Genomic DNA, 57,986 nt, shown 5'->3' with positions numbered 1-57,986 from the left:
AAATCTCCTGAAAAAGTAGAAGAAAACTGAGCAAGACATAGATTTGATCTGTCAACGAACCCCATAATTCCATGGACTTCAAGCATCAACTGCATCTAAAAATGCCATTGTAGATAGTTAGTCTCATCCAGTTTCACAGTAACAGACATGGAAACGGATGAAATCAATCCAGTGATCGGTGATTGCAAGATTTGAAGTTGATTCACAGTTACCATTTCGAAAAATTGTAGAGAAGTCTGTGTGAGGAAAAGACTCAAACACCTGGTGTGCACAATCTTGCAAAGCGAAGAAAGAAGAACTGGGTAATCTTGATGCACCCACAAGACAGAAGAAGAAATAATTTCGTGTAGTGGAAGCAAAGAAAATATTGAAGAAGCTGATCAAGCTTTAATGACTCTTGATACCATGTTAAGCAATACGCAGGAAAGAGAACAGAGAGATTGCAGAAGAAGAAGGAGAAAACAAAGAAGGTTTAGAGAGAGAGAGAGAGAGAGAAAGAAAGAAAGAGAATGAATTTTCACTTGTATTTTCTTGAATGATTTATGGTTACAAGGATACAATTGCTATATAGGTAAATACTCAGCTAACTGCCTTATCTGAATCTAACACTTAGCAACAATCCTAACTGAATATTACAACAGCAACAATCCTAACTGCCTTATCTATTTGGCTATATACTCTAACAGGTGGTTGGTGGTTGCTAGGTTTTATCCTAGATGAGTGAGAGAGACATAGAGGAAGAAAGGAAGTGAAGGGGAAAATTTTTAATTTTTTATTATTTTATTATTTTTTTAATATTTAAGTGGGTTCATATTGACACATGACATCCAGTTATTGTCCATGTAGGTACCACGTCTTGTACCAAGTGTTAAAAACCACGAAACTTCAAGGTAGTAAACTGAGATTAACCCTACAATTTTTTACTAAGCAACATAATCAATCAAAAAGGTACGAAACCCTTGTATTGTACGACAAATGGACAAGTGCTTAGTGTTATACAAATGCGTGTGCAATTTTTCAAGGCATTTATCTTTCATGGATGCGTCACGTGGTCTCAGATCTATTTTAGTGTACTGTTCGATTTTGAAAGTTAAAAATACATTGTTGCCTCATTCAGTTTTAGATTTGCATGGTGAGCAAATTAGCTTTTCATAAGAACAACTCCATCCCTCACAAATTGCAAAGGAGATTGGATGATTCAATCCACCAAAACCAACAAAATGAGCTCCACCCTTGCCCAAACAAGTCAAACTATAATAAAAAGGAGGCCCAACTGCTCACTTGGGCCAAAATTGTCCAACCCAGTACATGAAGGAGCGCGACGTTAAGGTGATGTCATAGTGAAGTCATTAGCGTTATTATTATTTTTTTGCGCCAGGTGCGTGAGTGCGAGTGGAACGACCAACCTTGTAGCGTTGGGGCCCACACTGCAAGAGCACTTACCCCTCAACCGTTCGATTTGCATTGGATTTCTATTCGACGGTCCAAATTTTTTTAACAAAAAAATTTAAAAAGATGGAAATACACTAAGCAGAAGGGATGAGTTTAGTCTCACCATAGGCTAGCAATAATATTGTTCAAACTCGAGTGAGAATCGAACGTAATACCTTTCACATACAAATGAAGAAGAATACCACTAAACCATAGTACTAAGTGGCCGTATATCAATTATTAAAAAAAAAAATGGAAATACTATCCAAATTATAATCTCTCAAGCGAAGATACGGTTGCCAGAAATGCCGTTAATGGATTCCTGCCGGCTCCGAAACTCACACCAATTTACATTCGGATCCATATCCATACCCGTACGGGCGATACCCATACTCGACCTCCTCAACCAAACCCAGAAACGCCGTCAATCCCATTCTCTCTCTTCACTCTCTGTCTCCCTCCCAACAAGTTCTCGGAAGCTCCTCTTCGCGCGGAGAAGTAGCAGTAGCAACGGACCCCAAACCGACGTCGCTTTCGACGAGGCAGCTTACGAGGCCGAGCGGCTCAGCCTCGACGCCAAGGCTCGGGAGCAAATGGCCGAGACTTCGAAGATTGAGACCGAGCAAATTGGAGTTGCCGAAGACCCGAAAGCTTGGAAATGGGTTATCCGGAAGAGAATTTGGGACATGATGGAGGCCCGGAACATAGCCCAGAACCCCCGCCCCGTTCACCACCGCATCCCAAACTTCGTCGGCGCTTCTGCGGCTTCCGATAAAGTAAGAGAGCAATTTAAAGATTAATTTTTTTGGGGTGTGTGTAGAGAAATTTACAGAGAATTTGTATTTTGATTATGTGGGTTTGGACAGTTGGGTGGGTTGGAAGTGTTCCGGGTCGGGGATTGCGTGAAGGTAAACCCGGATTCACCACAGAAGCAAGTCAGGTTTCTCACTCTTTCTGGTCAGTTTTTGCTGTTAACATAGCTACTTATGGATTGTTTTGTTTGTCATCCAATCTGATGTGCAAAATATGAATGGTCATCTTATATCATCTCTTTTCAGCTTATAAAATGGTTAATAGCTGTGCTTTAGGGTGACTAAATCTACTATAAAAAAGCCCCCTACGGGAAGGGGGCTAGTTCGAATCCCCTTCCCGTAGTTTTGAGTAGATTAAAATACCACTCGAATTAAAAATAATATCTACCATAAAAGAAGGAAACTGGTTTCCTCTCACCTTTTCTGGTATTTATGTCCCTTGATTCTCGTTTGACTTGTTTCATCGAGAGGCTAGAAATAGAAAGTGGTGTGCAGGAGGAGAAAAGAGTGTGCGGCAGTCACTTCCCTAAAAGAATGTTCTCTTGCATGAGAGTCAGGGACACAGTGAAACATGATTCTACCTAATAATTGCAATACTGTATTGATTGATAGTCTGTGCAAATAAATTGAGTCGCACTTGATGGAAATCGGAAGATTGTATCAATGTGCACCAGGAACCAGTAATGGCTACTGCTCACTTCTAAAATCCCTTTGTAAGACCCTTCATCTTGTGCAGGTGGGAAGAAGTTGTTAACTCCTCAACCGCGTTTAAGGACTGGGTTTTTCTCTGTGCTTGAATCTGATTTGTTGAATCCTAGTACCATCAAAGAGGCTTGTACGTCTGTTGGAGCTGCCAAGTATGGGAGGCCAATTGGATTAGATGAGAAAATCAAGGTTGATCTTATTGTCATTGGCTCGGTTGCTGTTGATCCAAGGACAGGTGCTCGACTTGGCAAGGGTGAGGTAATCATTGGGCATTTTTGTTGTCCTTGTCATACGAAAAGTATTTTGGTTCAGTGTAACAAACCAAATTTGAGTTTTAGGCAAAAGTTTGGCTAGTATTGAATGCAAGTAACTCCTTTTCTGGAGTATTGATAGGAGAAGGTTTTGTATATGAAGTTTCAGCCTGGTCAATCTGAATTTGTCTTGGGTAATGCCATGAAATTGAGTCTTTGACATACTGTAGGAGCTGGGAATAATTTTTTGAATTCTTTTGCTTTGATGTATCAGGGGTTTGCTGAACTTGAGTATGGGATGCTGCGATTCATGGGAGCCATTGATGACTCAACACCAGTTGTGACAACTGGTAAGTGAGTTGTCTTTGCTGCTAACCCTCCTGTTTCTTCTGTATGGTATCGTGCATATTCAAGAAGATTAAATTTGTCTCTGTTTGCATGCCTATTCCATCGTTCTTTTGATCAAGAGGCATGAAAGGTTTGCATATGAATATGACTGTTGTTTGAACATTTGTGATTCTTGTCTGTCTTTAAGACATTGCTCGGGTATATTGTTTCCATTCACTGAACAACTGTAAACCAGTTTGCACAACTTTGGTTAACTTTTGTGTTTGCATTAGATGTAACATGTGAAATTTCTTGCAGTGCACGACAGTCAATTGGTAGATGATATTCCGATTGAAAAGCTATTAATCCACGATGTACCTGTTGACATCATCTGCACTCCAACGCAGGTCATTTTTACCAACACATCAATTCCAAAGCCTCAAGGTTGGTGAACGTGTGCAATATGCTTCACTTCTTTTTTTATATTCCTGGGAAACTAATTTCCTAGACATATGATGGAATCGGCTTGTTATACTACCATATGCCCATTTTTCAGTACCGTGTCGGATTTTTTATACCAATATTGCTTCGGTTATAGGGATTTACTGGGACAAATTGTCTCCTGAGAAGCTGGGGCAAATTAAAATACTTAGAGAGCTCAAGAGAAGGATCGAACGGGAGACTGGACAAAAGCTTCCGTGTGGCCCATCTGAGAAGCTGCCTCCCACAGCTCGACGAGGGAGATAAACTTGTGGCTCTATAAAACAAATAAAACCGTGTAACAAGAAAGACGGGAAGGAACACAAAAAATTGGAATTTATAGTGTAATATAAGACTTGGCTAGTAGTCACCTTGTTTTAAGATTTGGCTTGTACTCACCTTGTTTTTACTTTTATTTTACTCAAGTTTTTTTAGGGCCATGTTGTTCGATCTTGCTTGAGTTTTAATGTATAGTTGGATGTGTAGATGATTTATGTGTATTGTATTGAAATAGGTTCAATTCTCTCGTTTTACATGTTTTTATTTTTTTGAACAAACGATATTATTTATTCTAAGAGGGTGGGGAGTGGGCTAAGCCTCACAATGAGCTAGCAATAATATGGTATAGGTTCCCTTTTGTCCAGAATTGAACTTAAGATCTCTCATTTGCCGTAATACTAAGTGGTCGTTATTACATATACTTTTGAATTCTAAAATATATGGCTGTACAAACTCTTACTTATTTCAACTACTTGGTATAAATCATAATTTGTCTTTCTTTAACATTAAAAAACATTTTCGCTAATAGCGCTAAGTCCTACTCTTATAGGATTCCTTCTGATTGACAAAACACAAAAGAAAACCATGTTGTAGGGGGAAGGCAGCATTTCATACTAAAAACTTCCAATTACTGTTTTTGCTGAACAACTTAATAAAACGTATGCAACAAATTAAGTGGTGGAGTTTTACACACGTTCAACTGAGCCATCTTCAACGACATGATCGACCCAAAAAAACAACATAAACATAGCTCTGTTTAGCTACACAAAAACTAAAAAGATATCACAGGAAAAGACAAAAAAACGCTAGAGGAAGGGATTGAACCTTCGACCTTGTGGTTAACAGCCACACGCTCTAACCAGCTGAGCTACTCCAGCTTTCTGGGAAATGCATACAAAATTAATATTTTTATAATTTATAAATATATTTCTTTATATGCTTCTACATCAAGAGAGATTTTAGTAATTTATAATTACAGATCCTTGCGGAGTTCACGTTTTTATTACAAGTTACAACAGCAATGTCATTGTCTGTCCTTCCCTTAAGATAGATAATTCAAGGAAACTAATTTTCCACACCATTTTTATTTTTTATCCTTCTACATAACCTTGCTCATTAATATTCATTGATTTTCTTTGATTTATTTAATGAAACGGCTAGAAATCAATTTTTTATATGCGAAATTATGGTTTGTAATTACGGAGAAACGATTGCACATTAATGTGACACCAATTCACAGTGCAAAGCCACTGGGACATAATATTTTATATTCAAACAAACGGTTAATGCATGTCCATTGATTCTCCTTTGATTTATTCAATCAAACCGACCAGGAATAGACAGAGATGTGCAGTGGGAGAGACGGGGGCGTTGAAAATCCTTTCCCCAAAATCATCATACCAGCATTTCTATATTCCATTTCTACGGCGTAAGGCAAAGTAAAAGCATATTGAATATACATCGTACCAGTGAAAAATACTACGTAACATACAACATCGCGTAACCTACTCCTACATGACGCATAGGATCGCGAATACGAAATACAAACCGAAACCCTAGCCATGAATCCATGAACAAAAAATAAAGCTTCTCTCATGTTTTCTCATGTCTAGCTGTGTTTTGAGAGCAAGCAGAGCAGTTATCTTACCACGTACAACACCGGCGGTCCGTATAAGAAACATATCATGTTGCGTACAACTGAACCTGCTCTATAAGCCCTCCGTATGACTTGATTCTAAAGGGACACCATTCTGTTCAGTGGAATCCTGTCGCTTTGACGAGGAATCCTTTCGATTGGAGAAATCACTTGCGGCATCGTCATACCAACTGAGATTATGATCTCTGCATTTCAAGGGAGAAACAATTGTCAAACCGTTATGCAATAATAGTACTACTCGAACATCTCTGAAAAACTAGGAAAGAAAATTATGCTAATTGTCACAAAATCATCCATGGTTGAATTTAAATCCTCCTTCCAAGTCAAATGACTTCTCTTTTCGGACAGAAGTCGTGAAAGAAGTCAGAAAATGCAAAAGAAGTACACTTGTCAAAAGAGTATAACAATCAAGTTGCGAGAGAACATATACCCCAGCATAAAGGGATCAGTGAGAAAAATATCAAATCCTGTTCCAATACAAATCCATCTTTCATATAGAACAAAAATACTCGAAACCCAATTTTCTCCACTGAATTCAAATCGGATACAGAACCAATAATACAATTAAGATTTGATTTTGTCTGGCTTAGAATAACTTGAACTGATTTATTTTTCATTTTATGTCTAACTCTTAAAATTCTTGGAAAAACAAACAAATTGTTTGAGAAAGCCATCAAGGAACCTCATCTGGCTTTTGATGAACACCGGAATATGATGAAAGAGACTCATGTATCAGAATACAAAAACAATTAACAACCCAGCAAAAAATTTGAAACTATTTGGACCCAACTTCTTACGATATGTTGTCAAGCCAAACTATTTTCTCAAGATACTTGCTGTCACAATGGAAATCTCTCACTTATTAGATAGGCAATAAATCTATGTGTTTTTCATTAAATTGTTGCTCTTTTTCATATAGTTTTAAACAGTTAGGAGGACAACCCATTGTATACATGTTAATCACTCGCTGGATGGTAATATTATCCCCACCAAGATCAAGATTTTAATGTGAACGGGAATTTCAACCAGTTTGTTATTGGACTGTTTCTGAAATTAAAGCACGTCTGCTAAACCTAAAAGAAACTGAAAATTACCAATCCATCTTTGTTCCATATCAAACATCGGCTTTCCTGGTTATAATGTATGCGTATCCTTTCTTCTATGAATAAGTACCTTTTAGAAAAAACACAAGGCAAAATGCACAGTATGCAGAGCTATCATGTCCATGTATGAAATAGACTATATGGTTCATGACTGCACGTCCACGAAAGAGGAAACAAACCTATGCCTTCCCGAACTGACAAATTTGGTCGTATGATCTCTTCAGAATTGACAAGAAAAATATCGCCAATGTATAGATGGTTTGTTGGGACATAAACACTACACAACTCCTCATCTCCATCATCCCTCTGTAATCAACCACAAAACAATCAGATCCTAACTCATGATTTTTATGAGAAAATCCAAAATAAACTACAACCAGATGTAACTAGTAGAATATTACTTCCATAGCAAACCATCACAAAACAACCGTTTTGTTTCTTTCATTTACAGCTTATTTTGCATATAAAAGTTGTAGATGACATTTCAATAGTCTTTTTTTTCCTTGCCTTTTCGAAGGCTGTTGTGATATAGCTGTGAACATTATTCAAACATATTTCTTCAAAATTTAATGGATTGCTTTGCGGATTGCATGTACAAATTGGTGATATCCACAGTATTTTTGTACTACAAGTGTTATAATATTAGAGCTGCCTGTAAATATGAACAATTCTTCTTTACATTTAATGAACTTAAGTATCTCTCGCATGAACTGTGCTTGCAAAAAATAATACTGCCAGAGAAACCACTTCTGTACTTCCTAGGAGGTGCCAAAACTAGCCCTTTCTTTTTCGACAAAAGAAAAGCAAACAAAAAACCCTTTTTCTCAGATATAAAAACTGCTTTTTGAGGGAATCAAATAGCTGTCAGACAGCTATTCCTTTCCATTGCATTAATAACCAACATAATCCATCACCTGCTTCTAAAAGTAAGCAGAAAAAAGTTCTGCGGAGTCAAAATTTGGGCCAAAACCATCTTAACATACAACTAAACTTACTTCTTCTAAATACACACCAAACTGTTGACAAATAGAAAATTAAACCATGTTGTGGTGGCTGTACACGAAGTTCTAATATCATGTAGAAGGTAGATCTATTAATTGGACAGTCCAACATACCTGAAGTGTTACAGATGATGTGATAAAACCAAATGCATATTCACCAACTCGAGGATGACGAATAATTGCAACCTCTTTAAAAGCAGTGGTATTTTGATCTGTCAAATAGAAAGAAAGAAATCATTTAGAATATACCAAAGAGGAGAAAAAGAAAAATAAACACTGAATGGATTCCATGTCAGAAATATGCTATTTCTACCATGCACCAAACCACACACTCACAAGGTAGATGGCATCACAAACTTTTACTAGCTCAGGAGAAACTAATTCAACCAACCAAATAATATGAAATAAAACCATATTTGTTTGGATTAGAAAGACCATTGCATGTGTGTGCTCACCATTTATTCCTTACGATGGCAACAATAGGGGTCAATTCAACGGTTTATCTTAGATAGGGAACCATATGTGTCTCTCGTGTACCCAAGCAAGGGAACTTATATTGCAAATTCACATCATTATTCAACTTAGGTCAAACAACGTAATGAAAGCCAATAGCAGAGGTGAGAAAAACAATCAGGCAGAATTTACCAAGAGCCTATATGGCATGCTGAATGGCTTTCAAATCATAGCCACTTCAGATTGGTTGGTGAGCCTAATGTGAAACCTACCAATTTTTGGGCTTGGATCGTTATTTCAACAAGCCTGAAGTTAACCTTGGCTTAGTTCATTTGTTGACCAACTCAGCTAACTCAAGTGAGGCCAACATGCTTGCAAGTGGATGAGCTCCTTTAGATAGAGGAGAACATAAACCCTAAGGCCTCGTTTGGCACACCGTATAAGGGTATAAGAAATTGGATAGTATTATATAATACGAAACAGGTGTTTGGTGAGCTTTTGTACTAAACAAGCACCGGATTATTAATCTGGCCCCAGCTATTTTATCTCCCTTACACCCGCTTGTTTATCCTGTCTAAAACCTTGGTATTATTTAGTCGGGTTCACACTAACAAAAACGTGCTGGCTTTTCTCCAAGCCATCTCGCCATCTCCTCTGCACATTGCTAACTCTTCCTCAAGGTACTCTCTCCCTCTTTCTCCATCCCCACCTCCGATCAGCATCAAGCAGATTTCAAAAGGAAAACCAGAGGTGGCAGATCGAACTCAAATTATGTCGTTCCTGTTCTGGAGAGACATCATCTGGGTTTTTGGCTTAACTGTTCCTTGATTGTGTTGGTGTGTGGTGCTTAAACTCAAAACTGGGCAAGATTTCATCTGGGTTTTTTTATTTCAATGGATTAGTAACTCAAATCTGGGGGAGATTTCATCTGTGTTTTTTTAATTCAAAGGATCAGAAACTCAAAATTGGGTTTTTTATTTCATATGGGTTTTTGGCTGCACCGATTCGCCTGGAAAGCATGGAATTGATGATTTTTTTTATTTGCGTTTCCTTTTTTAATGAAAGAATTTGGAGGTTTGATTCTGGAAATTTGAAGGTTTTGATTGGTGTAAATTCACGGCACTTTGTGGAGAGTCTGCTCGAAGCTTCCATTAACAAGTAATTGTGAATTTTTATTTTGTTGGATTGTAAATTTTGTTTTGGTTGGAAAACACATTTGTGTTTTTTTTTTTTTTTTTTTTTAATTTGAATTATCAATCCAAAATTGTTATTAACTAGTACCAAACACTGTACAAATAATACGCTCATTAGTCCGATATTGCACCATACGCCCGATTAATTTAGTCAGTACTATCCGATGACTATTTAATCCTAACCGACTGAAATAGTCAGTACAGTCCAAGGTGCCAAACGAGGCCTAAGATAATTAGGATGGCCATGCAAGAGCTTAACAAGGACATTAAAGTATGGACCTAGAAATTGAAATAAAGGCAGTTACCTGGAGAGATTGCAGAACTAATCTGTTTAGAGGCCGAGTATATGTGCTTCATGAAGGGCATTCGTTTTATGAACCATTCTCCAATCCAGAAAACAGTTGCACCCATCCATGATGAGGCAAAAATACCGATCAAGAATATAAAAAGTAGGGATGTAACAAATCCTAGGCCTGCAACAATAAAAAGAAGTATTCAATACTGCATAAAAGGACATAGATAAAACAATTAACCACCCATGACAAAATTGACGTGACAACGACATCAGTGCTAAGTCATTTAAGATGTATCACCAAAAGAGATGCAGGAAGAGGCCTTAGAGCTCTACCTTTTTGTGGCTGGATTAGAGTTTTCTTCAGTTTCAAATTTTCAATGGACCTTGGAGTTACTTTCCAAGCCTTTTTTAGGTAGATTCTAGAAATTAATAAGTTAATGCATCTAGAGTTTTCTGGGAGTCGAAAAGTCTTTCGTCATAAGAATTATCTGGCCTATAAATTTATGTAAATACTTTTAGGCAAAGTAATGAAGTTTATGAATAAAAATAAGCTTTCAGAAAAATATTCTGATCTATCTTCCTGCCAAGGGAATTTGGTGTGAAGCCCTGGAGCGAATCCAGTTTCTTCTCTTCTTCTAATAAGCTTCTATTCCCTCTTTCTTACCCTTCTCATCTTCTACCAGCCTATAATCACAACTCTATAGGGATTACCATTGGAGTTGAGAACCAGCCCTAAACAAGAGGGATCGACACGAACATAGAATGTTAGAAACTACTTAGTTTCTGAAATTTTCGAAGGAACATGCTGTGGGTATCAAAATCTGCTTGTTTCATCCTAGTTTCCTACTTTTAATTTCAGGGTGTTGTGGGTGTTTGTAGTTTCTTTTCAGTTTTCATTGTTGAATTAATTTTACTATTAATCTTGGCCCTAAATACTATCATGCTGCATCATGACGAACATTTAATCTATCATCCAGCAAAACATAGTATGAACTTAAGATATGATTCTGTTTAGACCAAAAAGTTAAAGATAGTCCAAGGTATGGAAATTTTCCGTACATGATGAAGTACTAATCTATGCTTCGCCACCACTAAAAAGTGTTGCACCAATACCAAATTTGGATGGTTATTGCAACTTGAACTATTTGGAAACTTCCACAAAACCTATTCAAGTCAAATCCCTATAGCATTACAGTATTACTAGAATTTTCCCCAATTTTTTTGGTCAAAATTATACTAGTATTTTAAGACATGCAGAAACATATGCAAGAACTAAGGAGTCACAATCTACTTCAAGTATCCAAACCTCTATAGCATTTATTTTATAATTCGTTATTATAATGGTAATATGGTGATTATCATTATCAAGTTTTTCAGAACTATTCACAGAGATTCATACATCAAATTCTACTTCCTTAAGAATTAGTCATCATTGTCCCAAAGTAAACATCAATTTTTTGATCTGGAGTCATACCAAATATGTTAACCCCGAGCCTGGCATATATTGGACTGAAGAAACCATCTACGAACTGAACAAACCACCAAGTGATGAAGAATGTAACTGCGACAGGAAAGAGAACCATACTGCAAATTCACAATTCAAAACTAATATGTTACAATCAAACAACATTTTTAGAAAAAGATAATACAATTAAAAAAAAAAAGAACCTTACCATCCGGTCATGAATTTCTTTGAGACCCAACTCTGAAGCACTGCATAGCATGCCTGATCAAATTCAAGGGTCAATGAAATATTGAATGCACAAGTTGTTTGGTATACTTTATGCATTGAAAAACAACCAACAAATTTTTTTTTTTTTTTTTTTCATAAAAATATCCAGTAAAGATGACTTTAAATAGGACTAGATAGAGGAAAAGGACTAACATAACTTCCTAAAACCAGTTGGTACAAAATCTACTTCGGACCACTATCACAGACAATTATGCCCCTTTTGTTAACAGTTTTCTTAACCTTATGATATAGTCTTTTTAGAGGTTATATAAATGCAAGCTGTTTCTAAGAAGGATAACATTTGCACAACAAATGGTACTTCAAACTTGGAACAAGTATGAAGAAATTAGCAACACTTGTTTATATTTCGAGTTGTTACTGCAGATCCATTTCTCAAGGCTACTCATTTGTAGTTTATTCAATAGCTCAAAATAAGATTGTACCATTTTTGGTTTTATACAAGCAATGCTGGGGAAGGGGGGAATTCCAACTCAATACTTTGGGTGTAAGGTTGAATGCTATAAACCAACCGAGCTACAAGCCCCTTGCTTTACCATCAGAACAACCTATGTTTTAACCAGATTCCAGACCCCCTAATACAACATTTCTCTATCTCGAAAAGCTAATTAGGAAAAAGTTGGCATTCAACAACTAAATTAAACCCACAAACAGTAAGGACAATGAAGAGATCATCAGGACCAAATCAAAGCTTATTAGTAAAGAAAATCGAGTTCCACTACTTCTACTACAAATTATACCTAATAAGCTTTCAACTATTAATTATGGTTGTTTCAAATTCATAATCAGGGTTTTATGCTCTAATCAAATCCCAAACTGCCACAGGAAAGAAAAGAAATTTGATTAAATTTCCAAATTGGGGAAGAGGTATTCTGAAGTGACCGGGAGAGTGACAGACGGACAGACGGACCTTGCGAGTTGAGGAGTTGGGGGAGCTTGGCGGAGACCTGGAAACATCTTCAGGGTCGGTTTGGGTCAGCGGACTCGACGACGTAGGCTCTTTAGCTTCCGCCATTTGGCTGCTTCTCCGTCGTTGTGTTACTTAACCAGAGCGGCGGAGACGGGAGACGGAAGACCGAAGAGGAAAAGCAGCTGATTTCAGTTTGCCACGACTCGTCGGACTCCGACTCGGACTCAGACTCAGATTCTCTTCGTAGACACCGTCTCTCTTCTGACTGTTGCTAACCCCTGTTTGGCTGCGCGGATAACTTGTTTGGTTTAACTCTAGATCTACCTACCCAATTTCCAACACGACTTCAAATTTGTGCTGTTGATTTGTTTGGGACTCGTCACCTCCATTTTGTCTTACAAACTAGAGCGAGTTAAATTGTTAAAGGTAAGAAAATAGAAAATCGGTAAGGATCAAACCCATACGAAGAATTCAAAATGCAGAGATATTTTTACATTTTTTTATTACGGTAAAGTATCATTTGCACGTAACCGTCAGGTGCATTTTATACTCCAAAGTGGAATAGAAATTATGTATCAAAATCTTTATAAGTCTAGATAGAAATAAACGTTTTAATTATTCGTTTGGAATTGTTTTCACGAACTTAGTTATTTATTTGCCTTGTGTGGATTCTATTTTAATGGAAACTTGATGAGTAACATTGTTACAATTGTTATCCAAAATAAAGAGTTGAGGGGGGAGGTAAAACATCGATAAAAATTCTAACGAAGTTAACCAAAAAAAATCATTGCTACACATTCCATGGGCTATTAGGGGCATATCAAGAACGTGCTGGTCGAAATATGATTTCCAAATTAAGTTTTGAATGTAGATGTTGTAAACGGGAGTGGCAATGCCATACGCAAAAAGGACTGATCACCGACTTTGTAAAAAACAAGTCCATCGATAACATGCCACTACATTTTCTCTAAGCGCTATAGATTCGGCAATCTAACATACATATACAAGGCAGAAGGAGAACAGAGTATGACATAACACTTCCAATGACCGAAAAGAAAACATAATTCAGACTGCTAAAAACTATTTACCCTTTATTAATGAGCAAGGTCTGGACTACGAAGGCCTTCAACCCAAATAAGCTCATGCATCATCACATGAACCTAACAGAGTAACAGGGACAGCCTGCTAGCAAGTAGAAACCATACAAAGAGAATGAAACATTCCTATCGTTCTTGGTTGATAGTCCATTAATTCTTCCGGCCAAGCATTACATCGTGCGCACAAGGAAAAACAAAATTGATCACGGAAACCGTTTAACGAATAGCAATTTATATGCCATGGGCACACAAGGACGGAGGAGAGCAGTGCAGTACAACTTGGTCAAACCGAGGCAAGGTTGCTTGGTTAACTTTGGTTCATGCTCAGCTTCGGTCGAGAAACCCTATCCAAGAATAATTTATAATCAGCCGAGCTTGAACTCATTCAACAGAAATCATGTTATTGCTATTAACTAAAGAAGCACAGGTAAACGATCACAGCCACACAATTGATGTAAGTTTGAGTAGTTTAGGTAGAGGTGCTTTAACCCCGTCATTAGGTTTTATTAGAGAGTATTAGAACATAAACTTCACAGTGATCAGACCATGCAGTAATGGCAGAAAGAATAAGGTAACTAAGCAATTTGCATCAAAACAGACAGTGCAATAAGATATTCCTGTCCAGCCATCATTGATTTGGACATTTTGTACTTAGTAAATAACTGGCAACGGTCATAGAGTACAGGAGCCACTAATGTGGCTAGAACTTAGAACCACCTAAAAGAACCCATGAAGAGCTACTCGTTTGTAAACTCCTAATTTTAATTATCCCTAAGTCCTACATTGAAGATAGTCAAATCCAAATTTAACGTTATTCAAACTGCCCGAAATCATTTACTAACACAAGCTCTGTGATTGAACAAAACCACTCAGCAAATGTCCTCAGCAGTCTACCTTAGAAAGGTACTGGAGTAAACGTCAATATGCACATTAGCATGTAAACATTCAAGACAGTAAAACTATTTTTCAGGAACGCCGGACGTAACTTACACAATGCAATTGCCAGACAGCAATGGGAAAGGGAAAGAACAGAGGATGGAGGAACCAATAAGCAAGCCAATTTGGTTGAAAGCTTGAAATGACCGGAGCATGGAGTCCTTGTCACCGAGGAACTGCAGCCTCGAGAAAAACCAATGAAGCAAATAGGAAAATCAGTAGAAGAAGAAATTCTACCGACGAAGAGAAAATCAAATTGATTACTGGCGAGTAGGATATAACATGTTGAAGAAGAGCGTGTCTCAGAAGAGCCTGAATTTAATAAAGGAAAATTACAACAAACTGCGTCGTATTTCTGGTGCGGTGAAAATCAAAGCCAGTGTGGTTCTTTCATGGAACCAGACTTGCATCACCATACAGGTGACAGATGATTTGAGTACGATGAGAAGATGTTCACTTGAAGATGTCTAGCTTGTTTTATTATTTTTCTTTGTCTAAACCAAGGGCTCAAACAGAAGTTTAAGAGCAGCAACTAACGGAAGTTTAAGAGCAGCAACTAAATAGCTGAATTAACCGAGCTGGTGTAGCTCATTCAGTGTCCAAAATGTCAAGATATGACTCAAAAGGGAAACCCTATCCACCGTCTACGTCACGTAGCCAGCAGGCCTTGTCGCAACGGTGATGCAAGACCTATACCGCAATGTATAAAAAATGAGTCAGAAATAGACCCTAATGCAGAAAGAAGAGGTAATCAGTGTGCCACTAGACAAGAAACGACTAGCTTAAGAGGTATTTGTTAATGAACAGACTGCATTAATCACATTTGTGCACTGGAAACTTGAATTATTATGCAAATTTGACACTGACCCAAGTTTTGATTCTCGAAATGAATGAGAGAAAAGACGGATAAGGGAGAAAAATCTATTCAACCATTAAAAAAAAAGCCGACAAATCCCAATTAATTTCAAACAAAAAACGACTAGAAAACACTACCTTCCCTACATCTTGTTACCGGTATAGCTGTATATGCAACTAATAAAATTAAATACCCTTTCGTTTCTTCACCCTCATCTTTCACACCTATTCACACACACCCAAAACAAAAAAAAAAAAAAAAAAAAAAAAAAAAAAAATCCCAATTCCAAAAGTCAGATTCCTCTTGCTTCTTAGTTTCTTGAATTCCAAGTAATTAATTCGATGGCAAATGCCAAGACCTTGAGCCAAGCACAGAGAATGTACGGGCAATGCGGCAGCATTTTCTGTGACTTGATTGAGGTTTGGAACGTCAGAGACATGAACGGCCTTGAGAGCCATTGATTTTTTGCTGACTTGCAAAAATTCAAGCTATGGGAATTCAAGAATTATGAGGACACTAAGAAAACAGAGCGTAGGGTATAAAAATAAATCCACATATTGAATTGGGTTTATAGGAGTATATTAGGTATTAAATTTGGGTTTAAAGAGATATTAATAGTTTATTTAAAAATCAAATGGATGCAACAAGTAAGTTGAATATAGAAATGAGTTAGATGAGTTTAAATAAAATTTCCCTTGCGCTGCTTATGTGCGCTTCATTTTAGCACCATTGCATCAAATATGGACGATTAGATTGAGATAAAACGTTTCATCGTTGTGACATCAATTTCTGGATAAGAAGGAGGGAGTTCTAGCTGGCGAGATGGGGTCGTTACGTTAGTGGTAAGATAAATGATGTCAGGGAGTCGTTCTTCCTCTTTGGTTCACCATTTATCGTATTTTTCATTTTTTTCACATATGCATATTTTATCCACATTAGCATATTTGATGGCTTTTGGAAGAAATTAACATAATTAAGGTAATATAGACCGAGTTTTGAGTTTCACGAAGTAAAACAACAACTTTTGAGTTTCAAGGGTCAATGTGGGATCAAAATCGAGTTCCAGGGACAAAGTGAGATCAAAATGGAGCGAATTTGATAGAAGAACATAAACACGGTAAAGTGACTCGAATTTTGAGTTGCATAGAGCAAAGTAGAATCAAAATCGAGTCTCAGGGGCCTAAAAATAGGCCTCATAAATATGGGTAAGTTGGTACATCGGTTAATAGGAGGCTGGCTGTGAGCATTGGCGGAGTCAAGTACATGGCTCCAATGGGCTATAGCATGGAAAATGATCCTCGCCAAATTCTTTTCTTGGCGATCTTAGGAATCTCGTGATCGTGACCGTTCATCGTACATCGTACGGTTAATTTTCGTTAGAAACTATTTATATTTAATTTTAAATTTTAAATTTTAAAATAATTTATGATCGCACGATATATGATGAATGGTCACGATCATAGTGAATTGCGACCTAGGTAGGTCTGGGCGTACTAAGCGGGTGCCTAGGTGGTCTAGGCAAGCGCTTAAGCAGGTCTAGACACCCTTTCTTAATTTTCAAAGGCATAAGGATTAATTGGAGCAGTGGCCAGTCGTCTGGTGCTGCCAAGGGATTTTTAGAACGGTGGCTTTATGTTGACAACAAAAAAAATTAAGCATTTTATTTCGTAGTAATAATTTTAATTTAGCTCACCTTCCGAATAATTCCTATCTCTTCCGTTAAATGTGAGGAGGGAGGGAGGGTGTAGCCACTGGTAGTCTTCGCGTGAAAACACACACAACTGGCTGGTGGAATAATTTTGTTTCTCAGTTGATATAGGCTTTACACCTTGACCCTTGAAAAGGCTTAATGAATCCTTTTGTTATTGATTATCAGGAGTGACATCGTTGGCAATTGTTATCAGAGAGAGATGTTATATTCGAATATATTATATATTGAATACTTGCACCATAAATAAGTAAACTTCTTTTATAAAGGATTGTATTTGGTTTCTTTAAATCTTTAAATGCCCTGTTAAGAACTTTAATTTGTTTCTCAATATTAGAACTTTAATTGATTGTATGTTTTCTTAGTGTCCTCAAGAATTATGAGGACACTAAGAAAACATAGCGTAGGGTGTAAAAATAAATCCACATATTGAATTGGATTTATAGGAGTATATTAGATATTAAATTTGGGTTTAAAGAGATATTAATAGTTTATTTAAAAATCAAATGAATGCAACAAGTAAGTTGGGTATAGAAATGAGTTAGATGAATTTAAATAAAATTTCCCTTGCGATGCTTATGTGCGCTTCATTTTAGCACCATTGCATCAAATATGGACGATTAGATTGAGATTTCATCGTTGTGACATCAATTTCTGGATAAGAAGGAGGGAGTTCTAGCTGGCGAGATGGGGTCGTTACGTTAGTGGTAAGATAAATGATGTCAGGGAGTCGTTCTTCCCTCTTTGGTTGACCATTTATCGTATTTTTCATTTTTTTCACACATGCATATTTTATCCACATTAGCATATTTGATGGTTTTTGAAAGAAATTAACATGATTAAGGTAATATAGACCGAGTTTTGAGTTTCACGAAGTAAAACAACAACTTTTGAGTTTCAAGGGTCAAGGTGGGATCAAAATCAAGTTCTAGGGACAAAGTGAGATCAAAATGGAGCGAATTTGATAGAAGAACATAAACACGGTAAAGTGACTTGAATTTTGAGTTGCATAGAGCAAAATGGAATCAAAATCGAGTGTCTGGGGCCTAAAAATAGGCCTCATAAATATGGGTAAGTTGGTACATGGGTTAATAGGAGGCTGGTTGTGAGCATTGGCGGAGTCAAGTACATGGCTCCAATGGGCTATAGCATGGAAAATGATCCTCGCCAGATTCTTTTCTTAGGGATCTTAGGAATCTCGTGATCGTGACCGTTCATCGTACATCGTGCGGTTAATTTTCGTTAGAAACTATTTATATTTAATTTTAAATTTTAAATTTTAAAATAATTTATGACCGCATGATGTATGATGAACGGTCACGATCATAGGATCCCTAAGATCCCCACCTATAGCATAGGGAGAGTTTTAATTATTTAAGGTTAAAAATACTAATCGTTTGGGCTATTTTATGATTTTTAATTGTAGTAGTCCACCTAACAAATGAAAGTCTGAATTTGAGAGTTGTTCTTAGAGAAAATAAGAGTTTAATAAATGTTAAATAAACTCATCACTTTAACCAATATTCAAATTTAATGGTAATAATATAAAACTTCTAATACCACTCACGGTTCCTTATTTTATTTATCTAAAAGTTCGAAGGCTAGAAGCCTAGAAAATAGACCATAAATTTCTTACTTCAAATTATTACTTTCAGGTTTACTATTATATAGCTTCATGCAAAGTTCTAAAAGATGCTAAGTGCTAGTCAGGCGGCGGCCTAAGGCCTAGCGGTTAGGCGGTTAGCCGGGGCCTAGGCGGATTTAAGTAAATTTATTATATATCATATAAATAAGTGTCTGCATATACTTAAAAAAAATACATAATTTCAATGAGATACATAAACTGCAAAATAAAATAACATATAGATTATAAAATATTAGAACATAATTAAAACATGGGGAACAAGCATATAATGTTTGTTCATCTAAGTATTCAACAAGTCTCTTACAATTTATTAAAAAAAATAAAATGTAAAACGAAAGTTATCTACTTTCTATCTAAGTGAGTTGCGACCTAGGCAGGTCTAGGCGTACTAAGCGGGCGCCTAGGTGGTCTAGGCAAGCGCTTAAGCAAGTCTAGACACCCTTTCTTAGTTTTTAAAGGCATAAGGATTAATTGGAGCAGTGACCAGCCGACTGGCGCTGCCAAGGAATTTTTAGAACGGTGGCTTTATGTTGACAACAAAAAAAATTAAGCATTTTATTTTGTAGTAATAATTTTAGTTTAGCTCACCTTCCGAATAATTCCTATCTCCACCATTAAATGTGAGGAGGGAGGGAGGGTGTAGCCACTAGTAGTCTTCGCGTGAAAACACACAATTGGCTGGTGGAATAATTTTGTTTCTCAGTTGATATAGGCTTTACACCTTGACCCTTGAAAAGGCTTAATGAATCATTTTGTTATTGATTATCAGCAGTGACATCGTTGGCAATTGTCATCAGAGAGAGATGTTATATTCGAATATATTATATATTGAATACTTGCACCATAAATAAGTAAACTTTTTTTTATAAAGGATTGTATTTGGTTTCTTTAAATCTTTAAATGCCCTGTTAAGAACTTTAATTGTTTCTCAATATTAGAAAAAAAATTATTGGGATGAGTTCAGTGGTGGATCCAGCATTTTAAGATCGGGGGTCCCAAGATAAAAGTTAAAAAAAAAAAAAGAAATTAGACTAGCTTAATTCCATATCACTATTTTTTATTGAATTTGGTTCATTGAATAATCAACCACATCATGTGGTCCAGTGGTAAGGGCGTAGATTTCGGCTTTCAAAATACAAAAAATAGGGAGGTCTCGGGTTCGAGGCTCAAAGCTGGTGAGTCTGCTTGACTGTGGCCAAGAGAAAGCTGAAATGCCTTTGTGAGTCTTCCAGGCCCCTATAAGGGATGGATAACAGATTTGGAGGACTCCATGCATATCTATGGAGGCAACAAGCCTCTCCAATGCTGCATGCATATCTATAGAGGCAACAAGCCTCTCCGCTGCACCTTGTTGGAGGATCCTGAAGGTCGATCACAAGTGTTTCTTTGAGCTTCCGAAGGGTCCGGAACCTTCCGGATCCCTATATGAATCCGTCCATGGATGAGTTACATATAAATTGTTATATTCGAACACATCACTTTAATCATCCACGGAGAAAGTAAAGACAATAAACGGTGAAAATTGTACTAAACAACATAAAACAAACAATATACAGACATAAATGGACCGCGTCATTTGATAGAATTCTTAATTGTCTAATGTGCGTGAAATCTAAATTACAAGGACAAATATGTAATAAAACAAAGTATAGTGACAAAAAGTGGACGGCTAGGATTAGAAATTTCGCGGAAACCCTATGTCCCCGCCTTCTTGCAGGTGAGCGAGAAGAGATTCCTAAAACCCAGACGCAGAGACATTTTTCCTAAACCCCTACTCTCTCTCTCTCTCTCTCCCCCCCTTCGTTTTCTCTCTCTATAGTTTGTGGTACAGAGAGAGAAAGTATGCTGCGCCGAAAAATTAGGTTAACCAGGGAGTACTTGTACAGAAAGAGCTTGGAAGGCAAACAACGATTGCTCTATGAGAAGAAGCGCAAGATCAAAGAAGCTCTAGAAGGTTTCTCTCTTTCCCCCCTCTCTTTCTCTAGAATTTACATATATGTGTGTATGTTATTTGTTTCTAATTGGAAGTTTTGTTTTGGAGTAATTGAATTTGTAACAATTTTGGGAAATTTGTTGTCTTTGCAGAGGGGAAACCGATACCCACTGAGCTCCGGAATGAGGAGGCTGCTCTTCGTCAAGAGATCGATTTAGAGGACGAAAACACTGCCGGTATGGGGTCTATGAAAATTATCAATTTATGATCATTTATCTATGAAAGTTCTCTTTTTATTTTTATTATGTATCAATGTGTTAAATTTCTTGTGTAATCGATAATTTATTAATTTGTAATTTTCCGGGTAGTAAATTAAACCTTTATTTGTTTAGTTTTCATTAAGCTATGCTGTTGATTCTTCATGGCTTTCATTTCTGAATCCCAGTCCCAAGGTCACATATCGATGATGAATATGCAAATGCATCTCAAAGAGACCCGAAAATTTTGCTGACTACTTCTCGGGATCCGAGTGCACCACTAATACAATTTGCCAAGGTTGGTCTAGCCTTTTTCCTTATGTGCCACATTAGTTTTGCTGCACTCTTGTGTTCATTTTAGTGATATTATGTAAGGCCGGTGTTGATTATTGATTGCTGTTCAATGACACTGTTGTTTCAGGAATTGAAACTTGTTTTTCCCAATGCGCAACAAATGAATCGTGGTGGCCAGGTTGGTGCATTTTTTTGCTTAGCTTTTATTATTGATTGTGGAGATAATTTTTTCCACTCAAAGGGCCTTTGACCTAATGAATCATTGACTTCGTTAAAAGTTCTGCCATTTTCAATCTAACTGGAGGCACTAGAAGGTGGACAGAGTGGTAATCTGAATTGATGTGCACATACTGCTTTGCATGATGCTCTTTGATTACTTCTTATGAATCAACATGCATCACCCAACCGTTGAGTTGTGGGAAGATGTTTTCTGCGCGTTTAATTTATTCAGTTTTTTTGTGTGAATTTTTATGTTTTTACATTGTTAGTCATTTTTTGTGTTACAATTATGTCTAGATTGACCTCTTTACTTGAGAACGTTATGACATTTAAGGACGTACCTATCTTGTCATTGATGGTTCTGATGCTTTGGCCTTTGGTCCTTTTCCATACTTAGCATATAATGATATTTTTTTCTCTAAATCCTGCAGGTTATTTCTGAAATTATTGAAACATGCCGTTCACATGAATTTACGGATGTTGTGTTGGTTCATGAACATCGTGGTGTACCAGATGGTTTGATTATAAGCCACCTACCTTTTGGTCCAACAGCTTATTTTCAACTACTCAATGTGGTAAGTAGTGTGATAATTTTTGTGTTAATGTTGGACAAATATCTTGGTATTAAGACTGACGTAGGACAGGAATCCAGACAACATAAATTCCTTAGGGCCGTCAGCAGCAAAAATTAGGAAAAAGTGAGGCCGAGATACAATTTTAAAAAATGAAAGAGAGGGATCATGATCTAAAGGTATGAATAGGGCTACAAGGAATTTCGTTTCATTGCTTAACAGTTCTTGTGGGAGAGATGGCCTTGGGTTTTCAAATTTGTGATTTTCAATGGTTGATTGTACTTAAACGGAGTCTGGTTAATGCTAGAAGTGATTGTCAGGTGAAAAAAAATAAAGAGAAAGTTGAAGAAGATCAATCTCGCCCTCGCATTGGTGATGTAACTCTGTTGCCTAAACCTAGCAAGAAAGCCTCATAGCTTCTAAAAGTATTGACTGGAATATTTCTTTTTATAAAGAGAGTTAAATGGATGAATATTGGTAGACTTGGATCCAGAGTTTCAAAGTCAAGCATAATAGGCAAGTCAATAGCTTGAGATCACCCACGAATGATCCATGGACCACTATTACAATCCTTCTCCAGGCAACTTGAGTGACTCTAATTCCGTAAAAAAAAAATAGTAAAAAACAAAGCAGCAGCTTCTAAGTGAAAAGAACCATAAAATGAAGGTTTATTACTGACAATTGCAGATTGCCAATCTCGGTGAACATTGGTATTAACCAATACATGTTTTTACAGTTTACTTTTTTGATTTTGTCATGCTTTATTGGATCTGTGCTTTGACTTATTTATTTTGAGCACTGTTCTAATAGTATTTTTGTTGTAGGTCACAAGACATGACATCAAAGACAAGAAAGCCATGGGAACGATGCCTCAGGTTTATCCACACCTGATACTTGACAATTTCACGACCAAGGTATCATGTTTCGATTAACGATTCCAGCATCTTGATTGCTTACTTTACTCTGTACATTATGCCAAGGTAGATCAGACCCCATTGATCCAATTAGAGATAGTTTATAATGGTTCAGAGATGAGGATGATTGATTATAGTTATTCTCCAAAGGTTTTATGCCAGTTATTTATGACATACCCACTGACTATGAAAATCATGCGAGGAATTTCAATGTTGCTGTTCTGTCTCTATATATTGAGTTATTGATGACCTACCTTGGTGATATAATTAGATGAGGCCATCTTTCATGTCGCTCTCTCTCTCTGTAGTGCCCTTTCTGATTACTATTCTTACTAATTCTTATCCATCCAATCCTGCTATGTCTTAATCATATGTACACTTACATCACTGCATCAGTTCCTTTTTTTTTTTTTTTTTTTTTTAATTTGAGTTGGCCTTTGTAGTTACTAACTTTGACTGTTCCATTGAATATGATTTTCTTTTCTTGATTGTTCGTAGTTGGGTGAGAGGGCAGCAAATATTTTAAAGCATCTATTTCCAGTGCCAAAACCGGATACAAAACGCATAATCACTTTCGCCAATCGGTCTGACTACATTTCATTCAGGTTGGTTTGTTGTCGCATCTCTATAAGGATGGTTGTTGATATATCATATATCTAAATGATTTTCACATTTCCCATAAATTCTACTATTTGCACATGTTGGTGAATGTAGATAGGGCTTTCTTGAATGATACCGACTCAGGCTACTTTTATTTGGTCAGAACATATATTATGCAACTGTTTTATTTGGTCATTAGATATTAATAACTGCTTTTTCCTCCTTTTTTTGTTTTTTTTTTGTTTTTGTGCATTTTCGTTTCTTTTCTCCTTTTTCTGTTGTCTTTAACCATTGCTTTGGAGCAATTGTACATTGTATTCATTATATTTCCCTTTTTTTTTTTTCTTTTTTTTTTTGTTGGTCTTTAACCACTGCTTTGTGTTTCCATTTCCGTTAACAATTTGAGAACGTACAGGCACCATACTTATGAGAAACCTGGAGGTCCTAAATCCATTGAGCTGAAGGAGATTGGTCCTCGTTTTGAATTGAGGCTTTTTAAAGTTAGTACTCATTACCTCATCTTCATTGTTGAGAAATTTGTGCTTCTTGCAAAAGGATATAGCACGCGTTTCATTTTGCACTCACATGCAGACATGCTGGTGTTGTTTATGTCGTTTGGCACTAATATTTTTTTATTTAGTTTTTTTTTCCTTCTGTTTAATATTTTTTAAATTTAATTGAGCATTTGCTCAAAATTTTCTTGCTGCCTGCTGAATTTTTGACACTAATATTTTTTAATTTTTTTTTTCCCTTCTGTTTAATACAAAGAAAGCTACATCACATACACACAAGCGCATACACATACCGAGGCACACTGATGTTTTTGTTTACCTATCAAATCCAATACCTCGTTTCTAAGTCGTGCAGGTGGTAATCAAATCACCTGATTTATCAATCATGTTCATGCCATGCTTATTCCTAGTAGACTGTTTAATGTTTCATAGCATTACTTGTGCGCGTTTACACTCGTTTTTTATTTTCCACTTTGATATTGCAGATAAGGTTAGGAACAATGGATCAGGACGAAGCCCAGAATGAATGGGTCATCAGACCATACATGAACACGGCCAAGAAACAGAAGTATATGGGGGATTGATAATCTTTAGAGCTTTTCGTTGACAATTTTGTGTAACTGGGCTACATTCACTGTGTTGCTCAGAATATATTGATTTCAAAGGTTACAAATAGCACTCGGCTAAAGACTAGAATTCCCTCTCCTTTCAGTCGTCCGACCCGCTTACAAGAGGTTTCCACTCCTTTATGTAGGGCCCCTGTGAACTCAGAAAGCATTGAGCTCACCTACTTTTACTTTTCTGGCGTTTAATGGGCACCTACGTAGACTAGCATGCTGACAACCTTTGTAACCATCAGCGAATATTCAGCGATGAAGTGACATTTTGCGCAGTTGGGATTGCACATTCTTGTAGACCAATGTGTGTTGAGTGACCTGCTCGGCCTTCATTAATCAACGATGTCACTCCTGGGCAGTGGCCTGACAACCTTTACGTTATGTTCTATACTTCTGCTTTTGATTGATGATTGACACGTGGATTGATTGTTTCCTGAGTAGGCCTACTCCTAAAGCCTTGTGTCGTAAAGTTTTCAATCTTCCCACGTGTCCTTAACGGTCGAAAAGTACTTTATGTTGTTTAGTCGAACCAGGATGGCTTGACAAGCCTCCTTTTAATTAAGGCTGGAATAAAATACCGAAAATTCCAAATCGAACTGAAAAAATCTCAAACCGAAAATCCCGAAAATTTCAATACCTAATACAGAATCGATCCAGAAAACTTGGTACGGGAATCGATCTCACTTTTCATTTCATTCTGTAATCCCAAACCGAACTGAAATAAAAAATATATATATTATTTAATTTTAAATATATATTTGGAATTGTAACAGTTGTCCGATTTGGTTGAAATTTAATCTCAACTGTTGAATTCAAATAAAACCTTCACTGTCACTCAGTCACTCTCCCAGACTTTCTACATCTCTCCTTGACCTCACTCCTCAGCATCCTCTCCCTCACTCAGGCACTCTCGCTTGACCTCACCTCACCCTCACTCTGTCAGTCTCTCTCTCGACCTCACCTCTCACCTCACCCTCCTCGCCGATTTCTCTCCTCCTACCACATCAGACAAGTGACTCACCCCTCACCTCACTGTGCACTGATTCTTTACAAATCAAGTAAATTTTAGAATTAATTTAGGGTTCGAATTCTAGATTAGGGTTTATGAAATTTGTTCATGTTTTGGATTTGATGTTCATGACTTTTCTGTGCTAATTTATCTTGAATGCTTTAATAGGTTTTCTTCAATCCTGAGATTTATAGCACCGACTGCACCACTCCATTACCTGTTGTAATTTGCAGGCCTACCTGGTTTCATTTCTCTGGTTGTTGGATAATTGGATTTGCAAGGTAAAGTTTTCTGAGTTTTTACTTTGTTGCTCCAAAAGGGTCTTAGAAAGTCTAATTCTTTGAAACATTTATGTGGGCTTTTGTTCAGTTGGTGGGTTGTAAATCTCTTATGGATAACATCTAAATTTTCAGTTTTTAATCCAAGGGTTTTGCAGCTCCACATTTTGATGTGATTTCTGCTCTACTTTGTTTATTTTTCATGAAATTTTTGTTAACTATTCGAGCCCAAGTAGTCGATTTTACCCAAAAATGTGATAGGACTCGTGCAAACCATACACATATCATGATCACCACCTATGCCATAAAATGTGATAGGACTCGTGCAGACCATACACATATCATGATCACCACCTATGCAATGGTCATGATTCAACATCATAACCACATGAAATAAAAAGAAATGAAATTATAGATCCCCACAACCCAGAATTAAACTCGCTCAAATTGAAGAGTAAAGATGGAATAGGAACCCCAAATTTTTCATAATAATTTTTGTTGCTTCTTCTGGCTTTGCATCATCTCGCTTCTAAGGTTGTATTGTTTGTATTTGCAGGACCTCTCTGGGAAGTTTTCATCCTTGCAAGTTGTTCACTGATCTCTGAAAGCTTTAGCTGTGAAGTAATGTATCTTTGATCAATGTCAAGCTATCACACTCAATTCTTTGGAATTCTACTTTGGTGGTTTGGGTTTGCTCTCTCTCTATATATGTTTACATATATTATTATATAGGGTGTGTGTGACTTATAAAGCTAACTCTTAGTTAAAGGATTTGAGTTTAACTTCTAGGTAAACATAAATTTAGAACTCTTTTTCTTTGGATTATATCAATCATTTGGGTTCATATTTGGTAATCTGGGTTTTGTTTTCTGATGTGTTTTTTCATTTGGTTAACACTTACAAATAGGGATTTTGATTTGAAACCGGTTTGAGTTAGTTGTAGCCCTAGTTGAGCCTGCATTGCACCACCTGTTTGAGTTTGCGTCAATGTTTACAGTATGGTACGTCGCGGGTAAGATCCCATAATACCCCCTCCATAGATTGTCTCTTAACTGTACAAGGCGGCCAATGGGTATGCAAAAAACCTCAAAAAAAGTAAAGCAAGTTTTAGTCATCTAGAAATCACTATTAATGTATAAAATAGGTTTCCAGGAAGTAAATAGCATACATGGTCAAAATCTATAGGAATTTTGCTTGTTGGGCAAATTTTTTTGAACCTCCAAGCTAGTTATCTACAAACATAAAAACGAATCATTTATTTAAATTAATATAATCTAAGTCTAACCCTCCCTACCCACACCATAATGTTATACAAAAGCCTCTTGCTTGGATACCAAAGATAACATAAGAGTCTCGAAAAAATTAGTCTGCGGAAATAATTAAGATCCCTTACATGTGGAAATGTTTCTCCTATTCCAAAACTTTCAAACACTTATTCACACCAAGTTTTTTTCCTTTATGGGTTTGTGTATTTTGTTTTGTAAAGGAAGTGGAAGTGATTTGAACTGCATCAACCAGGAAGTGCATGTATTTCACCGCTTGTAATGAAAAATATACTAGGTATGATGTATCGTATTTCATTTTCCTCTACACAATAATGTTAACAATCTTGTTATGAAAAATTAGATATCTGTTTTTCTTTTTTACAGGGACGAGAGTAAAATGGCAGAGTTGTCCGATAGGGCTCTGAAAGCTACAAATTCGAATGTCTGTTCTTTCTCTAGTCAACAATAAAAGGCAAGTAATTTGTACTCAATGTTGGGTAGGAAATTATTGCAGTTTGTTATATGCATTGTGAAAAAAACCCAGTAATATCAAGTATAAGCAATGCGTAATATCAAATTATACATAATAATTATCAAGATTCTACCCAAAAAAACAATGTACACAAATTGAAAATTTAGTCGAGAAATCAAACAAAAATTGAATGTTTTCAAGAATCCATACAAACACAGAAATATTTCAAGAAATCATACGAAAACTGAAATTCAGTCAAGAAAAAAAATACCTGAGTGATCGAAGAGATTGCTTCCAGAACACCTTTGCCTTTTGGTTCCATTTTCCACCACCTCCCTTTTCCTCTTCATAGAAATAGTCATAAATAATGTGCTTATGTCAGTAGTTCTTTCGAGGACGTAAGGATGTCGCGGGCGACGGAGGTATTGACAGCGACGAAGGACAATCCAACTAGAATGAAGTTGTGGGCGATGGAGGCGTCGGCGGCGACGAAGGATAATTGAGAAGAGGTAAAAATGGGAGAAAATGGGATATTGAGTGGTGAAGCAGAAAGTAAAAAGGGATTATGGGATATTGAGGGTCCCAGAATCCCTTTTTTCTTTCTGCTTCAACACTCAGTATCCCATTTTTCTCCCATTTTTACCTCTTCTAAATTGTCCTCCGTTGTCTTCGACGCCTCCGTCGCCCATGACTTCATTCTGGATGGATTGTCCTTCGTCGTTGTCGAGGCCTCTGTCACCCGCGACACCCTTGCATCCTCGGAAGAACTGCTAACAGAAGCACATTATTTATGACTATTTATGTGAACAGGAAAACGGAGGTGGTGGAAATTGGAACCAAAAAGCAAAGGTCTTCTCTAAGCAATCTCTTCGATGACTCAGGTATTTTTTCTTGATTGAATTTCAGTTTTTGTATGATTTCTTGAAATGTTTATGTATTTGTATGGATTCTTGAAAACATTCAATTTTTGTTTGATTTCTCGACTAAATTTTCAATTTGTGTACATTGTTTTTTGGGTAAAATCTTGATAATTTATGTATATGATTTGATATTACGCATTGCTTATACTTGATATTACTAGGTTTTTTTAACAACGCATATAACAAACTGCAATAATTGCAATGGAGGAACCGGCTTTCATGCCATGTCCTACCCAACATTGAGTACAAATTACTTGTTTTTTTTATTGTTGACTGGAGAAAGAATAGGCATTCGAATTTGTAGCTTTTAGAGCCCTATCGAACAACTCTACCATTTTACTGTCGGCCCTATAAAAAAGAAAAAAAAATTTCTAATTTTTCATAACAAAATTGTTAACATTATTGTGTAGAGGAAAATGAAATACAATATATCATATCTAGTAAACTTTTCATTACAAGCAGTAAAATACATGCAGTTCAAATCAGTTCCACTTCCTTTACAAAACAATACACGCAAACCCATAAGGGAAAAATACTTGGTGTGAATAAGGGTTTGAAAGTTCTGACCCTTAATAGGAGAAACACTTCCATATGTAAGGGATCTTATTTATTTCCGCAGACTAATTTTTCTGGGACTGTAAGTTATCTTTGGCATCCAAGCAGGAGGCTTTTGCATAACATTATTGTGTTTATGGTGTGGGTAGGGAGGTTTAGATTAGATTATATTAATTTAAATAAATGATTTGTTTTTATGTTTGTAGATAATCGGCGGTTTAGAAATTTGCACAACAGGCAAAATTCCTGTAGACTATGACCAGGTATGCTTCCTGGAAACCTGTCTTATACATTAATAATGATTTCTAGATGGCTAAAATTTGCTTTACTTTTTCTAGGTTTTTTCCATACCCATTGGCCGTCCTGTATAGTTAAGAGACAATCTATGGAGGGGTATTATGGGATCTTATCTGCGAGGTACCATACTGTAAACATTGACGCAAACTCCAACATGTGGTGCAATGTAGGCTCAACTAGGGCTGATTCGGTATGTGATACTGAACCGAAACCCTTGTCCCGATTCCCAAACCGAAGCTTTTGGGAATCCCAATTTCAAGACCGATCTCAAACCAAATTTCAGGAATACCGAAATAGTTTCAGGACAAATCGGGAATCTTGAAATAATTTTGGGCTATTGGTAATCCCATAACTACAACTAATTCAAACCGGTTTCAAATCAAAATTCCTATTTGTAATTGGTAAGTGTTAACCAAATGAAAAAAAACCTTAGAAAACAAAACCCATATTACCAAATATGAACCTAAATGATAGATGTAATTTGAATAAAAAGAGTTCTAAATTTACGTACACCTAGAAGTTAAACTCAAATCCTTTAACTAAGAGTTAGTTTATAAGTCTCACACACACACTCTGTATAATAATATATCTAAACATATATCGAGAAAGCGAGAGAGAGCAACCCTAAAACCACCAAAGTAGAATTCCAAAGACTTGAGTGTGATAGATTGGCACTAATGTTTTAAAAGGCTCGCCTCAGGGCGCACCTAGGCGCCCTGTGAGGTTGGGCTTGAGGGTTGCCGCCTCTATTTTAAGGGAGTGGGCGGAAGGTGCCAAAAGGTGTCGTCGGAGCTGCCTTAGGGGTTTTTTTATTTTTATTTTTATTTATTTTTTATACTTTCAAACCCAAATTTTGGGTAGGGTTTCAACTACCTCATACCTCTTCCTTGCACTATCATCTCTCTGCCTTGTTTTCTGATTTTTATTTTTTATATAAAGGATGTGTGTGCTGTCTGCGTGCATTGTTATATGTGTGCTCATTGTGCTTTTCATCCTCTATTATATATATATATATATATATATATATATACGTGTGTGTGTATGTGTATTTATAATATATATGTGTGCTCAGGATGATTATTGATTAATAATCTTTTTTTTTTAATATAATATGTGTATGCTTAGTGTATATATTACAAAATTTAGGTCCCACAAGGCTTGGCCTCACGCCTAGGCTGGGCTATCCGTCGGACACCTCGCCCACGCCTCATGCTTTTAATACATTGCTTGGTTACAAAAGATACATTGTTTCACAGCTAAAGCTTTTGGAGATCAATGAACAACTTGCAAGGATGAAACCTTCTAGGAGAGGTCTTGCAAATACAAATACTACAATCTTAGAAATGAGATGATGCAAAGCCAGAAGAAGCAACAAAAATTATTTTCATAAATTTGGGGTTCCTATTCCATCTTGACTCCTCAATTCGAGCGAATTTAATTATGAGTTGTGGGGATCTATAATTTCATTTCTTTTTACTTTTCATGTGGTTATGATGTTGAATCATGACCGTTGCATAGGTGGTGATCATGATATGTGTATGGTCTGCACGAGTCCTATCACATTTTTGGGTAAAATCAACTACTTGGGGTCGAATAGTTACAAAATTTTCATGAAAAATAAACAAAGTAGAGCAGAAAGCACATCAAAATGTGGAGCTGCAAAACCCTTGGATTAAAAAAATGAAAATTTAGATGTTATCCATAAGAGATTTGTAACCCACCAACTGAACAAAACCCACATAAATGTTTCAAAGAATTAGACTTTCTAAGACCCTTTTGGAGCAACAAAGTAAAAACCCAGAAAACTTTACCTTGCAAATCCAATTATCCAACAACCAGAGAAATGAAACCAGGTAGGCCTGCAAATTACAACGGGTAATGGAGTGGTGCAGTCGGTGCTATAAATATCAGGATTGAAGAAAACCTATTAAAGCATTCAAGATAAATTAGCAGAGAAAAGTCATGAACATCAAATCCAAAACGTGAACAAATTTCACAAACACTAATCTAGAATTTGAACCCTAAATTAAATTTCAAACCCTAAATTAATTCCAAAATTTACCTGATTTGGGGGAGAATCGGTGCACAGTGAGGTGAGGGATGAGAAGGAAGGCTCCACAGTGAGGGTGAGTCACTTGTCTAATGTGGGAGGAGGAGAAGAGAGATCGAGAGAAATCGGCGAGGGGGTGAGGTGAGAGGTGAGATCGAGAGAGAGAGAGTGAATGTGTGACATCCCACATCGCCCAGGGGAGTGATCCTTAAATGTATATTCCCATCCCTACCTAACACGAGGCCTTTTGGGAGCTCATTGGCTTCGGGTTCCGTAGGAACTCCGAAGTTAAGCGAGAAGGGGGCTAGAGCAATCCTATGATGGGTGACCCATTGGGAAGTTGCTCGTGAGTTCCCAAAAACAAAACCGTGAGGGCGTGGTCGGAGCTCAAAGCAGACAATATCGTGCTATGGTGGTGGAGCGGGGCCGGGAAGTGATCCGCCCCGGGCCGGGATGTGACAATTTGGTATCAGAGCCTAACCCTGACCGCGTGTGTGTCGACGAGGACGTCGGGCCCCTAAGGGGGTGGATTGTGACATCCCACATCGCCCAGGGGAGTGATCCTTAAATGTATATTCCCATCCCTACCTAGCACAAGGCCTTTTGGGAGCTCACTGGCTTCGGGTTCCGTAGGAACTCCGAAGTTAAGCGAGAAGGGGGATAGAGCAATCCCATGAGTGGTGACCCACTGGTAAGTTGCTTGTGAGTTCCCAAAAAAAAAAACCGTGAGGGCGTGGTAGGAGCCCAAAGTGGACAATATCGTGCTACGGTGGTGGAGCGGGCCTGGGAAGTGATCCGCCCAGGGTCGGGATGTGACAGAATGAGTGAGGGTGAGGTCGAGGAGGGTGAGGTGAGGTCGAGAGAGAGTGCCTGAGTGAGGGTGAGGATGTTGAGGAGTGAGGTCGAGGAGAGGTCGAGGAGACATGTAGAGAGAGTCTGAGAGAGTGACTGAGTGACAGTGAGGGTTTTATTTGGATTCAACGGTTGAGATTAAATCTCAACAAAATTAGGCGACTGTTACAATTTCAAATATATATTTAAAATTAAATAATATATATATTTATTTCGGTTCGGTTCGGGATTACCGAACGAAATGAAAAGTGAGATCGATTCCCGTACCGAATTTTCGGGATTTTCGGTTTAGGATTTTTTTTTGGTTTGGTTTCGGAATTTTTTCAATTCGGTTTGGGATTTTCAATATTTTTTTTCCAGCCCTACTTTTAATTCTACTAGGCCTTGGACATCACATTATTCTTTAGGGTTTGACTTGTACTAGGCTTTTTGTGGCCTTTTTTTAGTCCTACACTATTTTTGGGGTCGATTAACACCCTTTCCCATAAAATAAAATAGAAGAAAAACTAATGAAAATTAAAAAAAAAAACTTTAATTTTAATGAAAAATGACAAATAAAGGTGTAGTAAATAGTACCAGTGGGAGGTAAAAATGTGATTTTTTTGTTAAAATTGAATAATAGCGGAAGTGTTTCGTTAAAACTCTCTAAAATATAGGGGCGTGCTATCCACACATCTCTTTTTACATCTCACACACCGCTTTTTAATTTCTGTCCGTTGATCTTCTTCAATTCATCAGATCCGATAGCTAAAAACTAACAAGGTGTGAGGGAAGTAAAAAAGGGTGTGTAGATATCACATCCCAATATATTGTTCCAATTTGTATAGAACATCGTTATCATTAAATAAAATAAAAAATTAGATTATGGGGCCCTTATAAAATTTGGGCTGGGTAAAAGAGTTGGGACTTGGCCAATACTCTAGGCCTTTTAAAGGCCCCCTTAAACCTTTCGCGTTCTCTCGCTCGCTGCCTGTAAACCCTAAACCCTTGCATCTGCTGCTGGGGCCTGAATCCTCCGCATCATCCTCATCACCGTTTCTCCACCGTTGCGACCGCTACGTTCCTCACCTCTCACTGGTTCGTCTCTCCTCGTCTTCCACCTCCCTCTTCTTAGATGAGATTCTAGGTCGCCGCCCTCCGCCCTCCGCCCAACCATTTGCGGTTCGGGATAGAAGCAGATCTCGCAGCTCCGCCTTTTTATTTGCTCAAACTTAAGAAATGGCCGAATTGCTTCAAGTTTATATTGCTTTTTCTTTTTTCTTCCATGAATTTGATTTTGAATGGACTATTGTGGTGCTTGACATTTTTCGTTCCCGAATCTACATTTTTGTTTTGTTTTGTTTTTATTTGTTTTTGGTATTTTTTCAATTCTTTATGTTTTCACAGCGAGAGTGAATATGAATTTCAACAACGTTAAGGTTCCGAAAGTTCCCGGTGGTGGTGCAGTTTCTGCTTTGCTTAAGGTTGGCATAATTGGTGGGCTTGGCTTGTATGGAGCTGCCAACAGTCTGTACAATGTCGAGGGAGGGCATCGAGCCATTGTGTTCAACCGGATAATCGGTGTCAAGGACAAGGTTATGGTCTAATCTCTACTATTGCATTTTATCTGTATTTCAAGGTTATACTTCAGTTGATTTTATGAACGAAGTTGCATTTTCAAATGTAGTATTACTGTGGCTTAATTTGAAAGGCAAGCCCCAAAAGCTCTTGGCTTTAATAACTATATTTATACGGGTTTATATTCTGTCTATTGAGATTGTTCCAACACAGATTAGCGATCCTATGTGAAGAGAAACTTCCGAGGATGATTGTATCCGTTGTTAAGACAATTTATCCTAAACGAGGTTGGCCCCTCCAGTTATAAAACTAATGGGGTTAACCTGAGTCATATGCTTAATTTGTTCAAGTTAAGGACGAGTCTAAGAACCTGTAGACTTACTTTGTGCGTGTGAAACGTCTTTCAGGTCTATCCAGAGGGTACACACCTTATCATTCCATGGTTTGAGAGGCCAGTCATTTATGATGTCCGTGCACGACCTCATCTAGTGGAGAGCACTTCTGGGAGCCGTGATCTCCAAATGGTTGATATCTTTTTCCTTCCTTACTGTTAAACGATTTTGACAACTTCATGGCTTGTAATATTGCTCAACTTCATGGTTTGTAATTTTGACAATAGATAAATCTCTATTCTCTTTTATGTATGTGATGTATGCATAGTGTTAGCATTTAAACCTGTATCCTCTATGTTCAAAACATGTCTTTTCATCAGGAAGCACTTTTCAACAAATTTTAATTAAAGAGACAATTTAGTTATTTTGGTTAATGTTGTCTGCAGTCCTTGTCCTCAATGTTAAATTTTGTTTTCTCATTGTGCTGTACAGGTGAAAATTGGGCTTCGAGTGCTTACTCGACCTCTACCAGACCAACTGCCCACAGTTTATAGGACTCTTGGTGAGAATTACAATGAGAGAGTCCTTCCTTCCATTGTTCATGAAACTTTGAAAGCTGTTGTTGCACAGTATAATGCTAGTCAGCTCATTACTCAGAGAGAGGTAGGGAGAAACGCTCTTGCTATACATATATTCATTTTCCTTTCTAGTCACTTTGAAGTTCTCCCCCCCCCCCCTTTTTTTCATACCTTGTCTACTTGTATAGTTATTTAGATGAAGAGGTAGAAGTTCAAATGTTTCCTTAGTGTTGATTATCCTTTTTGTGTTTAGACTGTTAGTAGGGAAATACGGAAGATTTTGACTGAAAGGGCTGCCAATTTCAACATTGCGCTGGATGATGTCTCAATTACCACTCTCACTTTTGGGAAGGAGTTCACGGCTGCAATTGAGGCCAAACAAGTGGCTGCACAGGAAGCTGAGAGAGCTAAGTTTGTTGTGGACAAGGCTGAACAAGACAAGAAGAGTGCTATCATCAGAGCAGAGGTTAGTATAACACATTCTCAAAATATATAATATCTACTGGTCTTGTTTTAATTGCAATTTTACTAGCCATTAAACCGAAATTGGTTTTTAAGCGTATAGCTCGCTGAAAGTTTTCGGAAAGCCGTGTGCATGAACAACTACTTTATAGATCCTAATTCGAGATGTATCCTTATTTTTCATTATTATTATGCTCGTCTTTGAATTAGCATCAGTGGTTTTATTTCTTAATCCTGTGATTTTCTTTAGAAACAAATCAGACAACTGTGTATATAGAATAAAACAACATTTAACCAGTTACGTCCAAGTACTCTGTTTACAGAATAAGATGGACATAAAATCACGATATTCCTGTAGGGATGGATGTGGGTATTCCTTTTAAACTTTTATTTTGCTTAAATCAATTATCTCTGTTGGTCAGGGAGAGGCGACTAGTGCCAAGCTGATTGGTGAAGCTATTGCAAACAATCCGGCATTTATAACACTGAGGAAGATTGAGGCTGCAAGAGAGATTGCACATACAATTTCAAATTCCGCAAACAAAGTTTTCTTGAACTCAGACGATCTGTTGTTGAACCTTCAGGAGATGAATTTGGATATCAACAAGAAGTAGACACTGCAGGTTGGACTTGTAATAATTTTGTTTCAGATTTGTCAAATTGTGAAAATATTTCGTTGAAGAGTTGATCAATGGAACTTAGAGTGTACTTGAGTCTTTTGATGCACCGCTAGTTGGCATGGCAATTGCTGTTCGCGAAGAGCAAATTCTCAACACTCAAATGGAACTTTTCTGATGCGGTTACTTCTATGTGTTTCGCATGTTATAATATCTGATGTCCATGTTGTCCTGCCCTCTATATTTTGCGTCGTTTTATGTTTGATAGTTTATAAATCTCACTCATAGGCATGGCATTCTTGAGCCTTGAAGGTGATGATTTTACCGGAAGAAAATTTACCACCACATCTTGGCCAGAGGTATGCAGGCCGAATAGGCAACAGAGTTTGCTTCCTGTTTGTGCTACTGGCCGCGAATGATTTTATGAAATTGTGGTTTTTCTAGCGTAAGTTAACTAAAGAATGCATGTTTTGCATACGGTTGATCAGTCATTACAAAGACAAATGTGGCAGTACAGTCATCGTTGCGATGAATTTGCTGAGACATTAACAAAAGAAACAAAAAAAATTCAAATCCTATATGTTAACAAGGAAATCACCGTCTCTAATGATCAAAACTGTGAATGTAGCTGCACAAACCGTGGGAATTAGACAGTCGCTGTCACCTCTGTGTATACTATATTGATCAGACACATTCACGATCACTCATCCACAAGCAACTGATCGCATCAGAGTTGCTCCTGTGGCGATTCAACCGTTCCCAACCACCGTTCAAAGTCGAGAATCAATGAAGCTTCAACAGGTAACGAAAAATCCTCAGTTTCTCCAAGATACATTTCATTGCTTAAAAGAAATTCTTCTTCGCTGCCAAAGCATATCGGGTGAGTAGAAACATCATTTATCGGCATTGCAACATTACCGTCAATGCTGCTTATGCACTCATCATCATGATTCATGTTGCATTCAATTTCATCAAAAGGCAACACAGAAGGAGTACTGCTTTGATCAATGGAATTAGTGATCACATCCACACTGGAAGTTTGTGATCCCAGTTCTTTTCTTGCTTTCTTCTTGATAGGCGGCTTCTCATTCAATAGTTCATATCTTTCTGTTTTTTTAACCGGCGGCTTCTCATTCAATAGATATTTTCCACATGATGTCGTATGATTGGCACCAAACGCTACAGTAAAAGTGTATATGTGACATGTAAGTGGTTCTCATATTCTGCGTAGTTATAATCTAATGGTGTTGCATACCACCTAGCTAGGTCTGGTCTCACAGTGAGTTCCCCCTTTACTTTGGTTCGAGTACCTTGTGTCATTCAAGACGGTCGTCTCCAAAACCAATAAAATCTTGTTTCTTAGCAGACAAGTTAAATTTATCACTTAAAAATTTTTTGTTTCATTTATGTATGTCAGCACCTCAATATGTCCAAAAAAAAATAAGCAGAATTTGTGGAGACATCATCAGCTTCATCAGGAGGATCACAGCCTCGCACAAATAGTTGCTTTATCTTTGATAAGAAGAGGAGAAGCTCCGCGCACAGCTCTGAAAGCTGCGCTCTCGCAGCTTCCACCTTGTACGGTTTTAGAGGAAGGAAACACTCCGTTGTTGGTTCTTCCATACACCTGATCCAATATCCGTTGCTCAATATGTGAGGCTGTGACGTGAGCTCACAAGAAACGCGCTTTTAAATCTGATTCCTGCAAGCAACATTAGTATTGAGTTCAACTTGATAATCAGTAGTTATTCTACTCAACTCTTGTAAGGAATGAAGATAGCGACTCAAAGAATAAAGTGTTTCTCGGAAGAATTAGGCGAGAGTAGCAGTATGTTCAAATTCCTTTCTTTTACGAGTACAAACTAAAACATACAAGGGTTAATCAAGTTAATTAAACAGAAACGACATGAAACCCTTTTACGTATCCCTGCTATGGCAAGCCCTGATGCCACAGGCTTAAGATAGTAGCTAGAAGACCAACCCAACAATGCATACTAATCACAAGTAAATAACCACTTAACTCAACGCATGCTAACTTTTCCCCTCAGTAGGAGCCATTAGGAATTGAATACAAGAATCGACAGACAACTAAGTTCTAATAAGTGACTAATTTGATGTAGTTCAAGATGCAATGCCTCAGTGAAAAACTTATATGCTACTCTGTTCCCCCTACTAAATATTGAAGGTATCGTCAATGAAAGCTTTATTGGCACGAGTCAAAATTAAATGATTCAAAGATATGCAAGAGAAATAGGCATTCATTAAGAATTAATGAGCCCCTTATATGGACATGAAAAACTTCATTCCATCTAACTAGACTCACAATCACGAGCACCGAGGCAAGAAGCCTCATTAGAGTAAGTTCCAATCATGTCCTCCTAACAAAATTATATGCATCAAGGCAAGCAGACTCATTAGATGTTATGCATAAAATTGAGTATAATGTAAACAGAAGCTATAGAAGACTATACTAGTATATTGTATATTTCCAAGTAGAATCTTTGTGGCCTAAACTCCAGTTTAAGGATTTATTACTTGTAAGCATTACAATATGTACAATCTGAACTTTTGTGGCCTAAATCCGCGTATATCAAAACGTAAACACAACAAATAAGGCAAACAAAAAACCAATCAAAAGAATATGGCAGCAGGGTACTCCTATTACAATTAAAGCCCCTTGTTACATTCTAATAAGAGGTCAGTTACTTACCTAAATTCATGCAGTGGAGTATCTCCTGATCCTCCTCTCTGATCAGCTGCTTTCATTTCCACTTCTCAACTTCAAAACAGGGTAAAAGTCTCAACAAAGATAACTGGATAATGATGTGCAAGAAAATTTATTGAAGATAATAAGCTTTCATGAAAAAAATATTAAGCACATTCAACTAACACATTTAATTGTCGGTGAAACTGAAAACACATTTAAAATCTATTTACTGGAAAGGAATAGTATAATCACTCAAGGATAACTGAGAAAAGAACATGTAGAGACGGTGCCACAAGAAGTATGAGGATTCCCTGCTTGCTTGTACTCAACTACATTGTCATAATCCGACTAAAATAATAGGTAAGAACAGAAAACATTAAGAACCAAAAAAGTACAGTGAACAAGCTTTATCAGCAGCAACATATACAAGTCCAGTACCACAAACTACTTTGCTGGGTGGATTAAACATAAACACCAATACTGGTACAGTGTTGTTATTACAGATGAATACGAGCATCTAAGCGTGAAACAAAAACCAAATATTGTATGCTATGTGCAACTCCAGTACCGGCAGCGGAAGTAAAATAACTTTGATGAAATTTCCTAACATTTGTGTAGTTAAGAAAAAGTTAGGACCTTCAATGGCTAAAAAAATAAGGAACGCCATTGCTTCGCAGCATTATCAGTCACCCAGAAAGAATTGTTGGGTGTGCATCCCAAAAGGTTGGCTCAATAATATTACAATGTTCTACAATAACTCTTTTCCCAGAATTCCCATTACATTCTTCGTTCTCGTGTATCCTTGTGGTGTCTTCCTGCATACAAATAATATACAAGGTTTAAAATAAAAAACCGCATACCACAGGAAAATCATAGAGAGGACTAGCATGTAATAAACCATAAGGATAGACTAGCCCTTTGACATCTTCAGTGGGTCTCGACTTTCATATGTGTGCGTGGGTGTGTTTCCTAGTGGCCAAAGAAAAATTGTCCTACATTATTGGCGAGAGTTGGTACATTATCTACTCAAGGCTCCAGACCTCTTAAAGCTAGGCCACCATTCCTTAAAAAACATCATATGTGGGTTTTCCTTTCATAAATGTGTGATCCTAAACAGGGAAAAAGGAATAAAATAAATAAATAAACAAAGAGATGCAATTTTCTCTTTTTTGCCAATAAGAGATCCACTATGCCCAAACCACGTTAGTTGGGATATAGCACTAAGAAATATTCACGTCCAAGTAGGAAAGAAAGATAACCTTGTCCCAGAAAGCAGAAGATCCATGGCGGAACATGACTGGTAATTTGTTGTACTCGATACCAAATTGGTTAAGCAATTTCTCTTTGTCTCCTGTTTGAGTACCCTGGCAATTAAAATTTGAAAAACATTATGAGACGGAAATGACAAGAATACTATAAAATGGATTTTGGATTAACCACATCATACATGTAATTGAATGAGCAAGCGCACTCATATAATGTGACAGCCAAAAATCTGGTTTTTTCTATTTTTCAACTTTTGGAGAAGGAGATGCTAAATAAATTGGACAACAGCAGAGATTGCATGTAAAAGAAAAATAAAAAATAACAATAAAAGGAAAGCAGAATAAAAGATTTAATGAATAGAAATGCTAAAAAGTTAAAATTTAATAAAAGTGGAGGATAGATCATTATTAAGGAAAAATGTGTCCCAAATATACCTTCAGGACGAGCTGAGCTTCACTTTTTCTTTTTCCAGACTTAACAAGCTCCCAGAAACAAGTATTGTATTGGTTGTTAATGTGGCCTGAAACCCATGAGAAATGTAAGTCCTATAAATTTACCACCTTATCCAGATGAAATTCATATTTTAATGCAACCTTAACAAATTTGAACCTATTATCCTTTGGAAAATTTAGAGCTGAATACTCACAATCGACTTGTCTCCAAGATAGATAATCTCGAAGAATTTCATATGAAGGATAGCAGACAGCACGCCCATCAAAATACGGAGGGTACTTCAACTCTTTTTGTGGGAAGAAATCTTTCCATTTCATCACGTACATGGAAGTGAAGAATGACACAATAACAGATACCATCTCACTGCAAAATTTTGGTAATTCCAATATAGGTAAGAAAGATCAATCTGATTTGTAGGGAAGAGAAGTGATTCAAGGATAACATTATGAAGAACCCTGGCAGAGATGTAAAGTACCGTAAACCAGTGAAAACAGTATTTTAGAATCCAAGCATAACTATACTCCATATAGAGTATCCAGTTAAAGGAAATAAGAAAGGTGACAGAAGCAAAACCTTGCTTGCCTCTGATAGAATTGAGAATCCTTCTTCAAAACAAAGCTGTAATAACAGACAATGTGATTACAGATGATATAGACCACAAAGTTCAGATACAAAAAATATTCTATACCTGTATTCGTCACTGACTCCATATGAGAAAACCAAGTCTTGGAACTCTTTTAGAACAGCCACTGCACATGAATTCATAAGGTTGATAGCTTGCTCATCATTCGGCTTCACAAATTCATGAACTTCAGAAAACCTTCCAAACCCAAACAACTGAGAATGATTTCTTGAATCTTTCGAGGATAATTAACAATAAAAATCACATGCATCCATAAAGAAAACTTGATTATTCTGAGTTGTAGGTTAATTGCGGAATGACAGAAAAGTTGCATCCCTTAGTTTGTTAAAGCCGAGACTACCATTGTTATTCTTTGTAGTTAATGCGATAGATGACAAACATGTTTAAAAGAGATGTCTGATTTGCACAACAGGTGGAATAACAAGGACCTAATATTTCAGTTGCACCCACTTGATAATATAACATGGGAATTCCTCATAGAGTGATCTAATCTAAGTCAATTTTTGTAACCTGTTAAAATTTTATGATTGGCACCATTTGTAAGGATGTCCCACAAGGTGACTCTACCACCCCTAATAATTAGCAGCCCAAGAGAAGACAGTCACAGTAACAACGACCATAATTAAGTTACCCTTGTCATGTGAGTAACAGTTTACCTGTGAAAATGGCAACCATCGATCCTAATTACAACCCATGTTGATGGGATCAGTTTGTCTTCATGCTGGAAGGACCTAATATAATCAGGTTCAACTTTTCCAATATCCTTTGTAAAACAACCAAGTTCCTTCTGAAGATGTGCGTGCTTGTTCCAAAACCTTCTCTCAGCTATATTCTTCGAATGGACTATGCTTGACTTTCTCCTAAGTCTCTTGACAGGAGAACCATTTTCATTGTGCTTCACAACTTCAAACACCTGAATAATGTACGATGGAGATCTTAGCATAAGAAGTCAGAAGGCACCTATGTTGAAACACAAACTAGAATGTATCTGAAATAAAAAATATAAATAAAATGAAATGCACTCCAATTACATAGTGGTCAGGATTTGGCAAACCAAATATATTTTTCTTAACAGAAAATAAAAAAAGCACAGTATTTTTACCAATAAAGACACCCAAATTCTTTTCAAATAGACAAGTTAAGATCCAAGGTTCTTGGACTTTGGAGCAAGTTTGTTATTTCTATACTAAGAAATTTCCAATACAAGATCATATACATGATTTTGTTTCCTAGAGGTCGAAAATCTTGTCCCCATAAACTTCAATTTGGTTATTATGTGCTACATCAAAAAGATATCCTACGTTCTACAGCATAAGTCCAGTATCATTTGATGCACCAAAACTTAATCAAATGACCCTGAAAATCAAAACTAAAAATAGTTTTTGAAACTCATAAGATACTAATTCAAATTCCTAAGGATTTGCTCATAATAAACTAAACGAAATTGATTTTTTTTTTTTTTGGTGTTACTTTGGCAGAGAAGTTTAGTTTGAATCTAAAATTTAAAAAAAAAAATGAAAAAAGTCAAGTGCTCAAGTGTCACATGAGGTAAAATTCTTGTGGTATTGTTAAAATCTTCCCAAACCAAAAAAGTGAAACCTTTGCTGAGATGAGTAAGATAGACTCCACTACAGAATAAAAGATTACCTCTACTTTCAAAATGCAGGATCCTTGTCGAAACATTGAATGCAATTTTTGATAGTTGATATCACACTTTCTGTAAAGAAGGTCATTTTTTTCTTCCTTGCTGCTGTCCTGCAGAATACATAGATGCATGACAAGTGAAAAAAAAAAAAAAAACTGCAAGCATAAAAAGAACATTTAGCATGCCAATTTGAACGTTAAAAATTATTTATCATAGAAGAAAAATAAATCACATTCAAAAGCAAAAGATATGTACTTCCTACCATATACCTATTCTCAAATGGTTAAACTAGAAAAATTCGGCCATTTTGAAACATGGCAAAGAAGAGATTGATGATACAAATATTTGAGTATCTGGTAATTTAGTGATAACATAATGTTAAAATGGAAATGACAGAAAAATGAATACAATTACAAGGAACTAGAGGGACATATTTGATACTTTAAAAAGTTCGAGTGTCTTCCACAGATAATCATGCATATTAATATGCCAATTAATGCATAAAATGAAAATTAATTCTTCCCACCTTTAGTAAGTCCAGTGCTTCGCTTTCGGTCATTCCAGATTTAATTAGCTCCCATAGGCAAGTGTTATGCAGGTTATTTGTATGACCTGCAAAATGCATAATGTAAATGGAAATTTACTTGGAAAATTTTACTTGAATCAGAGACCTATATTAGTTGAAGATAAGTATAGTAACTTCCATACTTGAAACATCATTGCAAGACTACTCACAGTTGTTTTGTCTCCACAAAAGATATGACTGAAGGACTTCTTCTGATGCACAGCGTATAACACGTGCATGAAATGAAGGGGGGTACATTAACTCCTTATGAGGGAAGAATTCTCTCCATTTTGTGACATATGCAGAGGTGAAGAAAGATACGATAATGGTCCCTACTTTGCTGCACATACAATTTGTACATAAATGAATGACTTAACAAAAACTGAAACTGAATACAGACCATTACCAAATTTACCAAAACGATAATCCACCAAGTAAGATTGGTGTCAGTTTCTACAAGATAATAAATTTATAATTCTTTTTATATTTCATCCCCAGAATTAATAAGTCAAATCACCTATTTTCTCTCAAAAACTACCTCCCTGACTCCTACTTCTTTGAATATATAACATTTGCCAACATAGATTCACATCCCCAGAGAGATACATTGTCTTTAGTATACTTTTCTTCCTATATATATTTCAACTTGATCCAAATCAAGCTAAAATATTTCAAATTCCAATAAGGGGGTGACATGGGTAGTAAAAACTAATTTGTACAGTTTAGAGATGGGTAAGGCATTATTCAACCCCATGTTCTCCCGAGACTTTCAAATTGGATTTGCTTTAGTATAACGTACAGAAAATGAACATGTTAGTTCCGAACCGATATTTGTTTTCTTTAACTCAAATGCCCACCCATCATTTTTACAAAAATCTTAGATGCATCAGAGGCCAAGAGAGCTGAATTAAAGTTGAGAAATAAAACCTGGCACGCCTTTGGTAGAATTTGGACGTCTTCTTGAAGACAAAGCTGCGAGCACAGCGCCAAGAAATAACAGTGTGAGGCTCTCTTACAGCTAAGTTAACATAAACGAAACACAAATACAGTACTACCTGTATTCATCACTGAAGCCATATGAAAACACTACGTCTGGAAATGCCTCTGACACAGAAATTGCGCATGAATTCATCAAATTCAGAGCTACCTCATCATTTGGTTTCTCAAATTCCTGAACTTCAGAAAACCTAACCAGAAAAGAAAAGGAAAAAAGGAGAACGTCACCATCCACATCGTCTCAAGATCAGAGAGAGCGAGAGAGAAGTAGTCAACACCTTTGAAAATCACGACCATCAACCCGAACAACGATCAAATTGGGCAGGAAAACCTCGTCTTCAACTTCATACGACTTGACATACTCGTATTTACTGTTTGCCATCTCCACCACCTCTGCAACTATTTGAATGATCTCTCAGCCTCGAAATTTGAGGCCCCAATCGCAGAATCGCTTCCTCTCTTGGGTTTGTGGCGCGCGCATAAACTGATGAAGTGCAGGGGTTTTAGGATGAAAAGACAAAAAAGCCCCTCTCCATCTCGGAGAAGGATTCTCTTCTCTCTTTTTTCCCCTCCCCTTCCCTCTCCTCCTCTTATTTGAACGATCACAGTTAAACTACGTTAACATCTTATATTAATTTTTTATAGAACAAGAAAGACAAAATAGAAAGTATGAGAGAAGGAAATGAAAAGAGGAGGGGCGCTCTCGGAATTTACAAATGGAGTACACCATACACACTCTAATAAGCAACTGATACGAACTGGGATTGTTAGCACGACTTGAAGTTGATGAGGTATCCCAAACACGCCGAGGATTTGAAGACCAATTGGATTATGTCATTAACTAATTTTTAGTTCATCAAACAATGTTACAGAGCATATTGGCTACTGATTTGGACATAAATAATTAATAAATTGAATTTGAAGGCCAAATATATTACACCGCATTAGAAATTGAAATGATCATTGACAATTAGGGTTCCCAGTTCCAAGACAAAGACAAACATAAAAAACTGTTCAAATCAAGAGTTCTAATTGATGAATTTTGTAATGTCCCATTAATTTTTATGCAGCAAAGAGCTACCTAATTTCAAAACGGCACAAATAAGAAAATCCACCCAAATCTAATTGAATAAACCCTAATTTGAATTTTGCCCTCTGGCGGCTTTCTTTGTTTGAATGAGTCTGAGAGAGACTGAAGATTGAGAGCGAGGAGAGAGAGAAGAGAGAGATGGAGTGAGCCTTACGAAAGTAAACTTCCCACTCCAATTCAACTGCTAGTTGGAAAGACGACGATGTTTACTGTGTTTCGCCACCGTTAGGCTCTTAAACCAGCCCGAAACATTTTTGAATTGGGATTTACACTTGACCCATCATTTCAAAAAATTTCAACCTCTTCTGAAGGCAAATTGTTTTTAAAATCAAAATGTTTCTAACTACGTTTGGTACAAAAATTTAAAATATTTTTCGATCACAAATGCATTTAAATTTTTAATAAGAATTTGTGATGAATTTTTGCATAAAAACACGTTCGATCTATTAAAAAAAAAAAAAAACACTTGTGCTTGTAAGAGAAAGTGTTCCTTTACAATAGTAACTACAAGCAGGATTGGAATATAAAGATGTAAATGTTTAAACAACCTAGCTTTTAGTTTAGGAAAATAATTTCCCTCATAATTCATCATGGATATTTACTAGTATTTCAGGTTAATCACATTATGTCATGTATCAAAATTAAAACACAAGATAATGTAGGATTATCTTAAGTTTGGCCTAGATGAGTTAATGTAGAATAGATAGCCGAGTGGATTAAAGGCGAAATGGACCGAAGAAAGGCAAAAAGATGTAGTGAGATTTTACAGTTGGAGAAGGATTCACTCCCCTCTTTTGTTCCCTCCCCTTCCCTCCCCTCGTATTTGAATAATCACGGTTAAGTCACGTCAACATCTTATATTAATTTTTTACAGAAAGAAAAAGATAAAATAGAGAGTGTGAGAGAAGGGGATAAAATCCTAGTCCCTCGATCTCCAACATTGCTAGTCTGCTACTGACATTGTTAGGTTACACAATAGAACCGAGTACGTCTAATAGGCCCATCATATCTATCATACTCTTTGTGCGACTCAGTCTCCCATCAGCGCAGCCTCCACTATCGCCGACGCCGCCGTCGCAGCCTCACTTAGTCTCCCTTTCTCTCTATTTTTGTTTGTGCTGCTAATTTCAATTTCTTATCTTATTTGTGTGTAATTTCTAATTCCTTATTCAATTGGGTGTGTGTAATTTCATGGTTGTGTATTTGGATCAATGGTTTTTCATTTCATAAGAAGAAAAAAAAAGAAGTAAATTGCAATTGTTTTTAACTTTTATAACGTTTTTATTATTTTCAACTTTTCATAGATTAGTAGTTTTATTCTTTTTCAACTTTTTCATACATTTGATTAATTGATTTGGAAGCAACATGCAATTCGTAGTTTATATTATTACGGTTGGCCCATCTGCTCTGCCACCAACATGATGAGTCTTTTCTAGATTTTAGAACAATCAAATTGCGTAGGAAATCGATGACTATTGTAACACATTCCCAGGCACTAGTCTTTGAATTTATTCAGTAAAAATCGTAAAGATTCAAGTAATTTGTGTGGTACAAAAAATTCGCCGTCCTCATAATGAGCTAGCAATTATATGGTTCAAATTTGCACTGGCGAAAATCGAACCTAACATCTTTTACTTACAAGTGAAGATGAATATCACTAAATCGTCGTATTAAGTAGCTTTGGAATGCCATTTTGAGAGATTTGTTTCTGCAGGAGTTACCAATTGCAAAGGAGCATCATTCACCAGAAAAATAAAATTTCAAACGACAAGCATGTTTTTCAGATCTGTTGAGAAATTCGTCACGGTAGTAATGCGGAAGCCTTCCTCCTTTCTATCTATTTCACCGTTTGGCTAGATACGACGCTTCACCGTAGTAGTTCACAGCTCAGACCTCAGCTTGATGATGCTGTTCTGCCAATGATCGGGCTGATCCCTTAATCCCAACATCAAAAGGATCAGCAGAGGATTCTACTTCTCTGTTTCTATGCCAATCGTCCGTGGATGATATCCTAATGAGAACTTGTGCCTCTAAAATGTGTAAACTCGTAGTAGTACGTGAATTGATTTAAATGCATGCACACATATTAAACAACAGCGGTAGAACTTCACCCTCCTCCCTTTTAGAAGAATACTAGGGAAATGTTTAAGTCAGGTTATCGGTTTCTGCGTATACAAGCTATATGGTGCATTTGCATACTGGTGTCTTACAAATTATCTTCATAAACTTTTAAAGAATCTGTATGAGATCGCATATGATGATCGAGAGATTTTTCACGATGGAAGTGGGAGAAGGAATTCAAAGGTACAACATCATTGCTTATAGTTTATGCTTTTCCCGTCTTATATCATTGTTCTGACAATGTTGTACTGCTAACAACTGATTGGTGCCTAGAGTAGTGGACTTACTCTGTAGTTTCTTTTTATCCGTTTCAGGTCATTTTTTGTGTTATGAACTGCTTTTAGCCTCTCTCTGTGTCTCTCTTTCAGAGGATCATGATCAGGACAGTACCATTGTTGCTGTTAACATCATCATAATTGTTTTTCTGCCTACTTTCAACTTCTGGCAGATTCTTATTTGGTTTGTATCATTTAACAACTGCATCAACATGGATGATTCTGTGCTGCAACTTGCAACTGCATCCTGTAAATTCGCATAAATTCTCTCAATTGTTGATGTTCTATCTCACTTGGTAGAACATGTAAATTGCCTTAGGTGTACCATTCTAAAACATTCCTTGGTGGAAGCCGCAAGGCTGCTGTATTTCCTTTGTGCATATAAGCCAAAATCCTCACCCATTGTCAGGCTTGCAGCCTAGATGGGTTATCCTGCAAGTGACAGTGACTGGATTATCATGGTTCATATGATCGCCTCAACCATCTATTTATTGAAATAGCTGCTTCTTGCAATGCATAACAACTATATATTTCTCATGTTTTTCCATCCTTTTTCTGCATACTGCAATTTGTTTGGCATTAAAGTGTTTAAATTGAGAAGATACGAGATGCCAACTTTTGGTGCAATGTAACAGATATGGTCCAGGTTGGAGTGAAATATGTTTATGGATGTTTATCTTACTGAACTGCACCTTGGATAATCAAATGATGGTTGATATATTTATGAGGATGCATTTTAGGCATTTCTATAAAAAGCCCCTTTATTTGATGCCTAAGGTGAAGTCTGCAACAAAAAGAATGGTGCCCCTTCACGAACAGAATGGTAGAGTTTAGTTTCCAATGGCCCCGGAGATGGGATCGGCCCAGGCTATTTGAGGAAATGCGTCTGTTGAGTTTTGCAGGTTCCGAGGTCTTAAATCATATATTTAACATGCTTGTATCTCAAACGGTAGTTATAAGAGCAACTCCACCAGTTTTAGAAGCACAAGGGCAAGGGCAAGGAGAATGAAATCGCCCTTACTATCACTCTGAACAGTAATTGCCTTTGTGCAAATAGTTACGTAGTGAAACTGAGTTCGGTTATAAGAGAATGTTTATCAGAAAAGTTGATTATCTTCCTAATTATATCACATTTCCGTGGCCAAAAGTTGCAGTCAACACAAGAAGCCTTTGGAAAGTTTATAATCTGTATTCAAAGTTGATAATTTGCTTGAGGGAAAAATCAGGAATTTTAAGGTTTATCCTCTGTGTACTAGACCCTACCATTGAGTTTGAATTTTATGAATGGCTTTGGAATTGACCAGGATCAGGCCAAATTTTCAAGACTCGTGACTTTTAAGTTTTAGGTACGATCTTTCATTAGTTTGTCTATTTCTTAATGCCAAGATACTGTGGTGTTTCACGTTATCTTAACTCAGAGGGTTTTTAACTGTTAGATTTTAGTCATTGTTTCGTTGCTTCCTTGCTTTTGTTCCTCTCCTCCCCTACACCTGCAATGCAACAGTTTCCCCATTAATTAGAAGTGTTTGCAAGGATGTTCTACACTACAAAATTCAAAATTATCGTGTAAGCGTGAAAACTCTCTGGGCAGATGTTCGAATTAAATCAGCATTCAATCTCAAAGATGTTGGTACAGCCACCCTTGAATTAGCAAAATAAAAGGCAAATGTAAGCCAAGCTTCGTTTAACAACATTCTCAGCAACAATGACAATAGAAATTTGCATTGCGCATGTACAACTTTGTGGCAGGGCTGTCTCTGAGATTTCAGGGGCTTATGCGAAATTCATAAAAGGGGCCCTTCTTATATGTCACATCTCAGCCTCGCCCACGTCGTAGCACGATATTGTCCGCTTTGGGCCCCGACTACGCCCTCATGGTTTTGTTTATGGGAACTCACACGAGAACTTCCTAGTGGGTCACCCATCCTGGGATTGCTCTCGCACGATCTCGCTTAACTTCGGAGTTCCTATGTAATCCGAAACCAGTGAGCTCCCAAAAGGCCTTGTGCTAAAGGAGGTGAGCATGTACATATAAGGCATAGAGGATCCTCACCCCTGGGCGATGTGGGACCTAACAATCCACCCCCCTTAGAGGCCCGATGTCCTCGTCGGCACACTTCTGGCCAAGGAGTGGCTCTAATATCAAATTGTCACATCCTGGCCATGCCTTCGCTGTAGCACGATATTGTTCAGTTTTGGGCCCTGACCACGCCTTCACGATTTTGTTTATGGGAACTCACACAAGAACTTCCTAGTGGGTCACCCATCCTGCGATTGTTCTCGCACGATCTCGCTTAACTTTGGAGTTCCTATGGAATCCAAAGCCAGTGAGCTTCCAAAAGGCCTTGTGCTAAAGGAGATGAGTATATACATATAAGGCATAGAGGATCCTCACCCTTGGGCGATGTGGGATCTAACATTATAAGCCATCTTTTATATCTCAAATAAGATCACAATAAAATTATAGTAAGTATGAACAATTAAACCTGATAGTCCGTAATGCGTGTGCGTCTTTTTGTGACTGCTCTTCTCTTAATTTTGCCCTAAAAAGTACAAAAGAAAAAAAAATCATTATAGATGAGAAATACTCAAATCTTTAAATTTCAAGTCAATATACTTAAATTAGTAGATATCTTACTTTGATTGAAGTCTACATCACTCTCATCAGTTGAATTGTCTTCATGATTAAGAAGTTTCTCTTCAATTTCATAAATTTATAAATTAGGGTTGACTAATTTGTGGTAAATATAACAATGGGACAAAGAGAGAATGGGAAGTAAACTGGAACACTAGCGACATCGTCTGAAATTCTAACTTCTGGTAATCTGGTGTGAAAGAAGAAAAAAAAAGGGAAGCAATGATTAGACTTTGACGTGAGAGAATAAGTCTGGGTCTCTAAATTGTTTGCCTCGATCAGTGGAGTTCTCTACTTTTAATTGATTAGCTTTGCCCTTCGTTATTTATTATTTTATATAATTTGCATACAGATTTTGGGTAGTAGTCTGATGGCTTTTGGGGCCCATCAGATATATATATATAGATTTGATTGGTATTTCTATATAATATTATTTTATATATTATTATATTCAATAAAAAAAAAATTTAGGATCCCAAAATTTTGGAACCCTATGCAATAGAACCAGTTGCACTCCCCAAAAGCTGGCTCTGCTTTGTGGCATTGGTTTGGCATGGTGTACTTTTTCTTTTTCAGAACAAAAAAAAAAAAAAAAAGATGCCGCTTCATGTGTTGAAACCTTCGCTTCATTTAAAACATTTACCTAGAGCATTTTTTTTAGTGAACGGTATCTAAAGAACAAAACGATCTAGTGTTGTCAAAATGTATGGAGGCCCATTTGTGAAGATGTGAAAGGTAAAATACACTTTCTCAAATGGTTTTATGCTTAAATCTCAAGTTCATGGTCTTATAGTAGCTTGATTCATGTGTAAAGTTCAACGATCACATATGCACTATATCATTCAATATTTATTGTTCATGTGTTAGGTTTTTTAAGTTCGTCCATATGTAAGTTGTGTGAGGATGTAAGAGGTAAAGTTGAGAGTATTTTTACTCATCACTATAAACTATTATGCATGCTTATCATACACTTAATTATATGTATGTGTCATTTCACTTAACATTGATTAGTTTTTTTTTTCAAAATAGCAAAAGTAACATTTGATGTGAAATTTAACTATAATTAGATGAAATGATACGTAGCAGATTATTAAGCGTATGGTGAGCAAAAATACTCCTGGTAAAATTCTACATCAAGAAATAAAAACAAGTCTTACACTTACGTGTACAAATTTAATCTGCTCCCTTTGAGTAACCATTTGATTGATTAAATTGACATGCTTATATAGATCGTGGTTGATCTTTATTGATCACATCAAGGTTTGAAGATTCTTTTCCGTCTTGCAATCCACATTGCTTTTTTTATTTATCCAACAATGTTGCTTTTAGATGCAGGCCCAACTTTATGGGGGCTCTATGCGTGTCATTTGCCGCCGATTATTACTCTCGCTTTCAAATCAGACGAAGATTTTTCTCGTAAAAAGAAATTAATTGATACGGCTGTTCTATATACGGCATCACACTCCCAAAAGAGCGAGAACCCTTCACTTATGAATGTGTTGACATATCGAGTAGCCGCACTCTCACACGAAATACTTCTTTCAGATATTTAACAACCTTTTTCATTAACGGAAAAATTTTAAAAAAAGAAAAAGAGAAGGAATAGCAGCATACAGTAATTAGAAAGCAAAGCTACTTCTTTATATAACAAGTTCGGATGAAATTTGGACCTCATAATAACAATAACAAGTGCACTAAACTATTAGCCGGAATGAAAACTGCTGCGGTTAAGAAGTTACAACCTTCCAAATAGGAACTTGCTAATCTATGGGTACCATAAAGTTACAAAGGTTGTACCTGTGAACCAACCCCCTAAAGTGAAATAGGCACAAGGAAAGAGTAATAGGCCAGGGCAACCTACAAAAACGAAGCAGTCCCGAGCCTTTGGTTTGTATGTTGTCAAAAAGAATTTTCATTATGCCAAGAGCACGGTTTGATATACTAAATATCATAATAGAATTGATTAAAAATTTATTTTTTCAAATTTTTAAATATTTATATTATTATATTTGATGTATCAGACGTCTTACCAATACACTAAAAAGTCTCTGTGTTCAAAGACCTTATTAATCTAAATAAGATACGGCCCTACGGCCCGAGTACGGACCTTGGACCTAGAAACTTCACTTTCACAACTAGCTAGCTAGCTAGATAGAATGATTAATTAAAGTTTGGAGGCATGCATGCAAACCCTATCAAAAAGAAACAAGAAAAATCATCAAAGCTTTATCTATTTTGGCATGATTTTCCAAGATCTGGATATATCACAATCTATCACCAAAAATAAGGAAGGTAAAATCTGGATATATTATCTATCACAAAATATATAAAAAGTCAAGTTTGTACCACTTCTTGTTTTAATTTTGTTCTTTAAGATAGGAATTCTTTAAGATAGGATTTGGACCTTAATGTCTGAAGCCTCCAAGTCCACAAATTTGGATCGCTGATTGATGTGCAAGTCAAATCAAGACTGTTGGTTATGTACGGTGGGCCAAAGAAAATGAATTAATAAAGACTGTTGAATTTAATTTGTGCAGTCCAGATTTGTTGATTTAGAGGCTTCGAACATTAAGATTTGGAACAGATCCAAATCCTTTAAGATAAGGTGTGAACTTAACCCACTTCTGGCATATTCCTCACCAACTCACGTTCAACATTCCCAATGCCCTTTTAAGAAAATAATATAAAATTTTCTTTAGGTTGATGATGGGGCATTAAGTCGTTTAGAGACAAAATGACAGAACAATTTTCGGTCGTTGGCCCCTTGTTTTTGACTTCAGAGCGGGCGACAATTTATTTGATAATGAATCTTCTTCCTCTCTTTCCCTCTTTTTGTTTACTTTGTTTTGGTGTAAAATTCTTGTCGTATTGGTCGTCGTTTTTTGACTCACACGAGCAATAAATACAACGTTTTGAATCCAGTTATCACCTTAATGTTAAAGTTGAAAGCCGTGGAAAATGTCAGATTGCTCCGAAATAGGGTTTAGCCAATATGACAGCAAAGCTAATGTTAAAGTTGAAAGCCGTGGAAAATGTCAGATTCGTCCGAAATAGGGTTTAAGCCAATATGACAGCAAAACTAAATAGTTATTGCAACCTCATTAATATTCAAAAATTACAATTAAATGCCAAGTTAGTTTTTAGTCTTATACAAAATTTTATTCAAAAAGTATTTTTCAAAGATTGTAATAGAAATTTCCTTTAAAGTTCTTATAAAAACCGTGAGCATCTGAAAGAAAATGCCAAAGAGAGAGATTCTTCATGATTTACGATGATAACTACTTTTTAGTCTTATACAAAATTTTATTCAAAAAGTATTTTTCAAAGATTGTAATAGAAATTTCCTTTAAAGTTCTTATAAACACCGTGAGCATTTGAAAGAAAATGCCAAAGAGAGAGATTCTTCATGATTTACGATGATAACTACTTTTTAGTCTTATACAAAATTTTATTCAAAAAGTATTTTTCAAAGATTGTAATAGAAATTTCCTTTAAAGTTCTTATAAAAACCGTGAGCATCTGAAAGAAAATGCCAAAGAGAAGAATTCTTCATGATTTACGATGATAACTACAACACCCATCTAATAATTTGACTAGAGAATCTCTTAAATAATAATTTAAATAGAAAAATATCTACTAATTATTTGCCAGAACAACATAGTTCGACAAAGGATCGTGTGATGGTCGACCTTATGAGGACGGAAACTTTTTATAATATAAACAAGTGAAAGTTAATCAGAAATAAGTTGACTCACCGTCTTCTTAATACACGGCATTTGGTCAAGGGAAAATCCCACTTATGAATAATAATCCACGGTTATTACTTATTGCAGCTTTCCAGCTTAAAATTAAAGGCTTATGGTATTTAAGCTTCAATCGGCTACACCTGTTCCACGCACGTGTGGCTTGTGAGCCGACAAAAACAAATGAGAAGCATGTCTTTTAGGTCTAAAATCATTGTTAATGTGCACACAAAACATAAACTAATTGTTGATAATTTCTTTTTGTTTTTTTATTAAAATTATGATGGGATGACACAAAGTGGCAATCCAGACTACCTAAAATCAGAAAAGTTGCGTTGAAACAAACCAAGAACAAAAGAAATGAAAATTTCAATAGCATTGGCAACTAAAATAAATAAACAAATTACTCAATCTGTCTTCAAAGGTGAGCTATATATTGAACATTTTGACGTTCTCGTTTCACCTTTAGTGTTTGCACATTGATTGGTCACAAAAAATGTGCCAATATGAAAGATTTTTTTTATAGAATAATATGTTCATTCCATCTTAGAAGATGAGGTCATTTCACCACTTGCAAATAACGTGTTCATTTCACCATTGCTGATAACATACTTTCAACGTAAAAATGTTATAATCAAAACTATTCAATCTTTTAATTTTCATTTAAAGGTCATCCCTACAGAAAATCATTCGAATTAGATAATGTATTATGGGTAGTGCTATCCATGTACTCATTTTTACTTCTCAAACACCTCTATAAATTTTCAATTATTGGATCAAATAAATTAAAGAAAATTAAAAGCAAACACTTAGTAAGAATGTGTGAGAGATAAAAATAAATATGCAAATATCACTATCTATGTACTATTATTCACCTCGTGCAAAATATGCTTTTATCAAATGTTCCTTTTAAGAAAGATAGTAATGTTATATTATCATGTGCATGCCTTACAAATTAAAATTAACAAACGCAAGAATCTCGAGGCTGCAGAATACACGTGGGAAAGGGGTCACTATTATTCGAAATTCGCACCGTTGGGTTCGTTGCCTTTGGATGTTAGATATTCCAGAGGAACAGCCGACCAAATCTTCATCAACTTTAAAGGATTTCTTTCTGCAACTTTTGGCCTCCAAGATGCGATATAATTAGGAAGATACTCAACTTTTAATAAACACTCTCTTATACTTCAACTCAGTTTAGCTTAAGTATATACTTGCTTGCACATAAATTTCCAACTCGAGTAAATGTGCAAACTAAAATGATGTACAACTACTTTCAATTAGATGATGGTGCGATCAAGAGTCGTTGCTCAAGTGAGAGAGAATAATGGTGGATGTAGGCTGATCTTATAAATTTTGAAAAATAATCTTATACATATATTCGATGCTTTGTTTATTAAAACGCTTTCAGTTTTTTTTTTAATAAAGTTACAAGAACGGTCACTGACACTACGATCTAGTAGTATTTCTGTCATGTTGTAGATTTGACTCTCTTGGATGATGAGTTCAATACAAAGTTATAGATAACCTAATGTGTTACTTAATCCAAATCCCCCACTCCTAGTATATAAAAAAAAATGTTAAAAAAAAAATTGTCATTAGCACTACGGTCTAATTTTATTCACTAAACGATGACAAAAACTTTAGAAGAATATATATATTATAAAAATAAAAAATAAAAAAGCGATATACAAAGGGTAACATTTCTCCACTAAACATGGCGAAAAGTTTAGATTGTTTTAGGGCTCGTAGAAAATACAACAATAATGTAAACAAATAAAAGTACCAAAATCGACTAATCAATAGGATTATACACAATTAGTGAGAGAATGTAAGGAAATTGATTATATGATTAACATATATTCAACCCTTCCTCATGTAACAAATAACAAATAAATAGTTTAACTTGCCTTTTCAAGGAGATGAGGTGGAGGAATTCCTCCTCAAAATAATTCGTGACTGATTCACAAATTTTTTTATGATTAGAATCGTTAATATTATAAATTACTATTTAAATATCATATATGAAAAGAAAGAAAAAAAGATCGTTGAGTCCTCGCTTTTGGTGAAAATATTTTTGGAAACAATCCTTAGTAAAAATGCTAGTAAATCCTTGAAAAGCACTTAAAGTGCTTCCTAGAAGAAGCACATAACTAGTGCTTCTCGTAGAAAGCAATTGAAGTGCTTTTGGAACCTAAAAACATTTTATCTAAAAACGCTTTTAGTCATTTTAAAAGTACATCCAAACGAACCCTTAGATGGTTGGATTTAATAGAAGCATTACGAACCGTATATCTATCTATTACAATTGATTGATAGAAGTTACCAAACGATTTTAGTTTTAAGTAATTTTTTGCAGAGATAATTCTTACATAGCATTTTATACTATGAATTCTTACATAGCATTTTATACTATGAACTATTCCGATCATAAACATAAAATTTTGTGAATTGAACAACTAGAAAATTTTCAAGACGAGGCAAGCATTCTTCACAAATAAGAGAGCAATCGTGGATGCACCCTGTAAGTAAAAGCCAAAGGTTTCGAATTGGATATATGTTTATTGGCCAGATCTAAAAGATGGAATATGTACTTGTGAATTGTCAACATTCCTGTCAAGAGACTAGCCAGGGACAATTCATCGTTTCTTAGAACAACCCTACCACATACATTCATGCATATGCTCATAAAATTTAAAGTTGTACCCGTTCGACTTTAGTCCAAATGTGTCCTATTAGTGGTTGACTAAAGTCCACATTGACATTATATCTCTAATTGTCATTATCCTAACTACTTAGCTGGTAACTATATTAAAAAACGACAAACCTCACCGAATCATCACAAATTAAGAAGATTGAACATGTACAGAGTACAAACATAGGGTCTGTTGAAGTTGGAAAAATGAGTTAGCTTTGCCAAACCACAACAGCAACCTACAATGATTTATACACCATATTAAGGGTGACTTCCGCACTTTTAACTAACTCCTGCACTCGTTATTTGAATTTGCTCATTCATCGTTGATTAATACAATGAATATTAGAGAAATTGAGGAGAGTATAACCGGTAAAAAGAAGTGCATATAAGAAATAATAGCTAAAAAAGACAATATTAGTGTTTTTCAATTGAAATGCTAATTCGAATGTGGCATGATATGGAATGACAGTAAAGATGGTTGTTGTTGAATTTGACGGTAGCTTCAAATAATTTTTAATTAATTATTAAATGTTTTAATTAATTTTTTATTGGTTTAAAGCATTGCCTTTCATTTCCCTTCATTACCAATGTAATGTTTCAATACTTTTATACCTTCTAGTTCATTTCCTTTCATTACCAATGCAAAGAAAATCAATATGATATTTTTATTTTTTTTGTATAAAATTTGACATATCGGGTGGAGGACAAAACTTTAAAAGATGTTAAAGTACCACATAGGCTATCAAATTTAAATTTTGTATTTAAAATCTAATATCTCCTTTGGAGATGGTTTATATGCATATGTGACATTTTTGATATCTCTTTTAGTCTCATCCCTCGTTCTCCTTTTTCATTAATTAAAACTTTTGGGTAAATGACAAAAAACTACCTCAACTATTGGTGTCACGACACTTTTATACCTCATCTTTTAAAATTGACAATGTCATACCTCATCTTTAGAATTTGGTCCAATGTTATACCTTCGTTAGTTTGTCCGTGAATTTCTCAGTTAAATGCTGACGTGGCTTGAGATGGGACCCAATCTCTATTAAAAAAAAATAAATATTAAAAACTAAAAAAATAAAATCATTTAATATA

The 57,986-nt window shown here is 36.3% G+C and overlaps 5 protein-coding genes, 1 long non-coding RNA gene and 1 other non-coding gene across 13 annotated transcripts; 4 read left to right on the top strand and 3 right to left on the bottom strand.

Annotated features, from left to right (window-relative positions):
* The first annotated feature begins 1,696 nt into the window (after positions 1–1,696).
* Positions 1,697–4,539, top strand: COG0212 (NagB/RpiA/CoA transferase-like superfamily protein). Its single transcript, XM_068464983.2, has 6 exons — positions 1,697–2,207; positions 2,298–2,388; positions 2,980–3,206; positions 3,474–3,549; positions 3,845–3,970; positions 4,125–4,539. Exons 1-6 carry the CDS (start codon positions 1,737–1,739, stop codon positions 4,271–4,273), a joined length of 1,140 nt encoding a protein of 379 aa, XP_068321084.2. The 5' UTR covers positions 1,697–1,736; the 3' UTR covers positions 4,274–4,539.
* Positions 4,540–5,089: 550 nt separating this feature from the next.
* TRNAN-GUU (transfer RNA asparagine (anticodon GUU)) lies at positions 5,090–5,163 on the bottom strand. Its single transcript has one exon. It is a non-coding gene; the product is annotated as a tRNA-Asn (tRNA).
* A 503-nt stretch (positions 5,164–5,666) lies between these two features.
* On the bottom strand, positions 5,667–13,009 carry LOC137725685 (protein LIKE COV 2). Of its 2 annotated transcripts, XR_015963154.1 has the most exons (8): positions 12,648–13,009; positions 11,661–11,713; positions 11,462–11,571; positions 9,998–10,165; positions 8,161–8,258; positions 7,225–7,351; positions 7,037–7,115; positions 5,667–6,127 (listed from the first exon to the last, which is right to left on the bottom strand). XR_015963154.1 is itself a non-coding variant. In XM_068464454.2 (7 exons), exons 1-7 carry the CDS (start codon positions 12,750–12,752, stop codon positions 6,021–6,023), a joined length of 768 nt encoding a protein of 255 aa, XP_068320555.1. In that variant the 5' UTR covers positions 12,753–13,009; the 3' UTR covers positions 5,667–6,020. The 2 variants fall into 2 exon arrangements, 1 of the variants encoding a protein (XP_068320555.1); XM_068464454.2 differs by lacking the exon at positions 7,037–7,115.
* Positions 13,010–20,537: 7,528 nt separating this feature from the next.
* LOC137726079 (uncharacterized) lies at positions 20,538–25,188 on the top strand. Its single transcript, XM_068464943.2, has 9 exons — positions 20,538–20,843; positions 20,975–21,058; positions 21,268–21,377; positions 21,501–21,551; positions 22,024–22,167; positions 22,989–23,078; positions 23,577–23,683; positions 24,094–24,178; positions 24,676–25,188. The coding sequence occupies exons 1-9, from the start codon at positions 20,732–20,734 to the stop codon at positions 24,772–24,774; spliced, it is 882 nt and encodes a 293-aa protein (XP_068321044.2). The 5' UTR covers positions 20,538–20,731; the 3' UTR covers positions 24,775–25,188.
* A 487-nt stretch (positions 25,189–25,675) lies between these two features.
* LOC148697174 (uncharacterized) lies at positions 25,676–26,562 on the top strand. Its single transcript, XR_015962103.1, has 2 exons — positions 25,676–25,865; positions 25,985–26,562. It is a non-coding gene; the product is annotated as an uncharacterized LOC148697174 (long non-coding RNA).
* A 6,864-nt stretch (positions 26,563–33,426) lies between these two features.
* On the top strand, positions 33,427–36,262 carry LOC137725450 (prohibitin-1, mitochondrial). Its single transcript, XM_068464138.2, has 6 exons — positions 33,427–33,582; positions 33,892–34,079; positions 34,470–34,586; positions 34,887–35,057; positions 35,226–35,438; positions 35,857–36,262. The coding sequence occupies exons 2-6, from the start codon at positions 33,903–33,905 to the stop codon at positions 36,046–36,048; spliced, it is 870 nt and encodes a 289-aa protein (XP_068320239.1). The 5' UTR covers positions 33,427–33,582; positions 33,892–33,902; the 3' UTR covers positions 36,049–36,262.
* Positions 36,263–37,427: 1,165 nt separating this feature from the next.
* Positions 37,428–44,926, bottom strand: LOC137725449 (tRNA(His) guanylyltransferase 1). 6 transcript variants are annotated; one of them, XR_011067522.2, is made up of 15 exons: positions 44,605–44,895; positions 44,386–44,517; positions 44,258–44,302; positions 43,501–43,670; positions 43,292–43,377; positions 42,768–42,875; positions 41,777–42,033; positions 41,166–41,297; positions 41,051–41,095; positions 40,671–40,840; positions 40,459–40,544; positions 40,018–40,122; positions 39,395–39,573; positions 38,762–38,830; positions 37,428–37,753 (listed from the first exon to the last, which is right to left on the bottom strand). XR_011067522.2 is itself a non-coding variant. In XM_068464137.2 (13 exons), the coding sequence occupies exons 1-13, from the start codon at positions 44,706–44,708 to the stop codon at positions 39,445–39,447; spliced, it is 1,569 nt and encodes a 522-aa protein (XP_068320238.2). In that variant the 5' UTR covers positions 44,709–44,926; the 3' UTR covers positions 39,135–39,444. The 6 variants fall into 6 exon arrangements, 2 of the variants coding, with proteins under 2 accessions (XP_068320238.2, XP_088551112.1); XR_011067523.2 differs by having other exon boundaries at positions 37,428–37,746; positions 44,605–44,831; XR_015963152.1 differs by lacking the exon at positions 41,051–41,095 and having other exon boundaries at positions 44,605–44,831.
* Positions 44,927–57,986: the final 13,060 nt, after the last annotated feature.

Source organism: Pyrus communis, chromosome 5 (assembly GCF_041283825.1).
Source record: "Pyrus communis isolate YQ-2024b chromosome 5, ASM4128382v1, whole genome shotgun sequence".
Lineage (NCBI taxonomy): Eukaryota > Viridiplantae > Streptophyta > Magnoliopsida > Rosales > Rosaceae > Pyrus > Pyrus communis.
This window is presented reverse-complemented; position numbering and strand designations above follow the sequence as displayed.

Excerpts from the sequence above, each read along its gene's own strand:
- LOC137726079 (XM_068464943.2), top strand. The coding sequence starts at position 20,732 with ATGCTGCGCCGAAAAATTAGGTTAACCAGGGAGTACTTGTACAGAAAG. Across the intron at positions 21,059-21,267 it reads AGAGGACGAAAACACTGCCG|TCCCAAGGTCACATATCGAT; the intron begins GTATGGGGTCTA and ends TCTGAATCCCAG. Across the intron at positions 23,684-24,093 it reads TCTGACTACATTTCATTCAG|GCACCATACTTATGAGAAAC; the intron begins GTTGGTTTGTTG and ends GAGAACGTACAG.
- LOC137725450 (XM_068464138.2), top strand. The coding sequence starts at position 33,903 with ATGAATTTCAACAACGTTAAGGTTCCGAAAGTTCCCGGTGGTGGTGCA. Across the intron at positions 34,080-34,469 it reads TAATCGGTGTCAAGGACAAG|GTCTATCCAGAGGGTACACA; the intron begins GTTATGGTCTAA and ends AACGTCTTTCAG. Across the intron at positions 34,587-34,886 it reads GGAGCCGTGATCTCCAAATG|GTGAAAATTGGGCTTCGAGT; the intron begins GTTGATATCTTT and ends TGTGCTGTACAG.
- LOC137725449 (XM_068464137.2), bottom strand. The coding sequence starts at position 44,708 with ATGGCAAACAGTAAATACGAGTATGTCAAGTCGTATGAAGTTGAAGAC. Across the intron at positions 44,303-44,385 it reads GGCTTCAGTGATGAATACAG|CTTTGTCTTCAAGAAGACGT; the intron begins GTAGTACTGTAT and ends CTGTGCTCGCAG. Across the intron at positions 43,378-43,500 it reads TTTGTGGAGACAAAACAACT|GTCATACAAATAACCTGCAT; the intron begins GTGAGTAGTCTT and ends TGCATTTTGCAG.
- LOC137725685 (XM_068464454.2), bottom strand. The coding sequence starts at position 12,752 with ATGGCGGAAGCTAAAGAGCCTACGTCGTCGAGTCCGCTGACCCAAACC. Across the intron at positions 11,714-12,647 it reads CCAACTCCTCAACTCGCAAG|GCATGCTATGCAGTGCTTCA; the intron begins GTCCGTCTGTCC and ends GAATTTGATCAG. Across the intron at positions 10,166-11,461 it reads GCTCGGGGTTAACATATTTG|GCCTAGGATTTGTTACATCC; the intron begins GTATGACTCCAG and ends TTATTGTTGCAG.
- COG0212 (XM_068464983.2), top strand. The coding sequence starts at position 1,737 with ATGCCGTTAATGGATTCCTGCCGGCTCCGAAACTCACACCAATTTACA. Across the intron at positions 2,389-2,979 it reads CAGGTTTCTCACTCTTTCTG|GTGGGAAGAAGTTGTTAACT; the intron begins GTCAGTTTTTGC and ends CATCTTGTGCAG. Across the intron at positions 3,971-4,124 it reads ATCAATTCCAAAGCCTCAAG|GGATTTACTGGGACAAATTG; the intron begins GTTGGTGAACGT and ends CTTCGGTTATAG.